Source organism: Trachemys scripta, unplaced genomic scaffold (genome assembly GCF_013100865.1).
Source record: "Trachemys scripta elegans isolate TJP31775 unplaced genomic scaffold, CAS_Tse_1.0 scaffold_28, whole genome shotgun sequence".
Taxonomy (NCBI): domain Eukaryota; kingdom Metazoa; phylum Chordata; order Testudines; family Emydidae; genus Trachemys; species Trachemys scripta.
Window position 1 is genome coordinate 950628 of NW_023260513.1, and position 70045 is coordinate 1020672.

At 51.7% G+C, this 70045-nt stretch overlaps 2 protein-coding genes across 4 annotated transcripts; both read left to right on the top strand.

Moving 5' to 3' along the window:
* Nucleotides 1–13812: 13812 nt before the first annotated feature.
* Nucleotides 13813–24160, top strand: LOC117870442 (C-type lectin domain family 2 member D-like). Of its 3 annotated transcripts, XR_004643982.1 has the most exons (6): nucleotides 13820–14898; nucleotides 15873–15965; nucleotides 18585–18769; nucleotides 19975–20078; nucleotides 21707–21869; nucleotides 22114–22219. XR_004643982.1 is itself a non-coding variant. In XM_034757593.1 (5 exons), the coding sequence occupies exons 1-5, from the start codon at nucleotides 14853–14855 to the stop codon at nucleotides 22274–22276; spliced, it is 591 nt and encodes a 196-aa protein (XP_034613484.1). In that variant the 5' UTR covers nucleotides 14629–14852; the 3' UTR covers nucleotides 22277–24160. The 3 variants fall into 3 exon arrangements, 2 of the variants coding, with proteins under 2 accessions (XP_034613485.1, XP_034613484.1); XM_034757593.1 differs by lacking the exon at nucleotides 21707–21869 and having other exon boundaries at nucleotides 14629–14898; nucleotides 22114–24160; XM_034757594.1 differs by lacking the exons at nucleotides 19975–20078; nucleotides 21707–21869 and having other exon boundaries at nucleotides 13813–14898; nucleotides 22114–22208.
* Nucleotides 24161–31578: 7418 nt separating this feature from the next.
* Nucleotides 31579–60709, top strand: LOC117870448 (C-type lectin domain family 2 member D-like). Its single transcript, XM_034757605.1, has 6 exons — nucleotides 31579–31777; nucleotides 46204–46278; nucleotides 53198–53290; nucleotides 56003–56187; nucleotides 57292–57401; nucleotides 59743–60709. Exons 2-6 carry the CDS (start codon nucleotides 46242–46244, stop codon nucleotides 59903–59905), a joined length of 588 nt encoding a protein of 195 aa, XP_034613496.1. The 5' UTR covers nucleotides 31579–31777; nucleotides 46204–46241; the 3' UTR covers nucleotides 59906–60709.
* Nucleotides 60710–70045: the final 9336 nt, after the last annotated feature.

Below are 70045 nucleotides of genomic sequence, written 5' to 3' on the forward strand. Positions count from 1 at the left end.
TCAAGTGCGTGTCACTGGTCACCAGTGTCATTGTGAAACACACGTACGGCTGGTGTGCAAGCAGTTCTGTGTAAACACCGACCATTATGGTCCCAGTGTCTGTGTCTAGATGGATGGTCACCGGCAAAGGTGTGAACCAGTTTTCTGTCAGACAAAGGCTGTTTCTCTCTCTGGCTGTTTACAGGTAAATTAAGTGTGGGATGGTTCACAGTGGGGCTCCTCTCCTGGGTCTGAACCAAACGCTGAGGAAGGATGGGGGGGAACCACACAGAGAGAAAAGTAACAGGATGGACAGTGTCAGTTACGCTGCTTCTACCTCCATTAATAACTGGGAATTAAACCCTGTCGCTGTAGCAGGAACATAAATGACCTGTTGCTACTGGAGTCACTGAGTGCGTAGAAATTGGCCCCAGCTTCTGGGCAAATGCGCTGAGTGATGCATTTGGTCTGTAATAACGTGTATGTACGTGTCTGTCTCACTTGTGGCTGAATTCTGTTTATATTTATATGTAATATATTAACTGACTTTTGGGGGGAGGGTTAAGTAGCATGGGGGGAACTCTCTCTCATGGGATTTGCGGGATCTAAGGTTTTCCTTAATCTTCCTCACACTCACCCAATAAAGGTGTTGTTTTGTCAGATGCTACTTGGTAGTTTGTGAATCCCCACCTGACTCCCAGAGATGTGCCTGTCCTGCAGCAATCCTTGCATTCAGAGGTGTGTGTTTATTGCCGCTGGGTGTCCCAGTGGAGGTGTGACAGCCGCTGCCATGGCTGACACCCCAGGAGTTGAGCCAGGGAATGTACAGAAGAAGATGCAGGAGCTGCCCTGGGCTGGAGCTGCAGGGCCAGGCTTTGTAGCGACGGGTGTAATGGACGTCGATCCTCTGTGGAGCAGGTGCAGGCAGCGATCTGTGACCCGCACTGACCAGTGTGTTACAGAGTCACTAATGGATCCGGGCAGAAATTTTTCGACAGGCCGTTTTTCCTGTCGGGAAAATGGTGATTCATCAAAAATCAAGACATTCTGCAGGGACGTGTCTATTTTGACAAAAGTTTGGATGGAAACTTACCTGGTGGCCTGCCCGCCTGGCTCCTCAGCCGCCCACCTGGTGGCCTTCTCAGGAGCCTGAGTTGTCAGACTCCCAGGTCCTCAGCATTGTGTCAGGTGGGGAGGTGGTCTCCCAGGGCTTCCAAACTGTTTGGACGTTTGCCCCCAGTGGGATGCCAGGGAGCTGGAGAGGTGGGACTGGACAGTTTTGCAAACCATTTTTTTAAGAATCCCTTCTGTGGAAAGTAGCGCATAGCTGACCATTAGTTCCTATTGGGAACACTCTCTCTCTCTCTCTGTGCTGGAAATGTGGAATTTTCCATGGGAGGGAAATCATAGTTCTAAGTCTACAACAGTAACTGTTGGTTCAAATGAAAAGTTTTATTTGGGGATTAGAGACATGTGACCTTGTGTTTGGAGATCCCTTTCAGTCCTGCAGCAAACCGCATTGATGAACGGAATTGAAAGCATTAATCTACGGAATACTTCACCCCCCACCCGTCTTTCCGTCCACCAAAACAAACCCCGATATTCACCCAGAAAAATTATGAATTGGTTTTTGTCCTGATTTTCACCTGTTTTTTTCTTGTGGTAACACTGATAAATTCCCCGGGGAAAATGAAACCTCCCTAGGCAATTTATTCCAGTGCTTAGCAGCTTCCCAGCAGGGCTAGCGGAGACAAGTGAGATCATACAGATCATAATCATCAACTTTGTCCATTCATCTCTTCCCCTTCTCCTCCTCTCCTCCTGCCCCCCTTCCGCCGCTACCGCTCGTCACCCTGAACAGCCAATGGGAGAAGGAGTGGGCGGGCTCAGGAGATAAAAGGGAGGAAGGGCTGAAATGCTGCAGTGCAATCAGTCACTGCAGGGAGCAAGTGCGATGCATTCAGCTCGCTGCAGCTGCTTGGGATCAGAGAAAGTGATGGCTTGTGTCCAGGGAAAATTTTTTTGGCGGGTGGGGGTGGGAGGGATTAGTGAATTTCTTAAAGGAATGTGGTTGCTGGAGGCCGAAGAGGGAAAACCCCCTTGAAGCCCCCAAGGGTGTGGGGGAAACACCCGAGAAGGGGCTGAGGGTTTGACATCTGGGGGGAGCGGATCTGAGGGAGGAGAAAAGGTGTGTTCAGGGCGGTGAATTGGCCCAGCCTAGCAGGGGCAGCGCTCGGCTTGGTGGCGTTTCTCAGTGTCTGGCTGACTCTGGGAAGCTGCAGCTGATCGGCTGCAGGATGGCAGGGGTTGGTCTGTGTGGATCAAAGAGCCGGGCGCTGGCAGCACCTTCCAGCATCACCTCCCCCAGCTCAGCTCTGGCCCTGTGCCCGGGGCGTCTGGCAGGTTGGTACCTTGCATGATTGATCGTCCAGAGGTAAAGAAATGAGTGTGTGTGGAGAGGGGGAGCACAGAGCCCTGGCGGGGGATAAGAACGGCCCTGCTGGGTCAGACCAAAGGTCCATCTAGCCCAGTGTCCTGTCTCCGACAGTGGCCAGTGCCAGGTGCCCCAGACGGAATGAACAGAACAGGCAATCATTGAGTGATCCTCCCCTGTCGCCCATTCCCAGCTTCTGGGACATTGTGGGGTGCTAGTATGTGGGAAGGGGGAGCACAGAGCCCTGTGGGGGGATTGGACATTGCGGGGTGCTGGGATGTGGGGAGGGGACTGCACAGAGGCCCTGGCATGGGGGCAGAATGGGGTTTCCTTGTATCTGGGGAGGGAGGAATTTGGGGGCACACAGAGCCCCTGGCATAGTGGAGGGAGTGGCTTGGAGTCCCTACAATAAAGGAGGATGGGAGCTTTGGAGGTTGGGGGGAGGTGGGATGGATGCAGGTAGCCCACGGTGTGTGCAGGGAGCTTGGCCTGCACAGGCTGGGAAGTGCGGGACCCCCCCTGGGGTTCAGGGCAATGTGTGTGTCTGTTTTGCTGGGGGCAGCAAGGAGGCAGGGCTGTCACAAGGACGCAGGGTGATTTCTATTAGCCTGGGGCCTGCTTGTCTCCATCCAGCTGCCTGGATGTACCTCCCCTGGGCCACACCCTCAATCCCAGGGGAAAGAGAGTGGGGGTTTCCAAATGAAGGCAGGGCCAGGGGCATCTGTGGGCGGATGGGAGCCGGGTGGCTGCACAGAACAGATGGGCGATTGTGGGTTTGCTGGATCACCTCCCTTCCTATGGGGCCTCATGCAGGGAGAGCCGCAGCCACAACCAGCCCACCCAGCTAGCAGCCGCGCCCTGCTCTGCTCAGATGGGCTGGGGGAGGATGGAGGGCTCTCAGCAGGGCGGGAAGGAGGTACCCTTGTTTTGGGAGCAGCAGCGCTGGGGTGGGTGGATCTGGGAATGGGGGGAGGGAGGCCCCTGGATTTGAGGGGTGGGGCAGGAGGGGAGATCCATGCTTGCTGGGGGAGGGATGGAGGCGGCTCATTCCATGGGGAAGGCAGACAGCAGAAGGGGTCTGGTTTGCAGCAGGCAGGGTGGATCCGGGCTAATCGAGCGGGGTGGGAAGAGGAGTCTGATGGCTGTTTGCAAAGTGAGGGCCTGAGTCGGGGTGCAAAGGGGCTGGAGGGGAGGGGTCAAGGCCCCCCTGCTTTGGGAATACCCCAGAAATCCCCCTCACCAGTGCAGGGGCCTTTCCAGGCCCAGACGGGAACAAGCTGCCCCTCCTGGCCTGTGTGTTACAGGCTGTTCCTCTGCACCCGACGCACAGAGGATCTGGGTTGTTTGAGCCCAGCTCAGCTCACACTGGAGCAGTTCATGCCGTTAGCGCTGGAGATCTGGACTCAGTCCCTGCGGTGTCAGCCAGGCCAGCAGCTGTCACCCCTGCAGCACGGCACCAGGCCAGAGGCCTGGAAATGAAGAGGCCGGGCTTGAGGAGGCCAGGGAGGGGGAGAGACGTGCAGTGAACCCCGACTGTTTGTTCACCTTCTGGTCTGTTTCTAGGCCTTGTGGCCAGTGAGAAAAGCTGCAAAACATGAATCCGAAAGGCCGAGAACCCAGGAGGTGAATAAACAGAGCCCTCCTTGGAACTCCCAGCAGCCAGCGCACGCTTTTCTTTTTCACTGATTTCCAGATCTACTCCTGTCTCTCTCGTTGCCCAGCGTTCAGAGCCTGGGACGGAGCGAGACTCACCCCTGCGGCGCCTCCTGTCGATCGGCCTGGGAATTAGCTCTTTTGACCCAGAGCGCCCTCTGCAGGCTGGTGCCTCGCTGCCACTGGCCCCTGTGTCCTTCCCGGACCCGGTGCCCCTTGCCCTCGGGCACTGCCCCCTAGCAGTACCCCCGCTCCCTGGGTCTCCCCACCCAGGGGAACCCCCACCCACTATCCCCACCTCACCTCAGTGGCTACTGCCAGTCACCATCTAGCCCCCTTTCACTGGGGCTGACTGCGTGTACAAGCCACTCATCACAGGCAAGGGGGGTTTGGACATGCTGCCTTGGCCTACCCCTGGGCTGTCCCCTGCAACCCCAGTACCTTTCCGGCCTTTACCTTAAAAACTGGTGTCCTGTGCTCATCTGGTTATCAGCGCTCGGTATCCCAACCCAGGAATACAAACTATAGATCTGATCTGAGCTGCGTGTCTGTGAAGGAACACAGATGTCACTCCGGCATTTGCTTCAAACCTGCTGTTCCAGCCCTGCCTCTCTGGAGTAGCAGCCAGGTTGAAGGTGGGTGGAATTTCCTACTCCAGATATGGGGAGTTTAGGAGGTGTCTGCTGTTCGTCACCACAGAGTCTGAGGCCTGGTCTACACTACGAGTTTAGGTCGATTTTAGCAGCGTTAAATCGAATTAAGCCTGGACACATTCACACGACGAAGCCCTTTCTTTCGACTTAAAGGGCCCTTTAAACTGGTTTCTTTACTCCACCTCCGACGAGGGGATTAGCGATAAAATCGGCCTTAGCGGGTCGGAATTGGGGTAGTGTGGACGGAATTCGACGTTATTGGCCTCCGGGAGCTATCCCACAGTGCTTCATTGTGACCGCTCTGGACAGCACTCTCAACTCAGATGCACTGACCAGGTAGACAGGAAAAGACCCGCGAACGTTTGAATTTCATTTCCTGTTTGCCCAGCATGGAGAGCACAGGTGACCATGCAGAGCTCATCAGCACAGGTAACCGTGATGGAGTCCCAGGATCGCAAAAGAGCTCCAGCATGGACCGAACGGGAGGTACGGGATCTGCTCGCCATATGGGGAGATGAATCAGTGCTAGCTGAACTCCGTAGCAGTAAACGAAATGGCAAAATATTAGAAAAGGTCTCCAAGGCCATGAAGGACCGAGGCCATAACAGGGACACACAGCAGTGCCGCGTGAAAATTAAGGAGCTACGGCAAGCTTACCACAAAGCCAGAGAAGCAAATGGAAGGTCCGGGGCAGAGCCGCAAACATGCCGCTTCTACGCGGAGCTGCATGCCATGCTAGGGGGTGCAGCCACCACTACCCGAACCGTGTGCTATGACTCCCTCACTGGAGAATCACACAGGGAAGCGGGGTATGAGGAAGGTGAGGATGGAGATAATGTAGATAGCTCACAGCAATCGATATTGCCATTTTGAATTAGGGTTAGTGTGGACAGAATTCGACAGTATTGGCCTCCGGGAGCTATCCCACAGTGCTTCATTGTGACCGCTCTGGACAGCACTCTCAACTCAGATGCACTGACCAGGTAGATAGGAAAAGCCCCGCGAACTTTTGAATTTCATTTCCTGTTTGCCCTGCATGGAGAGCCAGGTAAATATGGTAACCCTACACTAGCTGGGGAGGGCTCTGAGTTACTACAGAGAATTCTTTCCCAGGCATCTGTCTGGTGGGTCTCGCCCACATGCTCAGGGTCTCACTGGTCACCAGCTTTGGGGTCAGGAAGGAATTTTCCCCCAGCTCAGCTTGGCAGAGACCCTGGGGAGGTTTCACCTTCCTCTGCAGCCTGGGGCACGGGTCACTTGCAGGTTTGAACTAGTGTAAATGGTGGATTCTCTGTCACTTGACGTTTTTAAACCATGGTGTGAGGACGTTAGTGACTCAGCCAGAGGTTCGGGGTCTGTTACAGGAGTGGGTGGGTGAGGTTCTCTGGCCTGTGAGGTGCAGGAGATCAGACTGGATGATCGTGATGGGCCCTTCCGGCCTTCAGGTCTCTGAGTCTATAGGGCTGCGTGTGCGTCTGGTGGGTGGGCAGGAGGGAGACGAGCGTACAGGCCAGAGATCAGCAGATGAATCCCGCACTGCTGGGGTGGCGACGACATAGGTGAATTTTGAGAGTCTGAGGTAGGCGTTATTCTCCCCCTCCATAACGAACGGGTCTAAGAACAACCCCATGACACCTGCATCTGCCAAACTGAACAGGCAGTTGGAGGCTCCCTGCTTCAGGGCATTGTGGGAGAACCGTTAGAAAACAGTAGGGAGTTCTGGTTGACTCGAGCAGCTGCTGTGGGGTAGATACAACGTGTCTCACAACCGATTACTCTAGCCAGGCAAGGACAAATTGGAGAGCTGGATAAGGAAAGAGGGAGGGGCGAGAACACAATAGGTTGTGCACTGAAACCAAAACCCCCATCAAAGAAACTCCACGCTCCCCAGCACGCCCTGTTCTGTTCTCCTCCGCCGGAATGGGAGAGGGAACGAATTCCGTGTCACTGACAGGTGCTCATTTCATGCACCAATGAGGAGAGGAGAAGAACCGAATTTATATGGTAACATCTGGAGATTTGTTGGGAACAGAGCCCCTTTGCCCTGGGAGTTTTATAGATAGAGTTAAGTCCCTTCCCAAGGAGCTTGTAGTCTGAATAGACACAAAACAGACCAGGAGCTGGGGCCGTGGCTAGAACATGCAAGTAAAAATAGTGAAGAATGGAATAGCTTTCTAGTGATGTGGTTGGTTGTGATTGGCTGCAGTCTCATACATGTCTGTTACTTACCTAGCTAAGTTTAATGCAGCTGCTGCTGTCTGATCTGTTTTTACCCCTAACAGTTTTAGTTTCATTCTACTTCTAGGATACGAAAGTTCCCCAGTTAATTCTGTGTGACAGGCCCGGCTCTGTGTTTAATCACAATCCGGGGGTCAGGGGGCATAAATTTAGGGCTACACACGCCCCTCAATGCACAGTGAGGTTCCCGCTAGCGTCAGTGGCAGTCTGCAAGGCGATGAAGGGGAAAATCCATTCTTGATGAAATAGCAGAATTCTGAGTTATAATTTCTGTGGTTGCCTGTTCTGCCTCACTCACTTGTGTGTGGGGAGCCAGGCAGTTTACCCCCCCACCCTCTGACTCCAATAAGGCCTCAAGGGCATCAGCTGCTACCCTGGATACAAGGAGTCGCTGTTCCCCCTCGTTAGCTCAGCTGTGCGGGAAGAAGGATATTGGGTGCTGGGCTCTTTGGAAAATCCGACCCCCAGGGGTGGGTTCACTTTCTTTGCAGCTGCAGCCCGTTGCTGACTCATTCAATTTGTGATCCACTCGCACCCCCAGCTCCTTTTCAGCAGTACAACCCCCGAGCCAGGTAGTCCCCAGTTTGTAGTTGTGCGTTTGATTTTTCCTTCCCGTGTGCAGTATTTTGTGCTTGTCTTTACTGAATTTCATCTTGTTGAATTCAGACCAATTCTCCCATTTGTCAAGGTCGTTTTGAATTCACATCCAGCCCTCCAAAGTGCTTGTGATCCTCCCAACATGGTGTCAGCTACAAATTTTACAAGCACCTGAGACAGGACCGTGGTGGATGCCACTAGATCCATGTAGACGTTCCTGCCCTGAAGCTCGGTGAGAAGGGTGGGTCTCCGAGTCCGTGTAATTTTTAGCGCCATAGCACAAGCCCGAGTCTCTAGTCCCAGGCTCTGAGACTCGCTGCCATGGGTGTTGTTTTGCAGTGTTGACGTACCCTGGGTCATTACTCAGCGCCTGGAACCTGCCCACTTTGCAGTGATGATGCAGGCGAAATCATCTCGGAACTGTTAGCGATTATCTTCAAGAACTCCTGGAAGGTGGGTGAGGTCCCATAGGGATGGAGAAGGGCAAACATAGGACCTACCTTTAATAAGGGGAAGAAAGAGGACCCAGGGAATTATAGACCGGTCAGTCTAACTTCGATCCCTGGAAAGGGACTAGAACAAATGATTAAACAATCAGTGTGTAAGCCCCTAGACTAGAGGATAACCGGGTAATAAGTAAGAGTCAACATGGATTCGTCAAGAAAAAAAATCCTACTAAACCAACCTAATTTCCTGCTTTTAACAGGGTCACTGACCTAGTGGAGAAGCAGCAGACGTGATATGTCTTAATTTTAGTAAGGCCTTTGACATAGTCCCCCGTGACATTCTCACAAGCAAACTGAGGAATGTGGTCTAGATGAAATTACTATAAGGTGGGTGAACAACTGGTGGAAAGTCTGTGCTCAGAGTAGTTATCAGTGGTTCGCTGTCCAGCTGAGAGGATGTATCTAGTAGGGTTTAGCAGGGGTCAGTTGTAGGTCAGGTGCTATTCATTATTTTCATTAATTACCTGGATAATGGAGTGGAATGAATGCTTATAAAATGGGAGGCTGATACCAAGCTGGAAGGGGTTGCAAGCACTTTGGAGGACAAGATTAGAATTCAAAATGACCTTGATCAATTGGAGAATTGGTCTGAAATCAGCAAGATGAAATTCAATAAGGACAAGTGCAAAGTGTTACACATAAGAAGGAAAAAAATTAAATTAACAATTACAAACCAGGGAATAACTGGCCAGGTGGTCGTACTGGGGAAAAGGATCTGGGGGTTCTAGTGGATCAAAAACTTGAATGTGTGACAACAATGTGATGCAGTTTCAAAAAAGACTTGAATATCATTCTGGGATCCACGAATACGAGTGCCGTGTGGAAGACCGAGGAGGTCATTGTCCAGCTCGGTTCGGTGCTGGTGAGACCTCATCTGGGGCACTGTGCCCAATTCTGGACATTTAGAAAGAGGTAGAAAATTTGGAAGAGTTCAGAGGAGAGCAACAAAAGTGATAAAAGGTTTAGAAAACCCGACTTTTGGGAAAGGATGAAAGAATTGGATGTGTGTAGTCTTGAGAAGAGAAGGCTGAGTGGGGACCTGATAACAGCCTGCAAATATGTTAAGGGCTGTTATCAAGAGGACTGTGATCAATTGTTCTCCACGGCCACTGATGGTAGGACGAGAAGTAAGGGGCTGAATCTGCAGCAAGGGAGATTCAGGTGAGATATTAGGAAAAAATAGAACTCTCAGGGGAGTGAAGCTCTGGACCAGGCTTCCAGGGGAGGTTGTGGACCCCCCGTCACTGGAGGTTTTTAAGACCAGGTTGGACAAACACCTGTCAGGGACGGTCTAGGTTTACTTGGTCGTGCTCAGTGCAGGGGGCTGGACTTGATGACCTGTGAGGTCCCTTCCCGCCCGACATTTTTCAGATCCTATGTTTGATGAACTGGTTCTTTGAGGTGTTCAGGGGCAATTTGCCTCCTTGGACTTTTGCTTTTAAGCATTGTCAATCCGAAATATTTGTTGGCTGAAAATGGGGTCAGCCCCGGCTCTGGCTGCCGTTCCACCCCGGGTCAGTAAATGCACACCACGTAACAATGGCTCCAAAGCTAAAAGCCTCCAAGGCCCATCGACGTGAGAGACTCAAGTTCAATTAAAGGTCTCGCTCTGCCAATCCCACCTGAAAACGTCTGGGAGAAAGGAAACTAGGTCCATGAAGTGGGAGTGAGGTGAAAGTTCTAGTATTTAGGAACTGTGATTGTAACCAAGGCCAACTCAGCCACACCTTCCTCATTAAACCAGCACAAACTAGTGACAGAGGATGTGGAAAAAGCTAATGTACTCAACCCTTTTTTTTGCCTCTGTCTTCACAAACAAGGTCAGCTCCCAGACTGCTGCACTGGGCAGCACGGCATGGGGAGAAGGTGACCAGCCCTCTGTGGAGAAAGAAGTGGTTCGGGACTATTTAGAAAAACTGGACGAGCACAAGTCCATGGGGCCGGATGTGCTGCATCCAAGATGCTAAAGGAGTTGGCGGCTGTGATTGCAAAGCCATGGGCCATTATCTTTGAAAACTCACGGCGATCGGGGGAGGTCCTGGATGACTGGAAAAAGGCTAATGTAGTGCCCATCTTTAAAAAAGGGAAGAAGGAGGATCTGGGGAACTACAGGCCAGTCAGCCTCACTTCAGTCCTTGGGAAAAATCATGGAGCAGGTCCTCAAGGAATCAATTCTGAAGCACTTAGAGGAGAGGAAAGTGATCAGGAACAGTCAGCATGAATTCACCAAGGGCAAGTCATGCCTGACTAATCTAATTGCCTTCTATGAGGAGATAACTGGCTCTGTGGATGAGGGGAAAGCAGTGGATGTGTTATTCCTTGACTTTAGCAAAGCTTTTGATACAGTCTCCCACAGTAGTCTTGCCAGCAAGTTAAAGAAGTATGGGCTGGATGAATGGACTGTAAGGTGGATAGAAAGCGGCTAGATCGTCGGGCTCAACGGGTAGTGATCAACGGCTCCATGTCTAGTTTGCAGCCGGTATCAAGTAGAGTGCACTAAGGGTCGGTCCTGGGGCCGGTTTTGTTCAATATATTCATTAATGATCTGGAGGATGGCGTGGACTGCACTCTCAGCAAGTTTGCAGATGACACTAAACTGGGAGGAGTGGTAGATACGCTGGAGGGTAGGGATAGGATACAGAGGGACCTAGACAAATTAGAGGATTGGGCCAAAAGAAACCTGATGAGGTTCGACAAGCACAAGTGCAGCATCCTGCACTTAGGGTGGAAGAATCCCATGCACTGCTACAGACTAGGGACCGAATGGCTAGGCAGCAGTTCTGCAGAAAAGGACCTAGGGGTTACTGTGGACGAGAAGCTGGATATGAGTCAACAGTGTGCCCTTGTTGAAGGTGAATGGCATTTTGGGCTGTATAAGTAGGGGCGTTGCCAGCAGATCGAGGGACGTGATCCTTCCCCTCTATTTGACATTGGTGAGGCCTCACCTGGAGTACTGTGTCCAGTTTGGGGCCCCACACTACAAGAAGGATGTGGAAAAATTGGAAAGAGTCCAGCAGAGGGCAACAAAAATGATTAGGGGGCTGGAGCACATGACTTACGAGGAGAGGCTGAGGGAACTGGGATTGTTTAGTCTGCAGAAGAGAAGAGTGAAGGGGGATTTGATAGGTGCTTTCAACTACCTGAAAGGGAGTTCCAAAGCGGATGGATCTAGACTGTTCTCAGTGGTGGCAGATGACAGAACAAGGAGAAATGGTCTCAAGTCGCAGTGGGGGAGGTTTAGGTTGGATATTAGGAAAAATGTCTTCACTAAGAGGGTGGTGAAACACTGGAATGGGTTACCTAGGGAGGTGGTGGAATCTCCATCTGAATTGGTTTTTAAGGCCCGGCTTGACAAAGCCCTGGCTGGGATGGTTTAGTTGGTATTGGTCCTGCTTTGAGTAGGGGATTGGACTAGATGACCTCCTGATATCTCTTCCAACCCTAATCTTCTATGATTATCTCCCGTAAATGTAAACAGACTTTAGCGATTGGCTGAACAAAAAGTAGGACGGAGTGGACTTGTAAGCTCTAAAGTTTTACATTGTTTTATTTTTGAGTTCAGTTATGTAACAAAAAAAATCTGCATTGGTAAATTACACTTTCATGATAAAGAGATTGCACTACAGTACTTGCATGAGGTGAATTGAAAAATACCATTTCTTTTACCATTTTTACAGTGCAATTATTTGTATTAAAAAAAAAAAAGTGAGCACTGTATACTTTGTATTCTGCGTTGTACTAGAAATCAATATATTTGCAAACATCCAAAATATGTAATAAATTTCAATTGGTATTCTATTGTTTAATAGTGTAATTAATCATGATTAAGTTTTTTAATGGTGATTAATTTTTTTGAGTTAATCGCATGAGTTAACAGCAAATAATTGACAGCCCTATTTCAGGCCTTAAAATCTATCAATCTATGAAGGAGGGGTGGGGACTATTGGGTATCTGAGGATATTAAGGCCAGGGGAAGCCATGACTATGGGTCTCACATGGTAACGGATGCACTGAAAACACCTAGATGGACACAGTGAGAGGTTAGACAGGGCATTGTCTGTTGCATTTGGCCCATGGTACATTCTGACGGCTGAAAAGGAGAAGTGCATAATTAAAATAACACACCCTGAGTGACTGTCTCTGTTCCTTCCTGGTAGGTGGAGACACAGCAGTCTCGATTCTGATTGTCCAGAAAATGGCAGAAGAGAGCGACGAAGCGACAAGCGATATCAGTAAATAATAAATACTTTGGCCTTAATTAAAAGGGAGCCTGCAGTGTGATTGGCAGAGGGACAAACATGCAGTGGGTTAGTTGCCCCTCTTCTTTTATGAGGGATAAAGACAGGATACAAGGAGTTTTTGTTGCTCTTTGGTTCATGCTTGTTTTTAATGTTAGCAATTTGGGTCTTTTCCATCCTGAAGAACTCTGGCCAACAGAAGAACTGGTGGAGTGAAAGGCTGAAAAATGGAATATTGTGTGTGCCCCATCTCGGAAAGGATATTGTAGAACTAGAGGGGTTCAGAGAGAGGTGACGAGAAGGATCAAGGGCCTGGGAAAACTCTCCTGTGAAGAGAGCTTGAAAAGACGGCGATTGTTACCTTGGAGAGGAGACGGGTACAAGGGACAGGATAATGGATGGGATAGAGAAGGTAGATCTGTGTCTAGCAAAAGCACAAAAGGGACAGTCAATGGAATGGAAAGGTGGGAACTTCAAAACTGATCAGAGGAAACAATTTTTCACACACTGGGTAATTAGATGGTGGAACTCACTGCTAGGTGACATAAATCGATGACGTTAAGGCCAAGAGCTTAGCAGAATTCCGAGAGGGATTGGACATTTCTCCGGAGAACTGGAAGCGCCAGAGTTGTTATAATGCTACCAAAATGTTGGCAGAGATATTATCCTCTTACCAGCCACTAGAGGGGGACATGGCACACAATTTGTCAAATGCATTACCATGCTCCCTAATCCATTTGGAGCCCCTCAGCCAGGCCAAGGGAGGACTGTGTGGGGTGGGGATAGCAAGATTTGGGGACTGCCAGTCACTTTGGGATGCACAGGGGGAGGGGAAGCAGTGATGGATGCATTCAAATGGCCTGGGCTTCGTACACAGCACTGGGCCCTGCGTGGAGGGGACTGTATGATCTGACCTTAAACAACAGTTTCTTTTGCTTTCTGGTAGGTAGAGGAGTTAATAACTCAATGCTGCCGGGTCACGGACAAGTGGAAGAAAGGAGAAGAGATGTGGGTAAATACCTATATTATTTATTAGGTACAATATGGTAACATCTAGAGACAGCAGCTGAGCCCCATTGCATGCTGCACAGACCCACAGTGTCAGTCCCTGCCCCAGCTGAGATCAGGGCCCTGTTGTGCCGGGCGCTGCACAGACACACAACGAGAGACAATCCCTTAAGGTGCTGTTTCTTTAGCTCAAGTGGTAATGGCTTGTGCCTTTAAATCCAAAAATCAGGCATTCAATTTCTCCTGCTGATGAGTAGCCCCCAAATTAGCCCCAGTAACTCTGGGCAACCATGAAAATGTCTCTCCCAATCAACCAGTGGCCACTATCAGAGCTTCAGGGGAGGGGACAGGGGAATTACTGAGCGATCCACCCCTGCCTTGCCCTCCTGGCTTCTGGCAGTCAGAGGAGCATGGGGTTGTGTCCCTGACCATCTTGGCTAATGGCCATTGATGGACCTGTCCTCCAGGAACTTAGCTAGTTCTTCTTTGGAACCTAGTTATTTTTGGCCATCACCACATCCAATGGCAGGTGGACTATGCGCTGTATGAAAAAGTATCTTCTCTTGTTTGTATTAAACCTGCTTCCTGTTAATTTCATCAGGTGACCCCTGGTGTTTGTGTTGTGGGAAGGGTAAATAACACTTCTCTGTTCACTTGTTCCACACCGTTCGTGGTTTTATAGACCTCTGTCCTATCCCCCCTTAGTCGTCTCTTTTCTAAGCAGAACGGCGCTGATCTTTGTAGTCTCTCCTCGTATGGAAGCTTTTCCATGCTCTTGATCATCATCAACTAGATTTATCCACTCATGGAAGCACCTAGCGAAACACGACCATTTTCACGCACCGGCAGCATTTGCTATTGGTTCAGAGAGAGGTGATGAGAAGGATCAAGGGCCTGGGAAAACTCTCCTGTGAAGAGAGCTTGAAAAGACGGCGATTGTTACCTTGGAGAGGAGACGGGTACAACGGACAGGATAATGGATGGGATAGAGAAGGTAGATCTGTGTCTAGCACAAGCACAAAAGGGACAGTCAATGGAATGGAAAGGTGGGAACTTCAAAACTGATCAGAGGAAACAATTTTTCACACACTGGGTAATTAGATGGTGGAACTCGTTGCTAGGTGACATCAGCCGATGACGTTAAGGCCAAGAACTTAGCAAAATTCCAAGAGGGATTGGAGATTTGTATGGAGAACAGGAAGAGCCAGAGTTGTTATAATGCTAACAAAAATGTCGGCAGAGATTATCCTCTTACCAGCCACTAGAGGGGGACATGGCACACAATTTGTCAAATGCATTGCCATGCTCCCTAATCTGTTTGGAGCCCCTCCGCAAGGCCAAGGGAAGGCTGTGTGGGGTAGGGATAGCAAGATTTGGGGACTGCCAGTCACTTTGGGATGCACAGGGGAAGGGAAGCAGTGATGGACACATTCAAAATGCCTTGGCTCCGTACACAGCACTGGGCCCTGCGTGGAGGGGACTGTATGATCTGACCTTAAACAACAGTTTCTTTTGCTTTCTGGTAGGTGAAGGGGAGACTGTCTCAATGCAGCTGGGTCCCGGACCAGTGGAAGAAAGGAGAAGAGATGTGGGTAAATAATTAGAGTATTTATTAGGTACAATATGGTAACATCAAGAGACAGCAACTGAGCCCCATTACATGCTGCACAGACACACAGGGAGAGACAGTGACTGCCCCAGCTGAGATCAGGGCCCCNCAGGGAGAGACAGTCCCTGCCCCAGCTGAGATCAGGGCCCCGTTGTGCCACGCGATGCACAGACACACAACAAGAGACAATCCTTTAAGGTGTTTTTCCTTTAGCTCAAGTGGTAATGGCTTGTGCCTTTAAATACAGAAATCAGGAGTTCAATTTCTACAGCTGATGATTTATTCCCTTTCTAAAGGCAAGTCCTGGGATATCCTGGTAGCCCCCCAATTAGCCCCAGTAACTCTGGGCAACCATGAAAATGTCTCTCCCAATCACCCAGTGGCCACTATCAGAGTTTCGGGGGAGGGGAATTACTGAGCGATCCACCCCTGCCTTGTCTCCTGGCTTCTGGCAGTCAGAGGAGCATGGGGTTGTGTCCCTGACCATCTTGGCTAATGGCCATTGATGGACCTGTCCTCCAGGAACTTAGCTCATTCTATTTTGGAACCTAGTTATTTTTGGCCATCACCACATCCAATGGCAGGTGGACTATGCGCTGTATGAAAAAGTGTCTTCTCTTGTTTGTATTAACCCTGCTTCCTGTTAATTTCATCAGGTGACACCTGGTGTTTGTGTTGTGGGAAGGGTAAATAACACTTCTCTATACACTTGTTCCACACCATTCATGGTTTTATAGACCTCTAGCCTATCCCCCCCCTTAGTCGTCTCTTCTCTAAGCAGAACGGCACTGATCTTTGTAGTCTCTCCTTGTATGGAAGCTGTTTCATGTCCTTGATCATCATCAACTAGATTTTTCCCCTCATGGAAGCACTTAGCAAAACGTGACCATTTTCACGCTCTGGCAGCATTTGCTATTGAAATGCCTTCGTCTCCTTTCATCTTTTTTTATTTTGCAGATTTCAGCCTAAAATTCATTAAAGATAAACGGATCCCAATTACCGTTACTGTCGTCATCACAGCGTTGATCATCACCATAATTGCACTGGCAGGTGAGTGAAGGGTCATTACTAACCCAACTGATTCTCATTCCTTGTCACTGGTTCTTCTTTGACTGCTTGTCCTAGCCCCAAGGTCACAGTTCCCACTTGCATTTCCCACGGCCTCTTCTCACCCCGTCTTTGCCCTGGTCTGACTCCTCCGTTGAAGCACATTCCCCTTTTCAGAGGGGAAATCTCTCTCCAGACCCTTTCCCCCAAAGAGGAAGGGCCTAACCCCATTCCCTGCCCCCTGGAAAGCAGCCCCACTAGATCCCAGGCCGGGGTAGTGGTGTAGGGATGCAGTGGGTGGGTCTCCCTGCCTCCCACTCCCTGTGTCATCCAACGCCCAGTCTCAGGCAGAGGATTGCATTGTAAATGCAGTTGGGAGTCTCAGGCAGAGGATTCAGTTCCCTGATCCCGGCCAGTCTCTCGTGGCTTTGGGAGCATTTCTGAATTTCTTTTCTGTGCCAAAGCTCCTCCGTAAAACTCACGTGACGCAGAGAATCTGTCACGCTGTACGAATTCTTCCCATTCCTGGCTGGGCATCCTGGCACAGTGGAAAGGGGTGTGTTGGAGTGTGTGCGCCCTGCCCCCAGGAACCGAAGAGTTCCCGGGATTCCTTAGAGAAGACACATGCTGTAGGGAGTGTGCGGTGACAGCTGCCAGTGCTGGAGAGAGGGGCTGGCTGCTTGGCCTCACAGGGCAAACAGACGTTCACAAGGAAATGGTTACAGGGAGGAACACGCTGTAGGAGTTGGGTTGGGCTGCGTGGAGAGTGGGAGACTCTGGGCTGGATCCTTAGACCACTTCACATCACTCTGGGGACTCAAGTGGATGCAAAGAGCCCTCTGAGAATCCCCCCAAATCAGGGGCCTCCCCAGCTGGTGTGAAGCTGGTGTATGGGCTCTGCACCCAGAGTGTAGGGGATGGGTTGGGGTTGTGGCCAGAGCACGCTGCATTACAGCTGTTCTGTGCTTCCCAGGCAGCCTGAGAAGCAGAGAGTAAGTTAGAGCAACCCTGAGGCTGCTCTAAGTCACACCGGGGAAGGTCAGGGCCCCGAATGTCCCCGAAATACAGGAAGCGCAAAGCCAGCATCTCTTCAACATGTGCCAGACATCCACACGTGCTGTTTTGCTACAGAGCACATGCCAGCATTTCTGCCCATAGTTAATGCGTCTTTGCATTGGGAAATCACATGGCTGGTAAAAGTTTCCATTGACGTGAACTGAAATTGTTTCCGGCTTTTCAGTTCATGAAAATATTTGACTTTTCTCTCTGACTCAGGAAGGGGAAATTCTGTAAAACCTTGAACGTTTTTGCAGGATGTTGGTTAAAAACGTTTCCTGCATCCCTCATTAGGCTCCTTCACCCTCAATCTTAGTGGCTGCTTCGCTCTCCTGAGTGGAATGCCTTGGCGAGTGTGTGTGACAGGCCGGCTTTGGGCCCAGCCACAGAGAACGTGAGTTGTTCTAGCCCCACCTAGGGGCTCTCAGCTCTGATATTAGGGGTCTCGCTCTGCGCTCTGGAGGGCCCCAGTTGTAGCCCTGGTGTGGCAACCGTCACTTGTGTGTACTGAGGATGGTATGTCACGGGGGAATCCATGAAATGCACCCACCCCTCCCATTTTTCACCCCTTGCCCCAAGGAGGCATATTTGAATGGGCTGCCCGTCCCTGGCAGAATGGGCCACCACATATGACAGTAACGGAAGTTAAGATGGTGGACGGGCCCATTCGGATGCACGGGTACAGTGGATCATGACGCCATCTTAGCTCCACCCCTGTCCTCCCCAGCGACCCCATGCAAATGGCAGCCGTACATACAGGAGGAGGGCTCTGTCCGGGGAGCAGGGACTCTGACAAAGGTTTGGGGGTCATGGAGGTGGACACGATGAACATGAGCTCCCAGTGGGACGCTGTGGCCAAAGGCGCTAAAATGTGACCCTTGGATGTATAAATGGGAATCTTGAGTAGGAGTAGAGAGGTTGTTTTACCTCTGGATTTGGCCCTGGTGCGACCACTGCTGGAATCCCGTGTCCCGTTCTGGTGCCCACAATTCAGGAAGGATGTTGATAAATTGGAGAGGGGTCAGAGCTGAGCCACAAGAAGGATTAAAACCTGCTTTATAGTGATAGACTCAAAGAGCTCCATCTGTTTACAAGAGAAGGTTAAAGGGTGACTTGATCCTAGTCTACAAATACCTACATGGGGCACAAATATTTAACATTGGGCTCTTCAGTCTAACACGATCCAGTGGCCGGAAGTTGAAGCTGGACAAACTCAGACTGGGAATAAGGCATCAGCTGTTAACAGTGAGCGTTAGTCACCCTCGGAACGAGTTACCAAGGGGCGCGGTGGATTCTCCATCACTGACAATTTTTAAATCACGATGAGATGATGATGTAAAAGCTCCGCTCAAGGGATTATTTTGGGGTAGTTCTAAGACCCGTGTGATGCAGGAGGTCAGACTAGATGTTCACAATGGTCCCTTCTGGTCTTGGGATCTCTGCAAAACGACAACCCAGGCCCGAGACGTGTGGGTCTTAGTGCCCTCTCTGGCCGGGATTCCCACACAGAGACAGACACCAGGGATAGGCCCATCTCTCACCACTGTGCTACTTGCTTATTTTCAGCCATGAAGACACCCCCCTGCTCAAGCTGCCCACCCCATGTCACTGCTACGTGCCCGGGCGGCTGGGTGGGATACCAAGGGAACTGCTACTACTTCTCAGAGACTGAAGGGAACTGGAGCACCAGCCAGAGCCACTGCTCTTCCCTCAACGCCTCCCTGGCTTCCATTGATTCCCTGCCGGAGCTGGTAAGGAAGAGACACGAACCTTCATTACCACAGCTAGGGACATGCCAGAGCTTGGTGCCCCCCGAAGGCCTAAGGCAGCTCCTAGATTCAAGGAACTGGTTGTGGAAATTCAGGGTCAGGATTTGACATTTTTAATAGAAAAAAATTGATTTTTTTCCCCCAAATTTTTCATTTTATTTTTAACTTCAAATGTGGTTTCATTTTGGGGTTTTTTTTTTTAGCTCCAAAATCTGGTTTTTCAAAATATTAGGATTTGTTTTTTCCTTTAAAAAAAGGGAGGAACAGTAAAAAGCATGGGAAAGAGGTGTGTGAAACCTGCCTTTAAAAAAAAACAAAAACAAAAACCTATATCCCAATTTTTTTTCCAGCAGGAAAACAGTGCAAATGTTACTTTGAAAGAAAACAGAACATTTTCCAACCAACAGTACATGCCGCACGTTTTATTTATTTATTTGCTTATTTATTTAATTTATTTATAAACCATCAATAAAGACAAGTGCAAAGTACTTCACCTAGCAAGGAAAAATCAAATGCACAACTACACAATGGGGAGTAACAGGCTAGGCGGTCGTACTGCTGAAAAGGAGCTGGTGGTTCCAGTGGATCACAAATATGACAATGTGATGCTGCTGAGAAAAAGGCGAATCTCATCCTGGGGTGGTGATCTCAGTGTTCACTGAAGGCAGGACAAGAAGTAATGGGCTTAACTTGCCTCAAGGGAGATGTAGGTTTGATATTAGGAAAAACTTTCTAACTCTCACGTTAGTTAAGCTCTGCAGCAGGCTTCCAAGGGGGGAATCCCTATCACTGGAGGTTTTAAAGACCAGGTTGGACAAACCCCTGTCAGGGATGGTTTAGGTTTATTTTGTCCTGTCTGAGCACGGGGGGGCTGGACTTGATGATCTCTTGAGGTCCCTTCCAGCCCTATGTTCTATGATTCCCCAAAGTTGGGAAACTGTAAGAACATGGGAGGAAACCGCCCAGGTATGAAATGCGAAGGGGAGTTATTTGGGTTTTTGAATCAATTTTCCTGTGGAAAAAAATCATTTTGGATGAACCCCTTTGCCCTGTGTAGTTTGACTGGCAGCTCTTTGGGCGAGGGACCAGCTTTCTGTGTGTGCAGCACCTAGCGCGTGGGGGCCCTGATCCCCGTGACGGCGGCTGTAACACAGACAAGGATATAATGTGTGTGTTCTTATCCACAGAATTTCATGCTGCGCTATAGAGGGATCCCTTACTGCTGGATTGGCCTCCAGAGGGAACAAGGCCAGGGCTGGAAGTGGACCAACAGTACCATATTCAACAACCTGTGCGTCCCTTTTCCTCATTCGCTTTCTCAGTATTAGGGCGCAGAGAAATGCAACAAAACCCTGGGCTGGGTGGAGAACGGGGATTGGAAGCGAGACCTCAGGATCTTAAAAGCCTGATCCTCTACTGACTGAGCGACAGGGCTCGTTCTGGGGAGGTTGCACCTGGAGGAGACTTGTAGACCTCTTCCATAGCGTAGGCACCAGAGGAGGACAGAGAGCCCCACTCGGGTAATGTGGATGACACAAGTGGGACTGGTTGGAAAAATTCCAACTAAATGTTTTCCCTTATGTTTAAAGAAAATTTCCTGCAGGGAAAGGTCACTTTGGATGAGATTTTTCCACTGGGAAAATTGACTCAAATGTTTATTTTCAGTCAACCCAGAATGAAACATTTTCATTTTGGTTTGCCTGGGGGGTCGTTGCAGCACATCTTGGGAATTGTAGTTCTGGGTCCTTCCGGTCCCATTTGGCCGTGGTCTTTGATCAGACAACATCTCCCATGATGCACTGCAGTGTCTCACTCATGGGTGTTTTGTGGTATTTTGGTGATAGGAAGACACTGCAATGCATCATGGGAGATGTAGTCCAGTTGGGACTCAGGACCTATAGGAGAGAACAGGGGCAGAAGAACCAAGAACTACAATTCCCAAGATGCCTGGCATCAGCCCCACAGTCTATCTAATGAAAATGTTTTATTTGGGTTGACCTAAATCTTTTTTTTTTTTTTTTAGAGGGGAAGAGAATTTCTGTTCTGTGGGAAATCTAAATATTTTGACTTTTTGTCCCAAAACATGAGAATATCCCGTAGGATGGAAATTCCATTTGTCACCCACCTCTGTACACATGGTTCCCCCTGAATCATTCACGAGCACATCCCATCGTTAGTGCACAATGACACTCCATCGAGGGGAATCGCTACAGCTAGGGGATCCGGCAGATCAGTGGGGGAGCAGCTCAGTAGCCGTGTTAAGTTCTTCCTAAGCACAGCTGGGCTCTGACTGCCTGGGGCACAAGGGGAGGTAGAGGAAATGGATGGGAGGTGTGAGGGAGGGCTTAGGAGACCCAGGGGAAGAGGATAATGGGCTCTGGATGTCCCTAGCTCTGTTTGCCAGAAGCAGGGAGTGTCGGACAGGTGATGGATCAGGGGAGCGATGGTAGCCCTGTTCTGTTCATTCCCTCTTAAGCACCTGGCACCGGCCACTGTCAGCAGACAGGATACTGGGCTAGATGGACTATTGGTCTGACCCAGCACGGCCGTTCTTATGAGGTTTGCTTACCCTGAGGTATTGCCTGATTTCCAGTCTAGCTGCACTAATGTGTCCAGTTCTGGTCACCCGTATTCAAGAAAGACGCACTCAGACTGGAACAGGTGCAGAGAAGCGCAGCTAGGATACTCGCAGGAATGGAGTCTCTCTCTGATCAGAGGAGACTGAAAGTGCATGGCTGGTTGAGCCTAGCAAGATGAGAGGGTCTCTCATTGCTCTCTGTAAATACCTTGGAGGTAGACACTTGGGCAGGAGAGGAGCTACTGAAGCTGCAGCTCAATGTTGGCACAAGAGCACAAAGAGAGAAACTGGCCAGGAATTAATTTGGGGCTAGAAATTAGCAGAAGGTTTCAACCCATCAGAGGAAGGAGGTCCTGAAGCAGCCGTAGGAGCAGTGGGGTGAACCACCTAACTAGCCTGAGAAGTCTACGAACAGGAAGGTATGCTGGGGTTGCCTGCCATAGCAGAGGGCTGGACTCAGTGACCCAGGAACTCCCTTCCAGGCCTATGTCCCCTCACACACTGGTAAGACCTGCAAGAAACTTCACAACCTCTGTTTCCTGTTCTCTGTGAGCCTGATTTTTAGGTGCTCAGCATTCACTGTGACATTTACAGCTAGAAGTGACTCACTCAGGGTTGATTAGTAGCAAAGCCTGGTTGAGAACCCAATTGCCCTGCATCTGAACCACTGAACCACATTGCTTCTCCGTACGTGAGCAGGAATGGGAATTGGCTGCATCTGATAACCCCACACTGCTTCTCGTTGCAGGTTTCAGGTCAGAGGGGAAGGGCAGTGCGCCTACCTGGATGAACATGGGGTCAGCAGCTCCAGGTGCTACTCAGACAGACATTTCAGCTGCAGGCGGCCGGACGAGTGCTCTAGAAGGAAGCCAAGCGGTGCAGGAGGGGACACAAGGTCTAATATCACGTAAAGGGCCAATGCAGCCTCTTCAGTGGATGCAGAACTTACACATTCATCATCTCTTGTGCAGCATCCTACCTCTCCAACCATTGCTCCCTCCAGATCCCTGCTGAAAAACCATCTTTACAATGCTCACAACACTAACTCTACTGCACAATAACTGCATTGCCATGGTACTACTGGACAGGGGTTTTAGAGGTTTAAATCTAATATCCCCTTAATACCTAAAGTGAATAAGTTATTTAGATTATGAAGAATCCCTGCTTTTATTTTAAAAAGAGTATGTTTCTAGCTTGCTTGGTTATGAATATACCCTGGCAAATCAAAGAGAGCCTGAGTCAGCAGAGAGCTTGAAACAATAACTCAGAAAAGTGCCCCATTTAATTTATTCACACGTTAACTCTGGAACCTAGTGTCGACACTAACTTTCTTTTTCCTCTACGCTGCTTTTCCTGGTGAGGGTCGTGGCAGCAGCATGGAGAGTAGGGAGGACCAGACCTTCCTTTCCTCCACAACAGATTCCAGCTCCTCCTGGAGGATTCCCAAGCATTCCCAGGCCAGCTGGGAGATATAATCCCTCCAGCGTGTTCTGGGTTGGCCTCGGGGCCTCCTCCCAGTGGTACATGTTCAGTAGAGTTCCAAAGGAAGCCTACCAGGGGGTAACTTTACCCTGTCTCAGACAGTAAGCCCAGCAACCCTGCGGAGAAACCTCATTTCCACCGCTTGTACCCGTGATCTCGTCCTTTCAGTCATTACCCAAAGTTCATGGCCATAGGTGAGGATGGGGACATAGATTAAACTGTAAACCGAGAGCTTCGTCTGAGAATTCAGCTCCCACTTCCCCACCACGGATCGGCACAGCGGCCGCATCACTGCCGCCGCCTCCCCAATCCGCCGGTAGATCTCCCGCTCCCATTTACCATCACCAATAGGTGATTGGTTGATGGCTCTGCCCGTCTCTGCAGCCGGATGTCCAGAACATATAGACTCCCTCCGAGGATCGTTACCTTGTCGTGGTGGAGGGGCTTGCGTGTTCCGTTGAACCCCAGGGCTATGTCGTCTGGAGCCCAGTGCTCCTGGGAGGGTCACCCTAGACGAACAGGTCTGGGGGGAGGTTCTAGACTAAAAACGATCCCACGCAAGATGCTCATGAAAGCCCAACAAATGAGCACGCGAATCTTGCCTGGATTAGGAATATCGGACCCACCCCTGAAGCCAGGCCTGGGGGTGGTGTTAGTGAGTGTCTGATGGCCAGGCAACTCATGTAACCTGGCCGGGCCTCGCCCGAAAAGGGGCCGGGGGCTCAGCACCCGCGAGGCAAAGGGCGGGGGTTGGGTGCGATGCCCGAATGGCAGCAGGAGGGATGGACCACGCTGGGCTGGCCTCCGCGATGGAGACTGGCCTGACACTAACATGCAGGCAGAGGCAGCTGTTCTTTGAGCTAAAGAACCAGACTTGTGAACAGCAGCTACTGCAGGGGGACAGAGACCCTGAGTGTGGGATACAGACCCTGACACTTAGCAATGGCTGTATTTCTCTCTCTGGCTGTTTACAGGTAAATTAAGTGTGGGATGGTTCACAGTGGGGCTCCTCTCCTGGGTCTGAACCACACACTAAGGAAGGATGGGGGTGAACCACACAGAGAGAAAAGTTACAGGATGGACAGTGTCAGTTACGCTGCTTCTACCTCCATTAATAACTGGAAATTAAACCCTGTCGCTGTAGCAGGAACGTCAATGGCCTGTTGCTACTGGAGTCACTGAGTGCGCAGAAATTGACCCCAGCTTCTGGGCAAATGCGCTGAGTGATGCATTTGGTCTGTAATAACGTGTATGTACGTGTCTGTCGCACTTGTGTCTGAATTCTGTTTATATTTATATATAATATATTAACCGACTCTTGTTGTTTTTTAAGTAGCATGGGGGGGAAAACTCTCTCTTGTGGGATTTGCAGGAACTAAGGTTTTCCTTAATCTTCCTAAAACAACAAGGAGTCTGGTGGCACCTTAAAGACTAACAGATTTATTTTGGCATAAGCTTTCGTGAGTAAAAACCTCACTTCTTCGGATGCATTTTTTTTGGTTTTTACTCACGAAAGCTTATGCCCAAATAAATCTGTTAGTCTTTAAGGTGCCACCAGACTCCTTGTTGTTTTTGTAGATACAGACTAACACGGCTACCCCGATACTTAATCTTCCTCACACTCACCCAATAAAGGTGCTGTTTTGTCAGATGTTACTTGGTAGTTTGTGGCCCCTCACCTGACTTGTAGAGATGTGCCTGTCCTGCAGCAGTCCTTGCATTCAGAGGTGTGTGTTTATTGCCGCTGGGTGTCCCAGTGGAGATGTGACAGCCACTGTCTTGGCTGACACCCCAGGAGTTGAGCCAGGGAATGTACAGAACAAGACGCATGAGCTGCCCTGGGCTGGAGCTGCAGGGCCAGGCTTTGTAGCGACGGGTGTAACGGACGTCGATCCTCTGTGGAGCAGACGCAGGCAGTGACCTGTGACCCGCACTGACCCGTGTGTTACAGAGTCACTAATGGATCCGGGCAGAAATTTTTCGACAGGCCGTTTTTCCTGTCGGGAAAATGGTGATTCATCAAAAATCAAGACATTCTGCAGGGATGTGTCTATTTTGACAAAAGTTTGGACGGAAACTTACCTGGTGGCCTGCCCGCCTGGCTCCTCAGCCGCCCACCTGGTGGCCTTCTCAGGAGCCTGAGTTGTCAGACTCCCAGGTCCTCAGCATTGTGTCAGGTGGGGAGCGGGTCTCCCAGGGCTTCCTACCTGTTTGGACGTTTGCCCCCAGTGGGATGTCAGGGAGCTGGAGAGGTGGGACTGGACGGTTTTGCGAAATTCTTCCAATATTGATTTTTTTTTTTTAAACAATCCCTCCTGTGGAAAGTAGCGCATAGCTGGCCATTAATTCCTATTTGGAACTCTCTCTCTCTCTCTCTGTGCTGGAAATGTGGAAATTTTCCATGGGAGGGAATTTCCAGTTTCCCTTCCAACTCCAGTGTCTAGGGATGGGATGACTTTTGATGGGATTTTGGCACCAAACTACCTTAAATTCCTTGGAAAATTCCAGCCTAGATGCTTATTTAGTGAGATGTATGGGTGGTGGGAGGAAGGGTGGGAGTGGCGAAATTTGAAGGGTTTTGTGGGCCCAGTTCCCTTTGATTTTTTCTCCCAATTTTCTTAGAAACGTCCTCCTGAACATTGCTAGAAGAGGGGCGCCTATTCCTAACACTCCAGCCCCCCTGCAATAACTTGAAAATGCATCACAACTAATATGCCTTAAGTGCGGCAGTACAATTTAATATAGGCCCTGCCCGCAATAAGTCAGGCAAATTACAAATCCAAACCTGCCTCCCCTTCCAGTAACACATTCACATCCCCTCCCCCTCCCCCCCCCCCCCCCCCATTGTAAATAACATATTTTGCAACTACATCAGTGTAGAGATCTGCCTATGCACCGCCTGTTTCGGGCTCTTAGATTTACTCCAGGGATCACTTACACCAAGGTCACATGACTCTAACCTACATTCTGCACTGCTCTGGGCCTGATTCTCAGCTACACTCACCTTTATGCTACCATGGCTGGTGTGGAGCTGGCATAAAGGCCCTGCACGAGCTGGCATAAAGGAGAAGCAAAAAGGGGGGTTAAAACTATTTAAATCCCAGCCTGAGCTGAGGAATGTGGTAACTGGGGATCAGGCCCTGTATCTCCAAAGGGGAGGTGTCGACACATCCAAATCTCTTTACGTATCATGGTACAATACTGACTATGTGCTGTGGTGCAGACAGCAGAGGTTGCCACAGTTCACTCGCAGGTCCTCTTAGCACCAGGCTTCTGTGATAAAAATACACTTCACTGTCACCAGCTCCCCAGCTGTGGTAAATCGACCAGAGCTCCACTGAGTCCTTAGAGCCAAATCTCCGGCTGGTAGAAGTCAAAGGAGCTGGGCCCGTTAATGCTGGCTCGGGCTATGGCAGAGGTCCCCAAACTTTTTCAGTCATGTCCCTCCCAGCCCCCTCCTTACCTGCTCCCTGCCCCGCTGGGATTGGGGCTGCAGCTGGGGCCAGGAGCGGGGCCATGGCCGGAGCCGGAGTTGCAGCTGGGGCTGCGGCCAGGAGCGGAACTGGGGCCGGGAGCCAGTGGTGAGGCCGGAGCTGGAGCTGCAGCTGGGGGTGGTGCAGTGCTGGGGGCAGAGTGGGGCTGGATGGCACTCCCTGCCTGCCCCACATGGGGGCTGGCCCGGCCCCCCCAAATGTTCCTCTGTGCCCCCCTTAGGGGGCCCCACCCCACAGTTTGGGGAGCATTGAGCTATGGCCTGGTAATTGTAACTATAATTATAATGAGCATTTAAGAGACGCATTTCACACATGCAGTGGAATCGTGCTAGGTGTCTTTTGTTGCCGGATGAAAGCGATATCTGCTCTTTGTGGTCAACTGGGCTCTGGAGGTGTCACAGATCAACTGGTAACTTAGAATCACACTGTAAGATGAGCGAGGTTTTTTTAACCTACTACCTCAGGTGGTCAGAGCTGTCTCTTTACAAAGATGTTGAAAAATTGCAGCTCTTTCAGAGAACTCCAAGAAGGATTTGGGCTCTGACAAACATGGAGGGAATGATTTAAATAATAGCTCAGGTACATACAGCTGCTCTGGGAAAGGAAGCTACAAACCAGCTGCTCTCAGATGCTGCCAGCAGGGAGTGGCTGGGGGAAGGGTGATCTCAGTGCAGGGCTGGCATAAGAACTACTGAGCTGGGGAGAAACAACAAAACCAGGAGAAAAGGATGCAGTTGAGTGTAGGCGCTACAAATGGTGCAGCCCAATTATTAAATGTAAACAGTTCTAGGCTAATAGTTCTAAGTCTACAACAGTGACTGTTTGTTCAAATGAAAAGTTTTATTTGGGGATTAGAGACATATTGTTTTCTTAGACTCGGATTTGGCCTTGTGTTTTGAGTTCCCTTTCAGTCCTGCAGCAAACCGCATTGATGAACGGAATTCAAAGCATTAATCTACGGAATATTTTTCCTCCTGTCTTTCCGGCCACCAAAACAAACCCCGATATTCACCCAGAAAAATTAATAATAGTTTTTTGCCCTGATTTTCACCTGTTTTTTCTTGTGGTAACACTGATAAAATCCCCGGGGAAAATGAAACCTCCCTAGGCAATTTATTCCAGTGAGTAGCAGCTCCCCAGCAAGGCTAGCGGAGACAAGGGAGATCATACAGATCATAATCATCAACTCTGTCCCTTCATCATTCCCCCTTCTCCTCCTGCCTTTACCGCTCTGCTCATCATCCTGAACAGCCAATGGGAGAAGGAGTGGGCGGGCTCAGGAGATAAAAGGCAGGAGGGGCTGAAATGCTGCAGTGAAATCAGTCACTGCAGGGAGCAAGTGCGATGCATTCAGCTCGCTGCAGCTGCTTGGGATCAGGGTAAGTGGTGCCTTGTGTCCAGGGGAAGTTTTGGGGGGTGGGAGGGGTTAGTGGATTTCTTAAAGGGATGTGGTTGTTGGAGGCAGAAGAAGGAAAACCCCCTTGAAGCCCCCAAGGGTGTGGGGGAAACACCCGAGAAGGGACTGAGGGTTTGACATCTGCGGAGAGCGGATCTGAGGGTGGAGAAAAGGTGTGTTCAGGGCGGTGAATTGATCGGCTTGGTGGCGTTTCTCTGTGTCAGGCTGACTCTGGGAAGCTGCAGCTGATCGGTTGCAGGATGGCAGGGGTTGGTCTGGGGATCAAAGAGCCGGGCGCTGGCAGCACCTTCCAGCATCACCTCCCCCAGCTCAGCTCTGGCCCTGTGCCTGGGGCGTCTGGCAGGTTGGTACCGTTCATGATTGATCACCCAGAGAAAAAGAAATGAGTGGGGGGGGGGGAGAGGGGGAGCACAGAGCCCTGTGGGGGGATAAGAACGGCCCTGCTGGGTCAGACCAATGGTCCATCTAGCCCAGTATCCTGTCTTCTGCCAGTGGCCAGTGTCAGGTGCCCCAGAGGGAATGAACAGAACAGGCAATCATGGAGTGATCCATCCCCTGTCGCCCATTCCCAGCTTCTGGGACATTGTGGGGTGCTGGTATGTGGGGAGGGGGATGCACAGAGGCCCTGGTATGGGGTATCCTTGTATCTGGGGATGGAGGAATTTGGGGGCATACAGAGCCCGGGCATAGTGGAGGGAGTTGCTTGGAGTCCCTACAATGAAGGAGGATGGGAGCTTTGGGGAGTGGGGGGAGGTGGGATGGATGGATGCAGGTAGCCCAGTGTGTGTGCAGGGAGCTTGGCCTGCACAGGCTGTGAAGTGTGGGGACCCCCAGTTAGGGTGACCAGACAGCAAGTGTGAAAAATTGGGATGGGGGGGGGGTAATAGGAGCCTGTATAAGAAAATGACCCAAAAATCAGGATTGTCCCTATAAAATTGGGACATCTGGTCACCCTACACTCAGTGGGGTTCAAGGCAATGTGTGTGTCTGTTTTGCTGGGGGCAGCGAGGAGGCAGGGCTGTCACAAGGACGCAGGGTGATTTCTATTAGCCTGGGGCCTGCTTGTCTCCATCCAGCTGCCTGGATGTACCTCCCCTGGGCCACACCCTCAATGCCAGGGGAAAGGGAGTGGGGGTTTCCAAATGAAGGCAGGGCCGGGGCATCTGTGGGCGGATGGGAGCCAGGGGCCGTACAGAACAGATGGGCGATTGTGGGTTTGCTGGATCACCTCCCTTCCTATGGGGCCTCATGCAGGGAGAGCCGCAGCCATAACCAGCCCCCCCGAGCTAGCATCCGCGCCCTGCTCTGCTCAGATGGGCTGGGGGAGGATGGAGGGCTCTCAGCATGGTGGGAAGGAGGTACCCTTGTTTTGGGAACAGCAGCGCTGGGGTGGGTGGATCTGGGAATGGGGGGAGGGAGGCCCCTGGATTTGAGGGGTGGGGCAGGAGGGGAGATCCATGCTTGCTGGGGGAAGGACGGAGGCGGCTCATTCCATGGGGAAGGCAGACAGCAGAAGGGGTCTGGTTTGCAGCAGGCAGGGTGGATCCGGGCTAAGGGAGCGGGGTGGGATAGGGGCTGGGTGGGGGAGCAGAGGGGAGCAGGGCTGGGAAGAGGAGTCCGATGTCTGTTTGCGAAGTGAGGGCCTGAGTCAGGGTGCAAAGGGGCTGGAGGGGAGGGGTCAAGGCCCCCCTGCTTTGGGAATACCCCAGAAATCCCCCTCACCAGTGCAGGGGCCTTTCCAGGGCCAGACGGGAACAAGCTGCCCCTCCTGGCCTGTGTGTTACAGGCTGTTCCTCTGCACCCGACGCACAGAGGATCTGGGTTGTTTGAGCCCAGCTCAGCTCACACTGGAGCAGTTCATGCCGTTAGCGCTGGAGATCTGGACTCAGTCCCTGCGGTGTCAGCCAGGCCAGCGACTGTCACCCCTGTAGCGTGGCACCAGGCCAGAGGCCTGGAAATGAAGAGGCCGGGCTTGAGGAGGCCGGGGAGGGGGAGAGACGTGCAGTGAACCCCGAATGTTTATTCACCTTCTGGTCTGTTTCTAGGCCTTGTGGCCAGTGAGAAAAGCTGGAAAACATGAATCCGAAAGGCCGAGAAACCAGGAGGTGAATAAACAGAGCCCTCCTTGGAACTCCCAGCAGCCAGCGCACGCTTTTCTTTTTCACTGGTTTCCAGATCTGCTCCTGTCTCTCTCATTGCCCAGCGTTCAGAGCCTGGGACGGAGCGAGACTCACCCCTGCGGCGCCTCCTGTCGGTCGGCCTGGGAATTAGCTCTTTTGACCCAGAGCGCCCTCTGCAGGCTGGTGCCTCGCTGCCACTGGCCCCTGTGGCCCTCCCGGACCCGGTGCCCCTTGTCCTCGGGCGCTGCCCCCTGGCAGTACCCCCGCTCCCTGGGTCTCCCCACCCAGGGGAACCCCCACCCACTATCCCCACCTCACCTCAGTGGCTGCTGCCAGTCACCATCTAGCCCCCTTTCACTGGGGCTGACGGCAGTGTACAAGCCATTCATCACAGGCAAGGGGGGTTTGGGCCTGCTGCCTTGGCCTACCCCTGGGCTGTCCCCTGCAACCCCAGTACCTTTCCGGCCTTTACCTTAAAAACAGGTGCCCTGTGCTCATCTGGTTATCGGTGCTTGGTATCCAAGCCCACAGGGACGGCTTTAGGCCGATTCGGCCGATTTCCCTGAATGGGGCCCCACACCTAGGGGGCCCCGTGCAACTGGCCACCCTGGCCCCGGCCCTCTTCCCCGTCCTCCCTTGAATGCTCTGCCCCCCTTCTCCTCCCCCTCCCCTGCTTCCCGCGAACCAGATGTTCACGGGAAGCCTGAAACAAGCAGCAGGCAGGAGGTAAGCTGGAGCGGGTGGGGGGCGAGGAGGTTCCAGGGAGGTACGGCGCGGCCCAGTCCGGCCCTGGCTAAGCGCGCGGCTCCCTCCGGCCTGGCCCCCCGGCCTGTCCACGGCCGAACGCATCCAGCCCCAGCCCGGTCCCCGGAGCAGCTCCATCCCAGCCCGGGCCCTGAGGCGCCGGTCTCAGTCCCGGCCGAGTGGCTCCGGCTCGGCCCCAGACCCAGACCCGGCCGTGTGGCTCCGTCCCAGCTCGGCTCGAGCCCCACGGCGCCAGCCCAGACGGAGCGGGCCCGGCCCCGGGCCCAGCGGCTCCGGCCCGGACCCTGACCCGGCCTGGCCCGAGTGGACCTGGCCCGGCCCCGGCTCCGACTGAGCGGCTCCGGCCCAGACCCAGACGTAGACCCGGCTGAGCGGCTCTGGCCCAGACCCGACCCTGGCCGAGCGGATCCAGACCCGGATCCGGATCTGGACCCAGACCCGTTCCAGGCAGTGCGGTAAGGGGGCAGGGAGCAGGTGTTGGAAGAGTGCAGGGAAGTTCGGGGGGTTGTGGATAGGGGTCGAGGCGGTCAGAGGGCAAGGAACAGGGGGATTTAATGGGGGCAAGGGTCCCAGGGGGGCAGTCAGGAAGGAGCAGGGGATGAATTGGGCGGTGGGGGGCACTCAGGCAGGGATTCCAGGGGCAGTCAAGGACAGAAACAATGAGTAGTTGGATGGGGCAGGTGTCCCGGAGGGCCATCAGGAATGAGAGGAGGGGTTGGATGGGGCGGCAGGGGGCAGTCAGGGGACAGGGAAGTGGGGTGGATGGGGCAGGGGTCCTGGGGGGGCATCAAGAACTTTAGGTAGGGTTAGCATGCATTCACATACATTACGCAATGTATGTAATATATAATTTGGTTATTATTTATATAGTTATGGAAAATAAATAATACATGGAAGAAATGAAAGGTGTTCTTTTATGTTTTGTTTTTTTTTTAAGTCATCCCTGTCGGGGCCCCGCTGAAAATGTTCGAATTGGGCCCAGCACTTCCTAAAGCCGGCCCTGCCAGCCCAGGAATACCAACTATAGATCTGATCTGAGCGGCGCATCTGTGAAGGAACACAGATGTCAGTCCGGCATTCGCTTCAAACCTGCTGTTCCAGCCCTGCCTCTCTGGGGTAGCAGCCAGGTTGAAGGTGGGTGGAATTTCCTACTCCAGGTGTGGGGAGTTTAGGAGGTGTCTGCTGTTGGTCACTGCAGAGTCTGAGCCTCCCGAATAGGAATGAAATATTCCCTCACCTATCCCGGGCCTGTTTGGTAGGTGAGGGACAGAGATGAACTGACTAGCCCAGGGTCATGCCAGGAGCTTGTGACATTGCTGGAAACTGAACCAAGACGTCCTGGTCAGCAGATCAGTGCTGTCACCATCCTTTGTTGGGACTGAGAGGTAAGATCTAGGGTGTAGCCCTAAAGGGTATGTCTACATTGCGATGTAAGCCCAGGGTTAGTAGAACTTGAGTGAGCAGATCCTTCGTTTGTTACCCTAGGACTTGAGTGTCTGCACTCATTTGTAACCCTTGAGCCTGAGTTTGAACCCTGGGCTTACATTGCAGTGTGGACGTACTAGAACCGGATCCCAACCCCCCGCTTCTGTTCAGGTCACTGAGTGCTGGATCCGGGCTGGCAGAACCACAATAGTGGGTAACAGCCTAAGCGTGGGCTAGTGGGGATTTGTTTCCTAGGGGACTTTAAATGACTTGTGTTTATAACTAGGCCTGGTGGACGTTGATGATTTTCATAATTTTGACAGATAATAGTGATGATTTTTAAGCTTTATTTAAAAGATTTTTATCAATTTTAAATGTTCACAGCTCTGCAAAATTATGGGTTTTAGGCCTTTTTTAAATGTTTATGTAAATGCTCGCAGTTGTGGGAAATTAATTGGGGGAGGGGGATCAGATAATTAATGACAATAGATGTTGAGATTTAAACAGTTAAAGCTTTATAACCTTTAAAACACAAATTTCAACACCTCATGTCAAAACATATAAGGGAAATACACGTCAAACAAACCCCAATCCGTTCTCAAGCAGCATTTTCCTGACTTTGCCTGTCTGTGAAGCTCGATAATTATGGCTGGAAATTTTTTTTGTCGTCAGTTTGTGCGCGTGCGCCCCAACCAAATAGCTTTTGTAAAACCCTGAAAACAAATGGCATTCTGTATAATAAGCATTCAGCCAGAAACTCAGCCAGCCAGACACCTACAGAAACTGCTTCCCGATTCTTCATTGGTCACTGTAATTGGTGGTTTCAGGAGGGGTGTGAGATTTTAACACCTGCCAAAAGAAGAAACTGATTTCATTGATTTCAACTGCTTTTCTGTTGAGGAGGACTGCGGTATTTCACCACTTCCAACCTATTGTGTTATCGCCCCTCCCTTTTCCTTATCCAGCTCTCCAATTTGTCCTTGCCTGGCTAGAGTAATCGGCTGTGAGACACGTTGTATCTACCCCCCAGCAGCTGCTCAAGTCATACACAACTGTTTTCTGACAGTTCTCCCACAATGCCCTGAAGCAGGGAGCCTCCCACTGCCTGTTCAGTTCGGCAAATGCAGGTGTCATGGGGGTTGTTCTTAGACCCCGTTCTTTATGGAGGGGGAGAATAACGCCTGCCTCAGACTCTCAGAACTCACCCATGTCGGCGCCGCCCCGGCAGTGCGGGATTCATCTGCTGATCTCTGGCCTGTACGCTCGTGTCCCTCCTGCCCACCCACCAGATGCGCACACAGCCCTATAGACTCAGAGACCTGAAGGCCAGAAGGGCCCATCATGATCATCCACTCTGACCTTCTGCACGTCACAGGCCAGAGAACCTCACCCACCCACTCCTGTAACAGACCCCAAACCTCTGGCTGAGTCACTAACGTCCTCACATCATGGTTTAAAAACTTAAAGTGACAGAGAATCCACCATTTACACTAGTTCAAACCTGCAAGTGACCCGTGTCCTGTGCTGCAGAGGAAGATGAAACCTCCCCAGGGTCTCTGCCAAGCTGAGCTGGGGGGAAATTCCTTCCTGATCCCAAATCTGGCAACCAGTGAGACACTGAGCATGTGGGCGAGACCCACCAGACAGACGCCTGGGAAAGAATTCTCTGTAGTAATTCAGAGCCCTCCCCAGCTGGTGTCCCATCATGGGCCATTGGAGATATTTGCTACTAGCTGTCATGGATGGGCCACATGCCACTGTAGGCAACCTCATTGTAGCCCCCGCCCCCTCCATAACTTGTTTTAAGACTGAACTTGATAAGTTTATTTTGTTGTCCACACTGCTCCCCTCGGAAGAGTGTTTCAGAACTAAACTCCTCTGGTGATTAGAAACCTTCATCTAATTTCAAAACTAAATTTATTGATGGCCAGTTTCTATCCATTTTTTCTTGTGCTGACATTGGCCCTTGACTTAAATAACTCCTCTCCCTCCCTGGTATTGATCTCTCTGATCTATTTATAGAGAGCAATCCTATCTCCCTTCGTTTGGTTAGACTAAACAAGCCAAGCTCCTTAAATCTCCTCTCATCAGGTAGGTCCTCCATGCCTCAGTTCGGCCTAGTAGCCCTTCTCTGCATCTGTTCCAGTCTGAATTCATCTTTCTTAAACATGGAAGACCAGAACTGCCTACAGTCAGTGGCATAGCCAGGTTCTAACATCAGGGGGAGCGAACACATTAAAAAAAGGCGCCAGCTGACATATCAAATGACTAATTACATACTTTTAAATTTGTTATACATATTTATTTGTACTTAAAATAAAAACACAAGAATGATCCAGCCACGGAAGGGTTTGCACAGCCGGCATTTCGCAGGAGAACTTTAGATTCTAGAAAGTAAATGACAGAATACAGTAGTTTATAATTGTCACAGGTTTAAAAAAAAAGGCTATTTTTTCCAGTTACTAATTTCATTTTAAAAATCAATGAAATGCACTTTATTTATAATAGATCGTAATACTAAAGCCACCAAAAAGGCATGACAAATACAAGTTTTATGAGAATTGGTGAGCAAAGATCTCACAGCTCTTCAGGGTTGGACAAAGCAGTAATTTCCCTTAATGTAGCTTTTAAAAAAAAAACCCATGAATAAACAAAAGACATCTCTACGACACAGGAGGGCAGTCTAACATTTTTGAAACACTGAGTCCTGAAAATTAGGGTTTTTAACCAATTTAAGCTGTACGTACGTACACACACAAAAAAACCAAACCTCTTCCTGCTTTCCTATCACCAGTTCTGTTACTACAGGAATGAAATCTAGACATCCCGTAATATAGCTAGTTCCACATTGTTCTTCAAACCTCAGATCAGTGAAATGCAGCTGTGCATTGAGATACTATATGACTGTAGTACATTTTGCACTGCCTGCATCTACACCGACATCAGGAGAGGAGGAGATTGTCCCTAGCATATATGATTTAAAAAAAAAAAAAGGCGAGACACACCCACCCACAGCTGATATCTGAAAAGCATCCGTCACTCTGCAGATCAAAGAAAGAAAGAGCAGCCAGTATTCAGACAGGTCGGATCCTTATGACCCATCGAGGAGAAGTGCACGTTCTATGTAAACTGTAGCCGTTTCCCAGCAGAGTTTTCTTATGGACTTATTTATTAAGCAAAAACTAAGAGTAGGAGTCTGGTTTAAATTATGTAAATTTTCAGTTGTAGTTAACTGTGGAACTATTGCAGCGACTTTTATTTTACTCCTGCCTTCATAAAAAGCTACAGAGTTATAACTGATAATTACAGAGACTAAAGTACAGGCTTTAATATAATTAGGACTGGGCCACCTAAGATGAAAACTACACCATGGAAGAGTCCTACAACCAGGTATTTGAGGCCAATCCCTTTAGCAATGGAATCCTCAACCAAAGCGTGAGGAAGGAGAAGAGTACACCCTCGAACTTCTGACAAATAATTCACAGTCAGCCAACAAGAAAAGCAGCACCGTTCATATTCTGGTTTTGGATAAAACACCTGATCTTGCCTACATCAGAGAAACCTTCCTCCCCCAAGCCTACACCCCACTACCCCCTTTAGCGATAACGTAACCATCAAACAAGTTCTGAATCAGTCGTCTTTCTTCCCAATTTAGTTTTAACAAAAAAAGCTGCAACTTAAGTAGCTATGGAAGATGACAGAGCAACTACTAGGTATCGGTGGGGGAAAGTGTGCTAGTAATGTCCTGGATATGCTGGTCTGTTAAGTGTTATTGCTTTTAATATGCGAATGCAAACACTGTAATAGAGTATTAATGTCCCAATGTACCGTAGCTTGTTTTCACTTACCGTAATACTCGAAGTGGTGCATGTGAAAAGTGTCTTAAAAGCTGACACTCCAGCAGTGATATTCCCAAGCCAGCATGCGTAGGGCTGGGGGTGGGGGAGGGGAGTGCATCTAGGTATAAGTAACATCTCTCACACCAAACAGGAACGTTTCCACAGTTCATTGTAATTTGGAAGTGTGATTATTAGACCTTGTCTTACAAACACCATTACATATGCACAAGGTCAGTAATTCCCCTCCCCATATATACAGCGGGTGGATGAAAGGAAGTATCCCCATGATTTGGGGGATGTTTACACTGGAAAAGGGAGGTGTAATTTCCGGCTTGTGTAGACATACCCGTGCTAGCGCTGATCAAGCTAGTGTGCTAAAAATAGAAACGGAGCCCCAGTGGTGCAAGGGGTTAGCCAGCCTGAGCTGGAGGATTCGGAAGGGCTTGGGGTCTAGCAGAATTGTGACATCAGAGAGCAAGAGCCCAGGGAGGCGGAGCAGAGGTGAGCTGGGGCGGGCAGTGGTTCCCCTGCGCCCCCCTCCCCGGTTACCTGCTGTGGCACGGTCGGCCCCCCCCCACCCCAGCTCACCTGCACTCCGTCTCTGCCTCCCTTGGCCTGAGCGCGGAGCTGCCGCTTGCTTCTCCGCCCTCCCAGGCTTCCTGCGTGAACAGCTGATTGGCGGGAAGCGGGGGGAGGGGGAGAAGCGGAGCAAAACGTTCAGGGGAGGAGACAGAGCAGAGGTGAGCTGGGGCCGGGGGGCGGGGTGCTGCTGGTGGGTGCTCTGCACCCACCGAATTTTCCCTCTGGGTGCTCCAGCCCTGGAGCACCCACAGAGTCGGCGCCTAAGGTGCCATTTTTGGATAATGTGGTCGGGGGAGCGGCCGCTCCCCCTGCTCCCGCCTAGCTATGCTCCTGCCCACAGTATTCCAGCTGAGGTCTCACCAGTGCTTTGTATAATCAGAGAATCGTCAGACTGGAAGGGACCTCAAGAGGTCATCTAGTCCAGTCCCCTGCACTCAAGGCAGGACTAAGTATTATCTGCCCATCCCTGACAGGAGTCTGTCTAACCTGCTGTTAATGATCTCCAATGACAGAGATTCCACAACTTCCCACAAAATTCCACCATTTATTCCTGTGCTTAACACCCTGACAGTCAGTACTGACTAATGGTACCAACACGTCCCTGTCTCTACTGGAAATATCTTGCCTAATGCACCCTAGGATTGCTTTAGCTTTCTTCATGGCCTGATCACATTGGTGGCTCATAGTCATCTCCCTGCCCAGCTGCCTATCTCCATCTCACAAGAAACTACTCAGACAGCTTAATCGCCTGACTGCAGAGACGTGTCCCGTTCGTGGGTCGCTAGCGGAGATAGATGCCTCCTTCCAGCCTGGACTTAGGTGCCAAACTCCCTGAGAGTGGCAGGGCTTAGGACACACCCCTCTCGTTAGCATTGGCTTGAGTAGGCATCTCCCTGCCCAGCATGCTGGCTGTTGTGAATCCCATTCTACGCGCCTACCTCTCCCCATTCATTGTGTCGGGAGCTGGGGAACCTAACCCAGGTGAGGTGGATCCTGGTGCTGTACTTGAGATTTTTCTAGGCATCTGAAAGTTAGGGGTTGTGACTCTCAGCAGCACGATGCCCTTTGTGGGGCCAGGCCCCCCTGCCTTGAAGAGAGGAAGGATGGTCCAGTCGTTAGGATGTTAACCTGGGACCTGCAAAACCTGGCTTTGATTCCCTGCCCCACCACTGATACCTGGGGTAAGTCACCTGGGCCTGATCTTCACTGGTATTTACATGCCTATTTCCCATTGAAATCAATCTGGGGCGCAGTTCCCTTTCTGTAACACGGGGGTAAAAGCACTGCATATGTCCGGGTTTCCCCGGACATGTCCGGCTTTTGGGTCTTTAAATAGCCGTCTGGGGGGAATTTGTAAAAAGCTAAAAATGTCCGGGATTTCCCCCCGGACCGCTATTTAAAGACCCAAAAGCGGCTGACAGGGCAGCCGCGCCGGCAGAAAGCGGTACTGGGAGCAGCATGGAGCAGCCGCAAGTGGTGGGTGCGGGCGGCCCGGGTCCCCCTGCCTGGGGCTCCCCTCGCCCGCCACGGGGCACGGGCTCCTCCTCTGCAGAACTGCCCGCCGCGGGGCTGGGGATCTCCCAGGGCTCTGCCTTGCACACGCCCAGCACCCCTGGGGCTGCTCCTGCCTCCCTGGGCTGGCCCCAGATCCCCTCCCCCGGGGGGCTGGGGTCCTGCTGCGGCTTGCGCCCCTCTGCCTCCTCCGCGGGGCAGGCAGCCCCAGAGGGTTGAGGCCGTGCCACCCCTTCCCCAGCTTGCCCCCTCCAGCAGCCCCCTGCCGGGCCTGTTCAGCCCTCGGCCCCACCGGGTCCTGCCCTGCCCCATGCAACCCGCCCCTAGCGTGCGGCGGCTCGGCCCGGGGGGGACTGAGAGAGACGCAGCAAAGCCTCGCCCGGAGCTGGTGCAGGAGACGACCCTGGCTCTCAGCCCAGGCTCTGGCATCAGCCTGCAGCGGGGAGCGGAGCCACCCCCCGCCCCCGCCAGCTCAGCCCAGCCCCACTCTTAAAGGGACAGGGACCCCACCGCGGCTTGGCCCGGCCTGGGGCACGTGAGGGTGTCACCTCTCCCCCCACCTGGGGGCCTGGCGAGGGGGGTGCTCGGCCCCATAGCAGCACAGAGGGGAGGCCAGCGATGCACCTTACTCTCTCCTGCACTGCCAGCCACGGTCTTGCCTCCTTTCCCCAGCTCTGTGAGGCACTGTACACTAGGGTTACCATACGTCCGGTTTTTCCCAGACATGTCCGCTTTTCGGCAATCAAACCCCCGTCCGGGGGGAATTGCCAAAAAGCCGAACATGTCCGGGAAAATACCGGCTGGGCACTTCCCCTCCCGCAGCAGCTCTGCTCCTGCCCTGACTCTTCGGCTCTGTTTAAGAGCCGAGCTGCCCGAGCGCTACTGGCTTCGGGCAGCCCCCTTGCCTCAGGACGCCAGCCGGGCACTTCCCCTGCCGGGTTCCAGCTGCTCTGCTCCGGCGGTGCAGGGTCCGGAGGCAAGGGGGCTGCCCAAAGCCCGAGCGCTACCGGCTTCGCAGTTTGCTGGGCAGCCTCCAGACCCTGCGCCCCCAGCTGGGCGCTTCCCCTCCCGGCCTCCAGCTACGCTGGGGAAGCGCCGGCCGGGGGCGCAGGGTCTGGGGGCTGCCCGGCAAACCCTGAAGCCTGTAGCGCTCAGGCAGCCCTTTTCGCGTGGCTGGGAGGGAGGAGGGGGAGTTAGGGCGGGGATTTGGGGGAAGGGGCGGGGAAGGGGCGGAGTTGGAGCGGGGCTGGGATGGGAAAGGGGCGGGGCCAGGGCCCGGTCGAGCGTCCTCTTTTTTATTTTTTTAAATATGGTAACCCTACTGTACACCTCAGAGCAGCAAATGGTAGCCGATTCTGCTGTCTCCAAGCAGAGTCTAGCCCTGAGTGTTTATTTCCGCAGCAGCGAGTTTTCGGTTTGGTGCATTCACTCCTGATCTCCCTGGTAAAGTGTAACGAAAGCCCTTGGCATTCATTGTCTCAGTGTTTCTGGGAATACCCTTTTCAGTTTCATAGATTGATCTGGGATCTTTCTTTTGCTGTTTCCGGAGAGAACTGTTGACAGCAGGGAGTTACGTCCCTGACTAGAGGGCAGGAAGCAAATTTGACTAGACCAGTTGTGACTTCTTTTTATTTGTTACTATAAACTGTATTACAACATGAATAGATTGCCAATGAACTTCCACCTTTGGGTTTCTGGAAAACAACTCACTCTAATACTTGGAAGATGCAGGGACCTTTGGTCTTAAAAAATGAAACAGACTCATTAATTTGGGGGAAGTGCAGTGGTCCATTTATGAAATTTCTTAAAAACATGATTAAAAAAATCCGTCTGAGACTGTAGTTTAATGCTGAGACCCCAATAGCCTTACTATAGAAATAGAAAGTAAACCAAAGACATTCATGATCCAGGTCAATTAGAGCAGTGGTTGTCAATGTTTCCAGACTACTGTACCTCCTTCAGGAGGCTGATTTGTCTTGAGTACCCCTCGCTTAGAAACTATTTGCTTACAAAATCAGACATAAAAATACAAGTATCACAGCACAGTATTACTGAAAAAATTGCTTATTTTCTCATTTTTACCATATAAATTATCAAATAAATCACGACTCCCAGATTGAGAAACACTGGTATAGTATATAGAGCAGTATAAACGAGTCACTGTCTACGATGATGGTTGCATATGCTTCAATAATTAGTTTGGCAAGGCCTTCTATAGCAAATTTACACACATTTTTACACAATATCAGGCAAACCAGCTTGGATCTCTGACTATTCATGTCTCTGTACTAATTGTGCTCTGCATCATTTCACAAAAAAGTTATTTAACTGAGCTTGAAATCTGTCATACTGAGATTTCTAAAAATACCCTTCTAGAAAAACTTCCATTTGGTTTCCCAGGAAAGAAAAGGACTTTATATAGCTTGTTTGTTTGAACTTCGAGGCCCATACAGTCCCTGAAATGACACTGCCTTGGTTAGTGTTGTGCCCCATTTCCCACAGTACTCATGATGGGTTGGATTGTCACAGCCCAGCTCAGTCACACAAGGGAGTAAATATTATCTTTTCCAAGTAGACCCCGCTGATTTGGGGAAGCCCCTTTAAAGGAAGGCCCCGGGACAGGTATGGACAGGGGAGTCCCTCCAGTGGAGAGAGAGGTGAGTGTCAGAGGTAGGGTTACCATACGTCCGGATTTTCCCAGACATGTCCGGCTTTTTGGTCCTCAAATCCCCGTCTGGGAGGAATTTCCAAAAAGCCGAACGTGTCCGGGAAAATAGGGAGGCACGGTAAGGGGACAGCCTCCTCCCTGGGCTCCAATTTTCCCGGCTCCCGCCGCTCTCCACCGCGGCAGGGGCTGAAGCAACTTCCCCAGCGCAGGAGCAGCCGGGGGGTGGGAGGGAGGAGGGGGAATGTAGGGTGCTCAGGGGAGGGGGGGGGGGTGGGGGGGGGGCGGGGGAAGGGGCAGAGTCCCGTGGAGTGTCCTCTTTTTGCACTATTGAAATATGGTAACCCTAGGTTAAATGCATTAAAAGATGAAGGTGGCTAGATGCTAACTGGGTCCATAGATAGAGGAGCCGAGGAGATGCGACCTCCTATTACTCCCATGCAGAATCTGCTGGAGGAGCAGGCACTGGGTGTTGTCACTGGTATTACAGCAGTGCCTAGAGGCCTTAAGCTTAGGCCTGGTCTACACTACGACTTTAATTCGGATTTATCAGCTTTAATTCGAATTAACCCTGTAACCGTCCACACAACGACGCTATTTAATTCGATGTAAAGGGCCCTTTAAATCGATTTCTGTACTCCACCCCAACGAGCGGAGTAGCGCCAAAATCGATTTTAGCAATTCGAATTAGGGTTAGTGTGGCCGCAATTCGATGGTATTGGCCTCCGGGAGCTATCCCACAGTGCATCATTGTGACCGCTCTGGACAGCAATCTGAACTCGGATGCACTGGCCAGGTAGACAGGAAAAGCCCCGCGAACATTTGAATTTCATTTCCTGTTTGCCCAGCGTGGAGAGCACAGGTGACCACAGATACCTCATCAGCACAGGTAACCATGCAGGCTGATAATCGAAAAAGAGCACCAGCATGGACCGTGAGGGAGGTACTGGATCTGATCGCTGTATGGGGAGAGGATTCAGTGCTTGCAGAACTTCGTTCTAAAAGACGAAATGCAAAAACTTTTGAAAAAATTTCCAAGGGCATGATGGAGAGAGGCCACAATAGGGACTCTGAGCAGTGCCGCGTGAAGGTCAAGGAGCTCAGACAAGCCTATCAAAAAACAAAGGAGGCAAACGGTCGCTCCGGGTCAGAGCCGCGGACATGCCGCTACTACGCCGAGCTGCATGCAATTCTAGGGGGGGCTGCCACCACTACCCCACCTTTGTTCGTGGATTCTGGGTCGGGGATAGTCTCGACGCCTGAGGATTCTGCCGATGGGGTAGAGGAGGAGGAGGAGGAGGAGGATGAGCTTGCAGAGAGCACACAGCACTCCCTTCTCCCCAACAGCCAGGATCTTTTTATCACCCCGACTGAAGTACCCTCCCAAGCCTCCCAAGCCAGTACCCAAGACTCTGACCCCATGGAAGGGACCTCAGGTGAGTTTACCTTTTAAAATATAAAACTTGTTTTAAAAGCAAACGGTTTTTAATGATTACTTTGCCTGACTTTGCATTCGCGGTCAGTTCAGCTACTGGAAAAGTCTGTAGCTACTGGAAAAGTCTGTTAACGTGTCTGGGGATGGAGCGGAAATCCTCCAGGGACATCTCAATGAAGCTCTCCTGGAGGTACTCCGAAAGCCTTGCCAGAAGGTTTCTGGGCAGTGCATCTTTATTCCCTCCTCCATGGTAGGACACTTGACCACGCCATGCTTGCAGCAAGTAATCTGGTATCATTGCCTGACAAAGCCTGGCAGCGTATGGTCCCGGTGTTTGCTGGCATTCAAGCAACATCCGTTCTTTATCTTGTTGTGTAATCCTCAGGAGAGTGATATCACTCCTGGTAACCTGGTTGAAATACGGGAACTTAATTAAGGGGACAGAGGTGGCCGTTCCTACTGGGCTGTTTGCCTGTGGCGGAAAATAAATCCTTCACTGCAGTTAGCCAAGCGCAGATGGGAAATTGGCCCTGAGTTTTTCGCGTTTGGCTAGCAGGGATCTTCCCTGTTACCAGCCACGTGGTGGGGGGAGGGTACCGTGATCATCCCAGAGAATTCATGGCGAGGGGGGGGGGGGTTAGTTTGTTTTCTGGTGCTGCTGAATGTTAACAGAAAAACCGCAGCACTCTACTTGCCTGAAGGGGCCCAGACAAGCCCCACCACACTGCCCCCCCCCCCAACTGGCTGAGATTGGCCAGGCTTCTGCAGCACTCTACAAGCTATGCTTGGTATGTGGGAAAGGACGGCGCAGAAGCTTACCATGGCCGCATGCAAGCCGAATTCTGTTGCCCAGACCTGTGATCTCTAGCAGCAAAGCCACAGGCACTCAGCATTAAGAGGCAAAATGCGACCTTGCACAGAAATCACATGTGCTATGTAATGTGAACAGTGTTGGTCACCGTGAAAGAGTATAAGCATTGTTCTGCAAAATGTAGCTTTTAAAACAATTCTCTCTTTTTTCCCCTCCCTACAGCAGCTGCAAATTCCTCAAGCCTCCCTCCTCCATCCCGAAGGTTATCACAGATAAGGCGTCGTAAGAAGAAGACGCGGGAGGACATGTTTTCTGAAATTATGCAATCCAGCAGGAGTGACAGAGCTCATCTGAATGAGTGGAAGGAAACAGTTTCAAAGTATAGGAAAGAAGTCAGTGAACGTGAGGAGAGGAGGGACCAACGTGAGGAGAGGAGGGACCAACGTGAGGAGAGGAGAGACGATCGAGATGAGAGATGGCGGCAGGAAGACCAGAGGATGAAGGATACAACGCTGGGGCTGCTCCGGCGTCTGGTGGAGGTTCAGGAACGGCTGCTGGAAAACAGACTGCCGCTTCAGCCCCTGTTCCACCCTCCCCCCTCCCCATGTTCCGTATCCTCCTCAACCAGACGTGTAAGAACGCGGGGGGGGGAGGCTCCGTACACCTTCCCATTCCACCCCAGTAGACAGCCCAAGCAAAAGGCTGTCATTTTTTTAACCTTTTCTTTGTGGCTTTTTCCTTCCCAGCAATCCTCCTCCCAAATACCACCCGGGTTCCCTCCCTCTTTTTCTAATCTATTAATAAAGAATAAATGATTTTTAAATGATAGTGACTTTATTTGGTTTGAAAGAAAGCTGGGGGAAGGGGCAGGGTGGGTTCCTTACAGAAAATCAGTCAGTAAAGGGGGAGGGTTTTCATGAAGGAGAAACAAACAGATATTTCACACGGTAGCCTGGCCAGCCATGAAACTGGTTTTCAAAGCTTCTCTGATGCACAGCGCTTCATGGTGTGATCTTCTAATCGCCCTGGTGTCTGGCTGCGCGTAATCAGCAGCCAGGCGATTTGCCTCAGCCTCCCACCCCGCCATAAAGGTCTCCCCCTTACTTTCACAGAGATTGTGGAGCACACAGCAAGCAGAAATAACAATGGGGAGATTTCTTTGGCTGAGGTCAGAGCGAGTCAATAATGAACGCCAGCGACCTTTTAAACGGCCAAATGCACATTCTACCACCATTCTGCACTTGCTTAGCCTGTAGTTAAACAGCTCCTGACTCCTGTCCAGGCTGCCTGTGTATGGCTTCATAAGCCATGGCATTAAGGGGTAGGCTGGGTCCCCAAGAATAACTATGGGCATTTCAACATCCCCAACGGTTATTTTCTGGTCCGGAAAGTAAGTCCCTTGCTGCAGCCCTTTAAACAGAGTAGTGTTCCTGAAGACGCGAGCGTCATGAACCCTTCCCGCCCAGCCCGCGTTGATGTTGGTGAAACGTCCCTTGTGATCCACAAGTGCTTGCAGCACCATGGAAAAGTACCCCTTGCGGTTTATGTACTCGGTGGCTTGGTGCTCCGGTGCCAAGATAGGGATATGGGTTCCGTCTATTGCCCCACCACAGTTAGGGAATCCCATTGCAGCAAAACCATCCACTATAGCCTGCACATTTCCCAGAGTCACTAACTTTCGTAGCAGCACCTGAGTGATTGCTTTGGCTACTTGCATCACAGCAGCCCCCACAGTAGATTTGCCCACTCCAAATTGATTCCCGACTGACCGGTAGCTGTCTGGCGTTGCAAGCTTCCACAGGGCTATCGCCACGCGCTTCTCAACTGTGAGGGCTGCTCTCATCTTGGTATTCTGGTGTTTCAGGGCAGGGGACAGCAAGTCACAAAGTTCCATGAAAGTGCCCTTACGCATGCGAAAGTTCCGCAGCCACTGGGAATCGTCCCAGCCCTGCAACACTATGCGGTCCCACCAGTCTGTGCTTGTTTCCCTTGCCCAGAATCGGCGTTCCATGGATAGAATCTGCCCCATTAACAACATGATCTCCAAAGCACCGGGGCCTGTGGTTTCACTGAATTCTGTGTCCGTGTCCATGTCCATGTCAATGTCCTCATCACGCTTGTCGCTGCGCTGCCGCCGCCGCTGCCTCCTCGCCTCGTTTTTCTGGTCCTGGCTGAGCATAAACTCCACGAGAACGCGCGAGGTGTTTACAATATTCATGAGTGCTGTCTTGACCTCAGCGGGCTCCATGCTTGCCGTGGTATGGAGTCTGCAGTGTTCACCCACCCAGGAAAAAAGGCGCGAAAATGGTTGTCTGCCGTCCGTTGCTTTCATGCAGGGAGGGAGGGAGGGAGGAAGTGAGGCTGTACCCAGAACCACCTGCGACGATGTTTTTTGTCCCATCAGGCACTGGGATCTTAACCCACAATCCCAATGGGCGCGGGAGACTGCGGGAACTATGGGATAGCTATGGAATTGCTACCCACAGTGCAACGGTGCAGAAATCGACGCTAGCCCCGGTACTTGGACGCACACCACCGAATTACTGTGCTAGTGTGGCCGCACTCATTTCGACTTTATACAACCTGCTTCTCAAATCCGAATTATCTAAATTCGGATTAATCCCGTAGTGTAGACATACCCTTAGTGATTGGCTGAACAAAAAGTAGGACTGAGTTTTACATTGTTTTATTTTTGAGTTCAGTTATGTAACAAAAAAAATCTACATTGGTAAATTACACTTTTATGATAAAGAGATTGCACTACAGTACTTGCATGAGGTGAATTGAAAAATACCATTTCTTTTATGACTTTTACAGTGCAATTATTTGTAATAAAAAAATATAAAGTGAGCACTGTACACTTTGTATTCTGTATTGTAATAGAAATCAATATATTTGCAAACATCCAAAATAAATTTCAATTGGTATTCTATTGTTTAATAGTGCAATTAATCATGAATAAGTTTTTTAATGGTGATTAATTTTTTTGAGTTAATCGCATGAGTTAACTGCAAATAATCGACAGCCCTTTTTCAGGCCTTAACATCTATCAATCTATGAAGGAGGGGTGGCGGCTATTGGGTATCTGAGGATATTAAGGCCTGGGGAAGCCACGACCATGGGTCTCACATGGTGACGGATTCACTGAAAACACCTAGATGGACACAGTGAAAGGTTAGACAGGGCATTGTCTGTGGCATTTGGCCCATGGTACGTTCTGATGGTTTTAAAGGAGAAGTGCATAATTAAAATAACCCACCCCGAGTGACAGTCTCTGTTCCTTCCTGGTAGGTGGCGACACAGCAGTCCCGGTGCTGATTGTCCAGAAAATGGAGGAAGAGAGAGACGAATCGACAAGCGATACGTGTAAATAATAAATACTTTGGTCTTAATTAAAAGGGAGCCTGCAGTGTGATTGGCAGAGGGACAAAGATACGGTGGGTGGGTTGCCCCTTCTTTTTTATGAGGGATAAAGACAGGATACAAGGAGTTTTTGTTGCTCTTTGGTTTATGCTTGTTTTTAATGTTAGCAATTTGGTCTTTTCTGCCCTGAAGGACTCTATGGCCAACAGGAGATCTGGTGTAGTGAAAGGCTGAAAATCTGGAATACTGTGTGCGACCTATCTTGGAAAGGATATTGTAGAACTAGAGAGGTTCCGAGAGAGGTGACGAGAAGGATCAAGGGCCTGGGAAAACTCTCCTGTGAAGAGAGCTTGAAAAGACGGAGACTGTTACCTTGGAGAGGAGACGGGTACAAAGGACAGGATAATGGATGGGTTAGAGAAGGTAGATCTGTGTCTAGCACAAAAGGGACAGTCAATGGAATGGAAAGGTGGGAACTTCAAAACTGATCAGAGGAAACAATTTTTCACACACTGGGTAATTAGATGGTGGAACTCGCTGCTAGGTGACATCAACTGATGACGTTAATGCCAAGAGCTTAGCAGAATTCCAAGAGGGATTGGAGATTTGTATGGAGAACAGGAAGAGCCAGAGTTGTTATAATGCTAACAAAAATGTTGGCAGAGATATTATCCTCTTACCAGCCACTAGAGGGGGACATGGCACACAATTTGTCAAATGCATTACCATGCTCCCTAATCCGTTTGGAGCCCCTCAGCCAGGCCAAGGGAGGGCTGTGTGGAGTGGAGATAGCAAGATCTGGGGACTGCCAGTCACTTTGGGATGCTTGGGGGGAGGGGAAGCAGTGACGGATGCATTCGAAAGGCCTGGGCTTAGTACACAGCACTGGGCCCTGCGTGGAGGGGACTGTATGATCTGACCTTAAACAACAGTTTCTTTTGCTTTCTGCAGGGCCGGTGCAAGGATATTTTACGCTCTAGGCAAAACTTCCACCTTGCGCGCCTCCCCCCGCCCCCGGCACATCGGTTCATTGAAGGGCAAATCCCAACAAGCCTTTATAGACCCCAGGGGCCAGCCGTGCCCAGGGGCCACTCCCCAGACCAGGTTCCCCCCTCCCCGCCCCCTGAACTCCCCTGGAGGGTGCACAGCCCCCCCACGAGCCCTCCCCTCCTCGGTGGCCTGCGCCCCGAGTCCACTCACTGGCTTTGCCGGCTGCAGCAGCTTGGCAGGAAGAAGCCGCCTTCCGGAGGCACCGGAGAGCCAGAGCGTCGGCGGCGAGCCCCAGCCATGGAGGAGCCAGCGTGGTACGGGGGGCAGCAGCCAGCGGGGAGCATGCACCCCCATGCACCCCCCGGCTGCCCCCTCATCATGCTCAGGCTCTGTGGCTCCCAGGAGCGTGAGCTACCACGGCCGCTGCCCCTCCCGGAGCAGGCTCAGGGCCCCGCACTGGCTCACGTGTCCGGGAGCCGCAGAGCCCGAGCGTGGCTGGGGGGAAGCCGGGGGGTGCACGGGAGCTGGGGGGCGCATGCATCTGCTGCAGCCTGCAGGAGCCACCGGGGGGTACCAGGCCGCAGCCTGGGCAGGGGGCGCAGCTGCTCCCCGCTAGCAGTGCCGCCACCTTTGCAGGGCTGCTGCCCCCCTGTACCGCGCCGGCTCCTCCATGGCTGGTGCTCGCTGCCCCCGCAAGCCGACGCTCTGGCTCTCCGCTGCCTCCGGAAGGTGGCTCCTGTCACGGAGTATTGGGGAACTCAGGGCCCTGCACCCCCGGCCTCCTGCGATTCACCATGACTCTCAGCCAGCCAGTAAAGCAGAAGGTTTATTTGGATGACAGGAATACAGTCCAAGACAGGTCTTGCAGGCACAGACAACAGGGACCCCCTCAGTTAGGTCCATCTTGGGGTCCCAGGGCACCACAGCCCCCTTGGGAGGTCAGAGCAATCTCTGCCTCCCCACCATCTCTCCAGCCCGCTTCCAGCACTCTGCCTTCAGCAACCCCTCCCACAGCCTTTGTTCCGTTTCCCGGGCTAAGGTGTTACCTGGCCTCCAACCCCTTCCTGGGTTCTCATGTTACACGCTCAGGTATTCTCCTCCGGGCCGTCTACCATCCCCCAATGCAGATTATCCCAGCCACACTCCCCTGTCAGCATTCACAGACCACAGTAAGAACAGTCCCAGTTCGTCACATCTCCCCCCTTCGAGACCGAACTGAGCGGGGTCACTTCAGCCAGTGACCTGGGGAAGTTCGAACCTACCCCCGTTCCCATGGATGCCCCCGCATCCCTCCCATTCCTTGGTGAGAATTACACCAGGCCCCTCCAGTTTCACGCCCCCCCTTAGGTCGGGGGTGCTCGATGGCACTCGTAGTTCGCCTGTGGGAAGGTTTATGCGGCCTGTGCCCTTTTCCCACCCCCATACCCCTGGGGTTCCAACTGGGCTGTGGTCTTCTCCCAGCGCTCCAGTCTGGAGGTCTGTGCTTTGGGCTCTCTTGGTTCAGAGCCGCCCTTTTAACCTTGGCCACCCTCCGGAAAGGATCCTTTATGCTGGGCAAGGGTCCTAAAGCTGTTTTCCCCTTGTCCCAGGCCTTCCTCCCCCTCTGACAGGGGTCACAGGATCCGCAGTACTGTCGGACAGTAACAAAGACCCCAGGCCAGTAAAAGCTCCGTAGCAGCCTCTGCTGGGTACGCCAGGTTCCCTGGTGCCCTGAGAGAGGAATGTCATGGGCCCGGCACAGCAGCTGGCGGCGATACTTCTGGGGTACCACCAGCTGCCTCCTGATCCCCCCTGACTCCATTTTCCCTGGGGGAGCCCATTCTCGGTACAGGAACCCCTTCTCCCACAGGAACCTTTTCCGGCCACCTCGTCCCATGGTCTGTACCGCATTGAGGTTGGCCAGGTCCCTTATCTTCCGCAAGGAGGGATCTCTCTGTAACTCGGCCCGGAACTCAGCAGCTGGGACAGGGATGGCCACCTGCTCTTTCTCGCCCGCTGGGTCTGAAGCTGCAGCCTCCCTGAGCCGTGTCCCTGGGCGTTCCCTCCCCACCAGGTTAGGGTCCTGCGCCTCAGGCAAGGCACCCCCCCCAAGGCCAGGGCGCAGTGCCCCTCGCCGGCTCTGACTGCGGGTCACAACCAGTGCCCTTTGGGGGTTGCTTGGCCAGTTCTCCAGGTCCCCCCCATCAATACCTCAGTGGGCAAATACGGGTGTACCCCCACATCCTTGGGGCCCTCCTTGGCCCCCCACTTCAGGTGTACCCTTGCCACGGGCACTTTGACTGGTGTTCCGCCCACCCCCGTCAGGGTCAGGTAGGTGTTGGGCACCACCTGATCTGGGGCCACCACCTCAGGCCGGGCCAGCGTCACCTCTGCGCCCGTATCTCAGTATCCATTGACCTTCCTCCCATCCACCTCCAGGGGAACAAGGTACTCTCTCCGGAGGGACAGCCCCGCGCCCACCGTATAAACCAAAAACCCTGAGTCTGGAGCATCCAGCCCCCTAGAGGAGCTGGCCTGGGGCCCTTCTCTCTCTTGAGCAGTTGATAAGCTGCCAGCCCCTCTTGCGTGAGAAGCCTGCCCCTCGTCCGTCTGGGCCTCTACCAAGTTAACCCGGTGCGGGTTCGGTCTGCTCAGTCTGTCCTTGAGCTTGGGGCACTGGGCCCGAACGTGGCCTCTTCGGCCGCAGTAATAGCAGCTCATGTCCCGTGGGTCCCCTCGAGCCGGTCGGTTGTCCCTGACGCTGGGCATTCCCCGTGGGAGGGGATTCCCCATATTCCCCCTTTGGGAGGTCCCAGGGTGACTCTCTCTCTGCATCGCGGCGGGCCTGTTCCTTTGGGTCTCCTCCCTGCCACCCCCTGACCGGCTCTTTACAAACTCATCGGCCAGCCGCCCTGTGTGTCGCGGGTTCTCTGGCTTTCTGTCCACCAACCACAGCCTCAGGTCGGATGGGCACCGCTCATACAGTTGCTCCAATACCAGCAGTTTAATCAGGTCCTCCTTCGTCTGGGCCCCATCAGCCCACTTGCTGGCGTATCTTTCCATGAGGACGGCTAGTTGCAGATATGAGATCTCAGGGGTTTTATCCTGACTCCGGAACCTTTCCCGGTACATCTCAGGAGTCAGCCCAAACTCTCGTAGCAGGGCCTTTTTGAATAGTTCGTAGTCCCCTTTCTCTGCCTCTTCCAGTTGGCGGTACAATGCCACGACTTTGGGGTCCAGTAAGGGGGTAAGGACCCGGAGTCTGTCCGCGGGATCAACCCGGTGCAGCTCGCAGGCCGTCTCAAAGGCCTCCAGGAAGTCATCCATGTCCTCCCCCTCCTTGTGTGGGGCCAGGATGCACTTATCAAAGCTCCGTGCAGTCCTGGGTCCCCCCTCACTCACCGCAGCCGGGGGTTCGCTGCCCTTCAGTCTTGCCAGTTCCAGTTCATGCTGACGCTGTCTCTCTTCATGCTGTCTCTGTCTCTCTTTCTCCTCCCGTTCATGCTGACGCTGTCTCTCTTCATGCTGATGCTGTCTCTCTTCACGCTGTCTCTCTTGTTCACGATCCTCCAGCTCTCTCAGTTTTAGCTCTTTCTCCCATTCCAGCCAATTCCGCTCCATGGATGCCGAACGTCACCGGGAGGATCCTCTGCTGGCCGGCGAGCTTCGCCGGGAGGATCCCCTGCTGGCCGGGGGGGTCACGCGCCCTCGGTATTTGCTGGGCTCCTCCCCACCCTTCCCCTAGGCATAGGAAGGAGGGGTCTCGGGAAGCCCTCAGCAGCCGGCTGACCACTCCCAGCTGGGACAGACACTGGTGCCTGCGCTGCATTTGCCAGGCTGCTTCCCTGAGACACAGGGATCAGTTCATTCGCGCGATCTTCCGCCTCCAGCCGGGCAATGAGCTGTTCTTTGGTGAGCCTCCCACTGCGCAGCTGCCTCTGCTTGCACAGCTCCACCAGGTCGCTCTTAAGCCGCTTGGCATACATCTTCCTGCTGGCCACTCACCGGCCTGTGTGCTCACAGCTCCCCACAGTTCCCCTAGTGTGCCAGCCCTTCTCGAGGTCACCACCTCTCTGCCAGGGTCGAGCTGCAGACTCCTCCGCCCCTGGGACCACTCGCTGCGATCCCCCCGGGGGACCCTGTTACTGCAAAAGTCCTTCTCGCTGGTCACACACTCCCAGGGGTAATAACCGTCTCTCTCTCACTCTTCAGCACGCCTGGTCCCCGTCAATCCCCCTTCATTTTACTGCTCCCCAGTCACTTACTGCAGGAAGCGCCGTCCATGGGGTGCAGTAGATCCCATCGCTGCCACCAGTTGTCACGGAGTATTGGGGAACTCAGGGCCCTGCACCCCCGGCCTCCTGCGATTCACCATGACTCTCAGCCAGCCAGTAAAGCAGAAGGTTTATTTGGATGACAGGAATACAGTCCAAGACAGGTCTTGCAGGCACAGACAACAGGGACCCCCTCAGTTAGGTCCATCTTGGGGTCCCAGGGCATCCCAGCCCCCCTTGGGAGGTCAGAGCAATCTCTGCCTCCCCACCATCTCTCCAGCCCGCTTCCAGCACTCTGCCTTCAGCGACCCCTCCCACAGCCTTTGTTCCGTTTCCCGGGCTAAGGTGTTACCTGGCCTCCAACCCCTTCCTGGGTTCTCATGTTACACGCTCAGGTATTCTCCTCCGGGCCGTGTACCATCCCCCAATGCAGACTATCCCAGCCACACTCCCCTGTCAGCATTCACACACCACATTAAGAACAGTCCCAATTCGTCACAGCTCCTCCCTGCCAAGCCAGGGCACCGCTTTTTTAGCGTTACCATATTTCAACAACCAAAAAAGAGGACGGGGGAGGGTAGAGCCCCACCTGAATCCCCCCCCCTCCCCCCCCCCCCCCCTCCCCCCCCCCCCCAGAACCCCCAACCCCCCCCGCCCCGCTCCTTGTCCCCTGCCTCCCTCTCCTGAGACCCCCCCACCCTAACTGCCCCCCTAGGACGCTACCCCCTACCTGTCCCCTGGCTGCCCCAACCCTTATCCACACTCCCGCCCCCAGACAGACCCCCGGCATTCCCACGCCCCATCCAAGCGCTCCCCGCCCCCCGACAGGACCCCCAGCACTCTCGGCAAGGGTCTGTAGCGTGCTATCGGGATTTTACTAGCCGAGGCGCGTTGGCTGGGGAACGCAGGCCCACCCAACTCCACTGCATTCCAGCCCAGGGTGCTGACAGTGGCGGGCGAGGGTCCCGCCACTGGGTCAGCGGGGGTCCTTCCGCAACACGCTAACCAGATAGACCCACCGCGCTGTGCAGTTCTGTCCCTGGGCCCCTTCCTACCCGGTCCCTTGAGCGGGTCCCTCCGGCCCTTCCCACTCGTCCGGGTACTCGGCTGCTGGCAGCTCCAGCTCCCCCTCTGCCTCAGGCTCCTCCGGGTACTCGGCGGCGGGCAGCCCTGGCAGCCCCTGTCCTTCCTCCAGGTCAGGTGTCTCCTGGTCCAGGGCGTCCCCTGGCCCAGCAGCAGGGTCTGAAGGGAGCAGCCAGCGGCCTGCATCTGTCTCCCTCCCTGGTACTGCTCTGACTGGGCTAAGGGCCCCGCCCTTTATTCTTCCTGTTCCACCCCGCCCCTTCCAGGGGGTGGAGTAAGTTTGGTCTGGCCCCACCCCCTCCGGCTGGGAGAGTGGCTCTTTACCCTCAGGTTCAGAGTGAAGCCACCTTGGCTCCCTACACACCGTTCATGGTTTTATAGACCTCTATCCTGTCCCCCCTTAGTCATCTCTTCTCTAAGCAGAACGGCACTAATCTTTGCAGTCTCTCCTCGTATGGAAGCTGTTCCATGTCCTTGATCATCAACTAGATTTAGCCACTCATGGAAGCACTTAGCAAAACACGACCATTTTCACGCTCTGGCAGCATTTGCTATTGAAACGCCTTCGTCTCCTTTCATCTATTTTTATTTTGCAGATTTCAGCCTAAAATTCATTAAAGATAATTGGATCCCAATTACCGTTACTGTCGTCATCACAGCGTTGATCATCACCATAATTGCACTGGCAGGTGAGTGAAGAGTCATTACTAACCCAGCTGATTCTCCCTCCCTTGTCACTGATTCTTCACTGACTGCTTGTCCTAGCCCCAAGGTCACGGTGCCCACGTGCATTTCCCACGGCCTCTTCTCACCCCATCTGTGCCCTGGTCTGACTCCATTGAAGCACATTCCCCTTTTCAGAGGGGAAATCTCTCTCCAGACCCTTTCCCCCAAAGAGGAAGGGCCTAACCCCATTCCCTGCCCCCTGGGAAGCAGCCCCACTAGAGCCCAGGCCTGGGTAGCGGTGTAGGGATGCAGTGGGTGGGTCTCCCTGCCTCCCCCTCCCTGTGTCATCCAACGCCCAGTCTCAACTTAATCTGTCATAGGTTTGGGTGCCACCGTGTGGCCATGGCTCACAGCGCATCTTGAAAATTGTTTGCATTCTATTTAATCATTGTTCCTCCTCCCTCGTCCGCCGTACTGTGTGTAAATGCAACTGAGAGTCTCAGGCAGAGGATTCAGTTCCCTGATCCTGGCCAGTCTCTCGTGGCTTTGGGAGCATTTCTGAATGTCTTTTCTGTGCCAAAGCTCCTCTGTAAACTCACGTGACACAGAGAATCTGTCGTGCTGAACGGATTCTTCCCATTCCTGGCTGGGTGTTGCTGGCGCAGCGGAAAGGGGTGTGTTGGAGTGTGTGCGTCCTGCCCCCAGGAACCGAAGAGTTCCCGGGATTCCTTAGAGAAGTCACATGCTGTAGGGAGTGTGCGGTGACAGCTGCCAGTGCTGGAGTGAGGGGCTGGCTGCTTGGCCTCTCTGGGCAAACAGACGTTCGCAAGGAAATGGTTACAGGGAGGAACACGCTGTAGGAGTTGGGTTGGGCTGCGTGGAGAGTGGGAGACTCTGAGCTGGATCCTTAGACCACTTTACACCACTCTGGGGACTCAAGATGGATGCAAAGAGCCCTCTGAGAATCCCCCCAATTCAGGGGCCTCCCCAGCTGGTGTGAAGCTGGTGTATGGGCTCTGCACCCAGAGTGTAGGGGATGGGTTGTGCTTGTGGCCAGAGCACGCTGCATTACAGCTGTTCTGTGCTTCCCAGGCAGCCTGAGAAGGGTAAGTTAGAGCAACCCTGAGGCTGCTCTAAGTCACACCAGGGGAAGGTCAGGGCCCTGAATGGCCCCAGAATACAGGAAGCGCAAAGCCAGCATCTCTTCAACATGTGCGAGACATCCACACGTGCTGTTTTGCTACAGAGCACGTGCCAGCATTTCTGCCCATAGTTAATGCATCTGTATGTTAGGAAATCACATGGCTGGTATAAGTTGCCATTGACGTGAACTGAAATTGTTTCTGGTTTTCAGTTCATGAAAACGTTTGACTTTTCTCCCCGACTCAGGAAGGGGAAATTCTGTAAAACCCTGAACGTTTTTGTAGGATGTTGGGTAAAAACGTTTCCTGCATCCCTCGTTAGGCTCCTTCACCCTCAGTCTTAGTGGCTGCTTCGCTCGCCTGAGTGGAACGCCTTGGCGAGTGTGTGTGACAGGCCGGCTTTGGGCCCAGCCACAGAGAATGTGAGTTGTTCTAGCCCCACCTAGGGGCTCTCAGCTCCGATATTACGGATCTCGTTCTTCGCTCTGGAGGGCCCCAGTTCTAGCCCTGATGTGGCAGCCATCACATGTGTGTACTAAGGATGGTACGTCAAGGGGGAATCCATGAAATGCGCCCACCCCTCCCATTTTTCACCCCTTGCCCCAAGGAGGCGTATTTGAATGGGCTGCCCGTCCCTGGCAGAATGGGCCACCACATACGACGGTAACGGAAGTCAAGATGGCGGATGGGCCCATTTGGATGCACGGGTACAGTGGGTCATGACGCCATCTTAGCTCCACCCTGTGCTCCCCAGCCACCCCATGCAAATGGCGGCCGTACATCCAGGAGGGGGGCTCTGTCCGGGGAGCAGGGACTCTGACAAAGGTTTGAGGGTCATGGGGGATAATCCGCTGAACACAAGCTTCCAGTGGGATGCTGTGGCCAAAGGAGCTAATGCGACCCTGGGATGTATAACCAGGGGAATCTCGAGTAGGAGAAGACGGGTTATTTTACCTCTGGATTTGGCCCTGCTGTGACTGCTACTGGAATCCCATGTCCCGTTCTAGTGCCCACAATTCAGGAAGGATGTTGATAAATTGGAGAGGGGTCAGAGTTGAGCCACAAGAAGGATTAAAACCTGCTTTATAGTGATAGACTCCAAGAGCTCCATCTATTTACAAGAGAAGGTTAAAGGGTGACTTGATCCTAGTCTACAAATACCTACATGGGGCACAAATATTTAACATTGGGCTCTTCAGTCTAACACAATCCAGTGGCCGGAAGTTGAAGCTGGACAAACTCAGACTGGGAATAAGGCATCAGCTGTTAACAGTGAGCGTTAGTCACCCTCGGAACGAGTTACCAAGGGGCGTGGTGGATTCTCCATCACTGACAGTTTGTAAATCACGATGGGATGATGATGTAAAAGCTCTGCTCCAGGGATTGTTTTGGGGCAGTTCTAAGACCCGTGTGATGCAGGAGGTCTGACAAGATGATCACAATGGTCCCTTCTGGTCTTGGGATCTCTGCAAAACGACAACCCAGGGCTGAGACGTGTGGGTCTTAGTGCCCTCTCTGGCCGGGATTCCCACACAGAGACAGACACCCGGGATAGACCCATCTCTCACCACTGTGCTACTTGCTTATTTTCAGCCACGAAGACTCCCCCCTGCCCAAGCAGCCCGCCCCACGTCACTGCTGCGTGCCCGGACAGCTGGGTTGGATTCCAAGGGAAATGCTACTACTTCTCAGAGACTGAAGGGAACTGGAACAACAGCCAGAGCCACTGCTCTTCCCTCAGCTCCTCCCTGGCTTCCATTGATTCCCTGCCGGAGCTGGTAAGAAAGAGACACGAACCTTCATAACCAGAGCTAGGGACATGCCAGAGCCTGGCGCCCCCTGAAGGCCTAAGGCAGCTACTAGATACAAGGAACTGAATCCCCTGTGCAGCTGGTTGTAAAATAGAAATTCAGGAGCAGAATTTGACATTTAACAGAAAAGTTGATTTTCCCCCAAAAAAATTTCATTTCATTTTTAACTTCAAATGTCATTTCAGTTTGGTTTTTTTTTTAAACTCCAAAATCTCATTTTTCAAAATTTGGGGTTCCCTCCCTCCCCCCCGCTTCGCCCCGCCCCTTTTTCCACATCATTTTATACTGGAAAAACAGAGGAAAAATAAAAAGCATGTGGGGAAAGGTGTGAAAATCCACCTTAAAGAAACAAAACCAAAATAAAACTATTTCCCAATCTTTTCCCAGCAGGAAAACTGTGCAAAGGTTACTCTGAAAAAGAAAGAAAGAAATATTTTCATCTCAACAGTATATGCCTCATTTTTCTCTATCTATATCTATATAATTTAACCAGTAATAAAGACAAGTGCAAAGTACTTCACCTAAGAAGGAAAAATCAAATGCATGATGGCAAAATAGGGAATAACTGGCTAGGTGGTCGTGCTGCTGAAAAGGGTCTGGGGGTTCCAGTGGATCACAAATATGACTGAGTCGACAATGTGATGCAGCTGAGAAAAAGGCGAATCTCATCCTGGGGTGTATGAACAGGAGTGTTGTATGTGAGACACGGGAGGAGATTGTCTAGGTTTATTTTGTCCTGCCTGAGCAAAGGTGCTGGATGATGATCTCTCGAGGTCCCTTCCAGCCCCGTGTTCTATGATTCCCCAAAGTTGGGAAACTGTAAGAACATGGGAGGAAACCCCCCAGTTATGAAATGGGAGGAGGGGGAAGTATTTGGGTTTTTTTAAATAAATTTTCCTGTGGAAAAAATCATGTTGGATGAACCCCTCTGTCCTGTGTAGTTTGACTGGCAGCTCTTTGTGCGAGGGACCAGCTTTCTGTGTGTGCAGCACCTAGCGCGTGGGGACACTGAGCCCCGTGACGGCGGCTGTAACACAGACAAGGATATAATGTGTGTGTTCTTATCCACAGAATTTCATGCAGCGCTATAGAGGGATCCCTTACCACTGGATTGGCCTCCATAGGGAACAAGGCGAGGGCCAGCCCTGGAAGTGGACCAACGGTACCATATTCAACAACCTGTGCGTCCCTTTTCCTCATTCACTTTCTCAGTAGTAGGGTGCAGAGAAATGCAACAAAACCCTGGGCTGGGTGGAGAACAGGGATTGGAAACGAGACCTCAGGATCTTAAAAGCCTGATCCTCTACTGCCTGAGCGACAGGGCTCGTTCTGTGGAGGTTGCACCTGGAGGAGACTTGTAGACCTTTTCCATAGCGTAGGCACCAGAGGAGGACAGAGAGCCCCACTCGGGTAATGTGGATGACACAGGTGGGACTGGTTGGAAAAATTCCAACTAAACGTTTCCCCTTTTGGAAAATCTGATTGTGTCGAAAGCAAAATTTCCTGGAGGGAAAGGTCACTTTGGATGAGATTTTTCCATTGCAGAAATTGACTCAAATGTTTATTTTCAGTCAACCCAGAATGAAACATTTTCATTTTTGTTTAACTGTGGGGCCGCTGCAGCACATCATGGGAATTGTAGTTCTGGGTCCTTCCGGTCCCATTTGTCCCTGGTCTTTGACCAGACAACATCTCCCATGATGCACTGCAGTATCTCACCCGTGCGTGTTCTTATGTGGTATTTTGGTTGTAGGAAGACACTGCAGTGCATCATGGGAGATGTAGTCCAGCTGGGAGTCAGGACCTATAGGAAAGAACATGGGTGGAAGAACCAAGAACTACAGTTCCCACGATGCCTGGCATCAGCCCCACGGTCTATCTATCTAATGACAAGGTTTCATTTTGGGTCAACCTAAATCATTTTTGGGGGGAGAGAGGAAGAGAATTTCTGTTCTTTGGGAAATTTAAATATTTTGACTTTTTGTCCCAAAACATGAGAATTTCCCTCAGGATGGAAATTCCATTTGTCACCCATCTCTGCACAAACAGTTCCCCCCTGAATCATTCACGAGCACATCCCATCATATGTGCACAATGACACCCCACCGAGGGGAATCGCTATGGCTACGGGATGCGGCAGAAGATGCGGCAGCTCGGTGGGGGAGTAGCTCGGTAGCTCCGTTATGGCCTTGCTAAGCACAGCTGGACTCTGGCTGCCTGGGGCAGAAGGGGAGGCAGAGGAAATGGATGGGAAGTGTGAGGGAGGGCTTGGGAGACCCAGGGGGAGAACATAATGGGTGAGGCAGCAGGTGAGGCAGCAAAAGGATTGTGGGAAAGAGGGGAAGTTGCTGGAAGAGGCGAGTCTGGTGGGAAAACGGGAGGACAGGTCCATCAATGACTATTAACCAAGATGGTCAGGGAAGCAACCCCATGCTCTGAGTGTCCCTAGCTCTGTTTGCCAGAAACTGGGAGTGGCCAACAGGATCACTTGATAATTTCCCTGTTTATTCCCTCTGAAGCACCTGGCATCGGCCACTGTCAGCAGACAGGATACTGGGCTAGATGGACCATTGGTCTGACCCAGCACGGCCGTTCTTATGAGGTTTGCTTACCCTGAGGTATTGCCTGATTTCCAGTCTAGCTGCACTAATGTGTCCAGTTCTGGTCACCCGTATTCAAGAAAGACGGACTCAGACTGGAATAGGTGCAGCGAAGCACAGCTAGGATACTCGCAGGAATGGAGAGTCTCTCTTATCAGAGGAGACACGGGTGACAAGACAGCAAGTGTGAAAAATCAGGACGGGGTGGGGGGTAATAGGAGCCTATATAAGAAAAAGACCCAAAAATCAGGACTGTCCCTATAAAATTGGGACATCTGGACACCCTAGAGGAGACTGAAAGAGCTTGGCTGGTTGAGCCTAGCAAGATGAGAGGGTCTCTCATTGCTCTCTATAAATAGTTCGGGGGTTGACACCTGGGAGGGAGAGGAGCTACTGAAGCTACAGGACAATGTTGGCACAAGAGCACAAAGGGATAACTGGCCAGAAATTAATATGGGGCTGGAAATTAGCAGAAGGTAATTAGCAGCCCATCAGAGGAGGCAGGTTCTGAAGCAGTCACCCCTTAGGAGCAGTGGAGGCGAACCACCTAACTAGATAGAATACAGAACCTGAGAAGTCTACGAACAGGCCGATATGCCAGGGTTGCCTGCCATAGCGGGGGGCTGGACTCAGTGACCCAGGTACTCCCTTCCAGGCCTATGTCCCCTCACACACTGGTAAGACCTGCAAGAAACTTGCCAACCTCTATTTCCTGTTCTCTGTGAGCCTGATTTTCAGGCACTCAGTGTCCACTGTGACATTTACAGCTCGAAGTGACTCGCTCAGGGTTGATTAGTAGCAAAGCCTGGTTGAGACCCCAGTTCCCCTGCGTCGTACAGCACTGGACCACATTGCTTCTCCGTACGTGAGCAGGAACGGGAACTGGCTGCATGTGATAACCCCACACTGCTTCTCATTGCAGGTTTCAGGTCAGAGGGGAAGGGCAGTGCACCTACCTGAATGAATATGGGGTCAGCAGCTCCAGGTGCTACTCAGACAGACATTTCATCTGCAGGCGGCCAGACGAGTGCTCTAGAAGGAAGCCAAGCGCCGCAGGAGGGGACACAATGTCTAAGATCACGTAAAGAGCCAATGCAGCCTCTTCAGTGGATGCAGAACTTGTGCAGCATCCTACCTCTCCAACCATTACTCCCTCCAGATCCCTGCTGAAAAACCATCTTTACAACACTAACTCTACTGCATAATAACTCCATTGCCATGGGACTAATGAACAGGGGTTTTAGAGGTTTAAATCTAATACTCCGTTAATTCCTAAAGTGAATAAGTTATTTAGATTGTGAAGAATCTCTGCTTTTATTTAAAAAAGCTTATATTTGTAGCTTGCTTGGTTATGAATATACCCTGGCAAATCAAAGAGAGCCTGAGTCAGCAGAGAGCTTGAAACAATACCTCAGAAAAGTGCCTCATTTAATTTATTGGCATGTTAACTCTGGAACTTAGTGATGACACTAACTTCTTTCTTTTTCCTCTAAGCCAGTTTTTCTTGGTGAGGGTCGTGGCAGCAGCATGGAGAATAGGGAGGACCAGACCTCCCTTTCCTCCGCAACAGATTCCAGCTCCTCCTGGAGCATTCCCAGGCCAGCCAGGAGATATAATCCCTCCAGCGTGTTCTGGGTTGGCCTCGGGGCCTCCTCCCAGTGGTACATGTTCAGTACAGTTCCAAAGGAAGCCTTCCAGGGGGCATCCCCTCAGCTGGCTCCTCTCAATCCGGAGGTGTAGGAGCTCCTCACCCTGTCTCAGAGAGTAAGCCCAGCCACCCTGCGGAGAAACCTCATTTCCTCCACTTGTACCCGCAATCTTGTCCTTTCAGGCAGGGCCGGCTTTAGGAAGTGCGGGGCCTGATTCGAATCGTTTCGACGGGGCCCCGGCAGGGATGACTTACCTGGCGGCACTCCGGGTCTTTGGCGGCACTTCGGCGGCGGGTCCTTCACTCGCTCCAGGTCTTCGGCGGCACTGAAGGACATGGCCCCGATCCCCTAGCCGGAGCCCCAGGAGTAGCATGGTGAAACCCCCAGCCCTGACCCCCCGGGGGATTGGAGCCGGGGGGTTTGCCACACTCCTCCTGGCACTCTGGCCTGAGGATTGCGGCCGGGGATGTCGCCACGCTCCTCCCGGGGCTCCGGTCAGGGGATTGGGGCCATGGATTTCGCCGCAGAGCGCCCTCCACTCCAGTCGGGGGAGCGGGGCCAGGGGTTTCGCCGCTAAAATGCCGCCGAAGACCCGGAGCGAGTGAAGGACCCGCCACCGAGTGAGTAAAAATTAAAAAGGCGCCTAAGTTAGGCTCTCTTCTAGGTGCAGGCGCGGGGGCCTCTTATGCATGTGGCTGGAATCGGCCTAAAGCCGGCCCTGCTTTCAGTCATTACCCAGCGTTCATGGCCATAGGCGGGGATGGAGACATAGATTAAACTGTAAACCGAGAGCTTCGTCCGAGAACTCAGCTGCCGCTTCACTACCTCGGAGCCGTACTGACACCTCCCTCCCGCCGCCCTCGGCCCCGCCCCTGCCCCGCCTCTTCCCACCCCCTCCCTGCCCCCATTCCAACCCCTTCTCTGAAATCCCCACCCCAACTCCGCCCCCTCCCTGCCCCCCAGGGGGTGCAGGAGGGGTGTGGGGTGTGGCGGAGGCTCAGGGTAGGGAGTTGGGGTGTGGGGTGCAGGAGGGGTGAGGGGTGCTGCAGGGGGTGAGGGTGCAGCAGGGGGTTGGGGTGCAGGAGGGGTGCGGGGTTCAGGGCAGGCGGTCAGGGTGCAGGGGGTTGGAGTGCAGGAGGGGTGCAGCAGGGGGCTCAGGGCAGGGTGTCGGGGTGCAGGAGGAGTCCGGGGTGTGGCAGGGGTCAGGGTGCAGGAGGGATGCAGCAGGGGGTTCGGCTGCAGGAGAGGTTCGGGGGGAGCGCTCTGGCCCAACGCGCATTGGGGGCAGGGCAGGCTCCCTGCCTGCCTGCCCTGACCCGCACCGCTCCGGGAAGCGGACGGAACCTGGGGAAGGCGGGGGGCGCAGGGGTGTGTGTGGCTGTTGCTTCATGCACCGCCCCCAGCAGCTCCCGTTGGCTGGGAATGGGGAACATGAGCTCTAGGTAAATGCTGGGGGCGAGGAGCTCGCGGGCTGCAGAAAATAACCCCACGGGCCGCGTGTTTGAGACCCCTGCCCTTGATGAACAGGTCTGGGGGGAGGTTCCAGACTAAAAACGATCCCACGCAAGATGCTCATGAAAGCCCAACAAATGAGCACACGCACCTTGCCTGGATTAGGAATATCGCACCCACCCCTGAAGCCAGGCCTGGGGCTGGTGTTAGTGAGTGTCTGATGGCCAGGCAACCCATGTAACCCGGCCGGGCCTAGCCCGAAAAGGGGACGTGAGCTCAGCACCCGCGAGGCAAAGGGCGAGGGTTGGGTGCGATGCCCGAATGGCAGCAGGAGAGATGGACCACGACGGGCTGGCCTCCGCGATGGAGACTGGCCTGACACTAAAATGACAACATAAATTCATAAATTAATTTTAGCTCCTTTTCGTGGATGAGAGCTTGGAGCTGCTGCCGGGAAGGAAATGCAGAGGTGAGAAAGGAAGAAAGTGACAAAGACAGGGGGAAAGAGCAGAGTGGGTAGGATGGAGAAAGAAGAGATGGAAAGGACAGGTTGCCCTAAAGGGGAGGATCACCCGGACTGATATTGAATGGGGGACAGAAGAGCTAAGAAGTCAGGCCTGGAACCTCAAAGGTTTCCTTGGAGCCTAAATACCTTTGAGGATCTGGGTCTCAATTACTAGTTTAAAGCCAGATTCCACTACTGGAATGTGATTTTATTTGGAGGATTTTCGTAAATCTCTAGCCCCAGGAGTCATGTGATTTACATGAGAAAATTTCTAGCCTTCCTGGCTATGGAGAAAAGTTTGAAATTGGATCATCCCCTCCCCCAACAAAGGTTAAAAAAATTAAGTTAAGAAAAAAAAAATAACTCAATTTGTGTATTAAAAAAAGTCATGATTTTGGGGGGATTTTTAAATGTCTGGGTTTGACAAAACTGGATTAACAAAATCTAAAAGTAATACATTTTGGTTGCAACTTGAACTGGGTGAAATGTTTTGACAAAAACTTTTTTTATTTTCGGCCAAAAATGCAGATCTGGTGACACCAAAACAATATGATAATGTGTGTCGATTTTGCCAAATCGATTTAGCAGACAAATCACCTCAAAACAAACTCCAAACAAAAGCTGAACATTTCATTTTGCTGGTTTTGGCTTTTTGTTTCATAATTTCCTTTAATTTTGTTTTTAAACCTTAAAAATCAAAATGAAACTTTTTTCAACTTTTTTTTTTTTTTTTACTTTTCGATGCAATGAGAATTTTGAAACAAAATTGTTCTTGACTTAATCCAAGACTACATTTTTGTGTGATTTGTTGGAGTTTCCAGCAAAGTGAAAAAATCCATTCTTTGCCCAGCTCTAACTGTGACCTCCCCTGCCCTTTCTGTGTTGCTCAGTGAGGGAGGTGGGATCAAGGTTAGATGGGAAGTGGACACAAGTGTGCAAAGCAGCCCCCTTTGACACTGTCATACCAGTATCCCCTGTACAGGACTGCCCCCTAGAGACTGAATTACAAATTATTATTTTAATGTATGATACTTAGAGTTCACATTGTGCTAGACTCTGTAAAATACCTTTCTCTGACCATGTGCTCTACCTGTTGTTGTTTGTCTTATGCTTGTCTGTTCTGTGTTTGTACAGCCCCTAGCACAACTGAGTCATGCTCCATGATGGGCTAAGTGCCACTGCAGCACAAATGCAATGGCACCATCGCTCTTTACAGAGCATGGCATGTGTGCCGGTGAGTTCTTTGATGGCTGCTGAGTCTGATGGGTGAGTGACAGTCCAGTCCACAGGTACGACACACCCACACATTAGCAACGCTCTGAATCCGAGCAGCAGATTCTTTCCTCCTCCGATGCCGGTCATCACAAAGTTTGATCCAATCCGCCTCGCTCCACCTACAAGCTGACTCTGCCAACCGGCACTGCATTCTGTGTTCCTTTCCCAATCATCCACAGAGATTCCAAAGGACACTATAGTCAGACATTAAACTGCAGCAAGGGAGGTCTAGGTTGGACATTAGGAAAAAGTTCCTAACTGTCAGGGTGGTTAAACACTGGAATAAATTGCCTAGGGAGGTTGTGGAATCTCCATCTCTGGAGATATTTAAGAGTAGGTTAGATAAATGTCTATCAGGGATGGTCTAGACAGTATTTGGTCCTGCCGTGAGGGCAGGGGACTGGACTCGATGACTTCTCGAGGTCCCTTCCAGTCCTAGAATCTATGAATAAAAGAATCCTGGAATCTGCGCAGCGGTCTGCCTCTCTTTCTAGACCCTTCGCGAGCATCAAAGTCCTGCAAACTCTTCGGGATCCTGTAATCCGGCATTTGCGTGACATGACCAGGCTGCCTGAGTCCTTTCTTACTAATTAACGTTCCCATAAATGACATGCCAGCACGATTTAGCACTTCCACATGGGTTAGCCTGTCTTGCCGTCTTCTTTGAAGAATTTTACTCAAGCATCTGACATGGAAGCTGGTTAGTCTCCTGGTATGTTTGGCGTAAGTCGTCCATTTTTCTGAGTCCTAGAGAAGAGTGGATAACACACACGTCTTATAAATACAGATTTTCACTTTAATGGACCATTTGTTATTGTTCCAGGCTCTGTCTTGCAAAAGACAAAGGTTCCCGGCAGCTTTGCTGATTTGCTAGTGAGTTCAGCGTCAAGATCTACATGGCTGGCAACAGTAGAGCCAAGGTAGCAAAATTGGTCCTCGCCATCCAGACGAACACCCCATAAGGTGATATCTGGAACTGGCTCTGAAGAGCCCTGGGGCGTGAAAACTGTCTTCTTCAAGCTTCTTGCTAGTCCAGAGATTTTGCATGAATCAGAGACCTTGGTAATAATGTTGCAGGACATCAACACGGTGAGCCACAGGGGCTGCATCATCTGCAAACAACAGGTCCCGTATGATGATCTCCTTCACCTTCCTCTTAGCTCTGCACCGTGCAGTGTTAAACCCACCTCCATCCTGTCTGGTGCTAGTACAGACACCCCCTCGGACATCACGGAACGCACGTTCCAGCAGGAGTGGGAAGTAAATATTAAACGCTGTAGGAGCCACTACGCAGCCCTGCTGCACTCCATTGTTGATGTTAAGCGACGTTAAATGACTGGGGGTAAGTGTCACTTGTAATACCAATAAATAATAATAGACAAACATAACAAAGAGCTGCCCCAAAGAGTTTACAATCTAAGTGTAAGATAACAATCAGGGAGAGAACCAGAAAACAATGAGAGGAGATTGTTGCTGGATTTTCATTCTAGCTGTCTAAGCCAGTGGTTTTCAACCTGTGCTCCGGGGACCACTGGGGGTCCGTAGATGATGTCTAAGGGGTCCGCAAACGGTTGTTGTTACCATAGAACAGTGGTTTTCAACCTGTGGTCCGCAGAACCCTTGGGATCCGCAGACCATGTCTAAGATTTACAAAGGGGTCTGCACCTCCATTCGAAATGTTGTAGGACTCTGCAAATGAAGAAAGGTTGCAAAGGGGGCAGCGAGGGTGCCCGGGGCATGAGGTCTCACATTCCAGCACGTGTCACACTGGTCACTAATGTCATTGTGAAACACACTTACGGCTGGTGTGCAAGCAGTTCTGTGTAAACACCAACCGTTATGGTCCCAGTGTCTGTGTCTAGGTGGGGGGTCACCGGCAAAGGTGTGAACCAGGTTTTCTGTCAGACAAAGGCTGTTTCTCTCTCTGGCTGGTTACAGGTAAATTAAGTGTGGGATGGTTCACAGTGGGGCTCCTCTCCTGGGTCTGAACCAAACGCGGAGGAAGGATGGGGGGGAACCACACAGAGGGAAAAGTAACAGGATGGACAGTGTCAGTTACGCTGCTTCTACCTCCATTAATAACTGGAAATTAAACCCTGTCGCTGTAGCAGGAACGTCAATGGCCTGTTGCTACTGGAGTCACTGAGTGTGTAGAAATTGGCCCCAGCTTCTGGGCAAATGCGCTGAGTGATGCATTTGGTCTGTAATAACGTGTATGTACGTGTCTGTCTCACTTGTGTCTGAATTCTGTTTATATTTATATGTAATATATTAACTGACTTTTTTGGGGGGGGGGAGGGGGAGTTAAGTAGCATGGGGGAAACTCTCTCTTGTGGGCTTTGCAGGATCTAAAGTTTTCCTAAATCTTCCTCACCCTCACCCAATAAATGTGTTGTTTTGTCAGATGCTACTTGGTAGTTTGCGAATCCCCACCTGACTCCCAGAGATGTGCCTGTCCTGCAGCAATCCTTGCATTCAGAGGTGTGTGTTTATTGCCGCTGGGTGTCCCAGTGGAGGTGTGAAAATAGTGATTAATGAAAAATCAAGACATTCTACAGGGACGCATCTATTTTGACAAAAGTTTGGATGGAAACTTACCTGGTGGCCTGCCCGCCTGGCTCCTCAGCCGCCCACCTTGTGGCCTTTTCAGGAGCCTGAGTTGTCAGACTCCCAGGTCCTCAGCATTGTGTCAGGTGAGGAGCTGGGTCTCCCAGGGCTTCCAAACTGTTTGGAAGTTTTGCCCCCAGTGGGGTGCCAGGGAGCTGGAGAGGCGGGACTGGACGGTTTTGCAAAATTCTTCTAAAATTAATTAAAAAAAAAAAACAATCCCTTCTGTGGAAAGTATTGCATAGCTGGCCATTAATTCCTATTTGGAACTCTCTCTCTCTCTCTGGGAAATGTGGAATTTTCCATGGGAGGGAATTTCCAGTTTTGCTCCCAACTCCAATCTCTAGGGATGGGATGACTTTTGTTGAGATTTGGGTACCAAACTACCTTAAAGTCCTTGGAAAATTCCATCCTAGATGCTTATTTAGTGAGATGTATGGGTGCTGAGGGGAAGGGGGTGAGTGGGGAAATTTGAGTTTTGTGGGCCCAGTTCCCTTTGATTTTCTCTCCCAATTTCCGTAGAAAACCCCTCCTGAACATTGCTAGAAGAGGGGCGCCTATTCCTAACACTCCAGCCCCCCTGCAATAACTTGAAAACGCATCACAAATAATATGCCCTAAGTGCGGCAGTGCAATTTAATATAGGCCCTGCCCGCAATAAGTCAGGCAAATTACAAATCCAAACCTGCCTCCCCTTCCAGTAACACACACGCGCGCACACACCCCTGTAAATAACATATTTTGCAACATTCCTTGAAGCTCATGTGACACTGGCTGTTTCAGACCAAAGCCCCATGCTCCTGAGTTCGGTGCAGAGATCTGCCGACGCAGCGCCTGTTTCAGGCTCTTAGATTTACTCCAGGGATCACTTACACCAAGGTCACATGACTCTAACCTCCCTTCCGCAGTGCCCTGGGCCTGATTCTCAGCTACACTCACCTTTATGCTACCATGGCCGGTGTGGAGCTGGCATAAGGGCCCTGCACGTACCCTGCTTCCAGCCCCTTGGTTAGGGTGACCAGATAGCAAGTGTGAAAAATCGGGACAGGGGTGGGGGGTAATAGGATCCTATATAAGAAAAAGACCCAAAAATCTGGACTGTCCCTATAAAATCGGGACATCTGGTCACCCTACCCTTGGTGTAGGGGCTGGATTGAGGACGTGGTCGGAATGCACTGTGCTCCGCCTATTCTGTGCTACCTAAGGCCAATAGAGAACAGACTGTAGATTAGAACAGCCTTGAAGCTGCTCCGATCTACACCAGGGGGCAGGCAGAGTTCTGCACAGACCCAGAATAAGAGAAGCAAAAAGGGGGGTTAAAACTACTTAAATCCCAGCCTGAGCTGAGGAATGTGGTAACTGGGGATCAGGCCCTGTATCTCCAAAGGGGAGGTGTCGACACATCCAAATCTCTTTACGTATCATGGTACAATACTGACTATGTGCTGTGGTGCAGACAGCAGAGGGAGCCACCGTTCACTCGCAGTTCCTCTTAGCACCAGGCTTCTGTGATAAAAATATACTTCACTGTCACCAGCTCCCCAGCTGCGGTAAATCGACCAGAGCTCCACTGAGTCCTTAGAGCCAAATCTCCGGCTGGTAGAAGTCAAAGGAGCTGGGACAGTTAATGCTGGCTGGGGCTATGGCAGGGGTCCCCAAACTTTTTCAGTCATGACCCTCCTGGCCCCCTCCTTACCTGCTCCCTGCCCCGCTGGGATTGGGGCTGCAGCTGGGGCCAGGAATGGGGCCCTGGCCGGAGCCGGAGTTGGAGCTGGGGCTGCAGCCAGGAGCAGAGCTGGGGCCAGGAGCCAGTGGTGAGGCCAGAGCTGGAGCTGCAGCTGGGGGTGGGGCAGAGCTGGGGGCAGAAGGGGCTGGGTGGCACTCCCTGCCTGCCCCACATGGGGGCTGGCCTGGGACCCCCCAAATGTTCCTCTGTGGCCCCCTTAGGGGCCCCACCCCACAGTTTGGGGAGCACTGGGCTATGGCCTGGTAATTGTAACTATAATTATAATGAGCATTTAAGAGACGCATTTCACACATGCAGTGGAATCGTGCTAGGTGTCTTTTGTTGCCTGATGAAAGCAATATCTGCTCTTTGTGGTCGACTGCGCTCCAGAGGTTTTGAAGATCAAATGATAACTTAGAATCACTTTGTAAGATGAGCGAGGTTTTTTTAACCTACTACCTCAGGTGGTCAGAGCTGTCTCTTTACAAAGATGTTGAAAAATTGCAGCTCTTTCAGAGAACTCCAAGAAGGATTTGGGCTCTGACAAACATGCCGGGCAGTGGGTGACATAAAGAGGTCGGTCTACTTCGCTTACCACACACAAGGTTCGGGGGAGACTTGTTCACAGTGTACACAGGAAGAGGATTGCTAATCGAGATCTTGAGTCGAGCACACTGAGGCAGAAGAAGATCCCATGGCTGGAAGCTGAAGCAAGACAAATCCAGACTGCAAATACGCTGCCCCCTTTTTAACAGTGAGCGGAACTAGCCATCGGAGCCACTTACCGAGGGATGTGGTGGATTCGCCATCGCGTGAGTTCTTTGACTCACAACTGGGTTAGTTTTAGAACTGTCACTCAGCCACACAGATTGGGCTCCGGGCCAGCATCACCAGATGAGATTCTCTGGCCTGTGTTACAGCAGCTAGTATCATAGAAAATCAGGGTTGGAAGGGACCTCAGGAGATCATCTAGTCCAACCCCCTGCTCAAAGCAGGACCACTCCCCAACTAAATCCCTAAGTGGCCATCTCAAGGATTGAACTCACAACCCTGGGTTTAGCAGGCCAATGTGCAAACCACTGAGCTATCCCTCCCCCCAGGAGAGCAGATGAAATCATCGGAACGGTCCTCTCTGCCCTTAAAAATCTGCGGCTTTTTTCCTTCCATTTCTGGAATTTATATTTATTTTGGTTACTTTGCTCATTTAACTGCACTTTGTATAACGGCCGAAACCCGCACCATAGTCCAGTGCCCCTGTTTGTGCATCTTTCATATGCTGAGACGAGAACAATCATTGTTTAAAACCACAAAAATTGGCAGGGGACTTAGGTACGGCGCTGGCTTCCTCATTTCCCTGAAGGTGCTTCAACCCCCACTCCGCCCCAGGCCCCGCCCCCCACTCCACCCCTGTGTGTCTGCAGTGACCAATACAATGGGACCCTGATCTCAGCTGGGGCCTCTAGGTGTTACCGTCATGTATACAATAATGTCCCAGGAATCTTTTAATACTCTGAAGACAATATTAGAACACTGAAAAAATAAAAAAATTATAGAATTATTTTTTTTTAAAAATAATCAAAAGGCCAGATTTCCAGCTGGTGTGAACTGGCCGCAACTTCATTGGAGGCAATGGGCCCAGACCCCCAATGGGTATAAATCAGCATTGAGCCATTCACTTTATCGGCGCTTTTACACTGCCTGAGGCTTTGTTAGCTGCAATGGAGATGAGAACCCAGGGTGTTCTGCATTCCATGGATGCAGCCAGAGGTCGCCAATCCTCCCATTTAAATGCGCACAGCTTCCTTTTGGCAAATCCATTTATAGTGAGTGTTGCAGATTTCAGACTTGATCTGATTCTTCTTTACTGCAGCACAGCTGTTCTCTTCTGCAGGACCCGATACCGTGAATCTAAGGAGTGAAGGAGACAGTCACAATCAGTGGGTTTAGAGGTGGGGAAGAGGGTCTGTCGCAGCTATTCTCCTTCCTTCCAGGATGCTGGGGGTCCAGCTGC

Coding starts and splice junctions, on each gene's coding strand:
- LOC117870448 (XM_034757605.1), top strand. CDS start 46,242: ATGGAGGAAGAGAGAGACGAATCGACAAGCGATACGT. Junction 53,291..56,002: donor CACCATAATTGCACTGGCAG/GTGAGTGAAGAG, acceptor GCTTATTTTCAG/CCACGAAGACTCCCCCCTGC. Junction 56,188..57,291: donor TTGATTCCCTGCCGGAGCTG/GTAAGAAAGAGA, acceptor TCTTATCCACAG/AATTTCATGCAGCGCTATAG.
- LOC117870442 (XM_034757594.1), top strand. CDS start 14,580: ATGGCACACAATTTGTCAAATGCATTGCCATGCTCCCTAATCTGTTTG. Junction 14,899..15,872: donor AGAAAGGAGAAGAGATGTGG/GTAAATAATTAG, acceptor TTTATTTTGCAG/ATTTCAGCCTAAAATTCATT. Junction 18,770..22,113: donor TTGATTCCCTGCCGGAGCTG/GTAAGGAAGAGA, acceptor TTCTCGTTGCAG/GTTTCAGGTCAGAGGGGAAG.